Source organism: Cynocephalus volans, chromosome 4, assembly GCF_027409185.1.
Source record: "Cynocephalus volans isolate mCynVol1 chromosome 4, mCynVol1.pri, whole genome shotgun sequence".
Taxonomy (NCBI): domain Eukaryota; kingdom Metazoa; phylum Chordata; class Mammalia; order Dermoptera; family Cynocephalidae; genus Cynocephalus; species Cynocephalus volans.
In genome coordinates, this window is record NC_084463.1 from 6274140 (window position 1) to 6346228 (window position 72089).

General features: G+C 37.6%; 1 pseudogene; it reads left to right on the forward strand.

Moving 5' to 3' along the window:
* Window positions 1–15268: 15268 nt before the first annotated feature.
* On the forward strand, window positions 15269–49843 carry LOC134375091 (ubiquitin D-like; annotated as a pseudogene).
* Window positions 49844–72089: the final 22246 nt, after the last annotated feature.

Sequence of the window (72089 nt, forward strand, 5' to 3'; positions counted from 1 at the left end):
ATGGCCAGCCATTTGTTGCAACATCACTTATCAAACAATCCATTTTTTCATAAACCAGTCCTCATGCTCAGCAGCACCCTGGGACACAGAAATCTTTCAGCTTCTTCTGCTTAACTCCTACATCTACAACCTGAGTTTAGAAAAAGTGGTGTGTGTTGAACACTGCTGAAAAGCAGGAGTGAGTATTGCATAGAACCCCAGGAGGGGTGTTATAAATATCAACTGATCCATAAATACATACAGTTTCTCTAGTACATATTAAACTATTCCTTCTGAGGATACCAGTGAATTTCCAATCACCACATATAACAGCTCTTCTCGCCCCTCACCATGACACTTGCCAATCTTTTTGTGAAACTCTCTTCTTTGGCTTCTACATTCAAGACAAAAGTTAGATGCTTATTGCTGTGATCCAGAAACATCGATGAGAACTGAAATATACTCTTACTCTTTTCTATTACTTTCTGGCTGTTCCCTTCTCTCTCTTTTCTACTATTTTCTACTCTAAGTTCCTTTTTCTGAACTCCCATCCAAAGCTAGCGCTTTTCACTTGGTCTTTATTACTCTTTTCAGTTTACCTGCTCCCCCTGGGTATTCTCATCCATTTGCATTATCAATTATTACTTTGCTTCTCATTCCACATTTATCCCTCCAAGCTAGATCTCTTAACTCAAGTTAGGTTTCTAAGGGGCAGATGCTCAGACTAAAATTCTGTTCAAGTGATTTATTAGTAGCAAGCTTTCATGAGAAAACAAGTGAGGAAAGCCAGAGAGGAGTAAATCCTAATCAAGGAAGTGTTCTCTTGGAGACTGGCAGTAGCACCTTGAGTCAAGGTGACCAGCCTCTTATACCCTCCATATGAGTCAGTCATTGGTTGCTGGCTCCTTCTGGAGACAGGTTGGATATAGATCTCCTGGGCAAGATGGCTCCTGTTCAGCAGTGAACCATTCTCTGGAGTAGGGGCAATTGTGAGGCTTTAGCAACCAGATCGTACAGAAATTGTGGAACTGGTGCACCAGTGAAGGGAATCTAGGCAGATCAAGGTATCTAATCTAATATTTGTATTGCTCAGATCCACTTTCTTCTCATATTAAATTCACACTATCGAGGCACAGCTTCTCCAGGACTCTAGTTCATCACAATTTCTAGAAAACTTCTAAAAGAAGAATTAGTGTCAGGAACTACTGCTCCTACTGCTATAGTTGATCCCAAGAATTGATACTCGTCATCTCTCTCCTTTGCTACCCGTATGAGATTCCCCTCTGCCTTGGCTAGTACTTCTGCTGGTCTACATGGCTTGTCTGGTGGGATGACCCAGAGCCTCTTTCCTGAGGGTTCTGAGCCCCCTGGAGACCAGATCTTTATCAGACCATACTTGCTATCCTTTCCCATTAACAATTAAAAGATACCCCAATGGAACACTTAAGTCCTAACATGCACCTGTTATGTAGCAGCAGTTCAACCCCTTCATGACAATCAGATTTATTTACCCTGGTTTTGTGGTCTTCTAACACAAGGATCCCAAGGTGACCAAGTGTCAGCTGTGGCTTTAAATTTGGTGGGATTCTCACTGTGTCCCCTTTGGAACTTAGCACCTCTAGACACTAAACTTAAAGGGATGAGAAACACAAAACTCCCAAATGGGTCACTGGCAATGAGGCTGAGAGGAATCACTCTTACTTCCATTCCTTGATTCTTGGAATCATGTATTGGGGACTCACCATCATATAATAGCCTAAGATTTAAGGTGTATGTCACATCCTGAAATATAACACTCCATCTTCACAGGGTGTCTCCCTAAGATGATGTCTCAGTTGTACCTTTAAAAAGCCTTTTTTGATAGTGTGCCAAGTGGAAGGACCAGCAGATTCCCTGGCCATGTGCCCACTGCTGTAACACCTTTGCTGTAACTTGTTCCCTTGGCTGAGGCAATGTTATGTGGTATCTAATACCAGTAGATCAGACATTTCGTGAATCTCAGATAGTGGTGCTGGGCTGAGGCACTGCAGGCAGAAAGAAAAATTCACACCCAGAATGTGTGTCAGTCCCAATCAGGATGAATTTTTTTTCTTTCTAAGGTAAAATGGGTTAGATTAATCAAAGTTGCCTCCAAGTGGCTAGATGATCTCCTGAAGGTAAGGTACCTTATCAAGGGGCTCAGCATTGATCTATGCTGCTGGCAGGTCAGATACTCAACAGCGGCAGTAGTTAGATCAGCCTTAGTGAGAGGGAGCCTCTGCTTTGAAGCCTGTGTAGAGCCTCTTTCTCTACCATGTTATCTACTTCATTCATGAGCCTATTGTGTCAATACAGGGAAGGCCAAGAACACGGTCTGTTTGACACCCTGTCCACATCCTGTCCATTTGGTTGCTTGGTGGTCTTTGCTGTAGGTGCCTTCTGGAGGGTATTAACATATGACCTACATACTTTGTATCTATTCCCATGAGTCACCCTACATTTCTCTTCTCTGGACCTTACTGCCTCTAACCTTCTTATATTGCTCTTTGCAGGACCCTGATCAACCAACCAAGACGCTCACCACTGCCAGTGAGTTTATATATGGCCTTATCTTGGGCCACTTCTCTCTCCACACAAAGTGGATGGTCAAGTACACTGTGTAAAGCTCTATCCATAGGGAAAATGGTTTTTTCTCCACTGTCTCTTACCTCTGAGTGAGACCACAGTGCAGCAGCAGTCTATTTTCAGTCTGGATCATCTTACCTAGGCTTACTTCTCTGTCCTTTACTCAGTATGTTCACCTTATCCTTTACTCAATACAGTTCTATCTATCTCTTAATAATCCCCTGAAACTATGCTCCATTGCCATTTCCTTAGTTTAAACCCTCAAATTTCTCATCTGAGCTATTGAATAAGCTCCTAACATCTTGCCTCTCTGTCCCTTCTAATTTTAACTCCAGAGTTTCTTCCAAAAACACAAATCTGATCATGTTACCTCCATGTCTTAGTCTGTTTTGTGCTGCTATAACAATACCTGAGACTGAGTAATTTATAATAAGCAGAAGTTTATTGGCTCACAGTTCTGGAGGCTGGGAAATCTAATATCAAGGTGTTGGCATCTTGTGAGGGCCTTCTTGCTGCATCATCACATGGCAGAAGGTGAGAGGGCAAGAGAGAGACCCAGAGGAGGCCAAAATAGCCCTTTTATAACAACACAAATCCCACCCACTTTCAAGGAGCCTTTATGGCCTAATCACCTCTTTAAAATCTCACTTCTTAATTCTGTTACAATGGCAATTAAATTTTAACATGAGTTTTGGAAGGGACAGACATTTAAACCGTTAACTAACTCTTAAATTAAAATCATTTAATAATTCCTCATTACCTATAGAATAAAATCTAAACTTGTTAGCACAACATACAAGGTCCTTTGTGTGCTGTACAACATTCCTCTTTCTCATTTCAACTTTACCATTATTCTCATGCACATGATGTCATAACTACAATAGGACAACTTGATCTTACTCCATCAGGCCATGTGCTTCAATACATTTATGCTTTGGGATGTGTCAAGAGTGTCTTATCTTGCCTACTTCATTGAGAAACATTTACTCTAATTTTAAAACACAATTCAGAAGTTACATGCTCTGTTGAAGCCCTTACTCTCTACCTGTACATACCTCTAGTGGAGTGCAGCTCTTTACCTGTGCATACCTTTTTTGTTGTATGGTATATAATTTTAAATATCTCTCCCTCTCACTATACTGTGAGCTCCTGGAGGCCAAAATCTGTGCTTTGTGTATAACTCTATCCTCTGTACCTAGCGTAGTCTAGCTCATAGTGAAACTGTTCAGTTGGATGGTTGTACTGCTCATAGTGAAACCAATCAGTCAGATGTTATACTCTACGGAGGTGAAACCTGGAATCCTCAGGCAATGGAATCACTAGATCCCAAAAGGAAATTATAATGGATCCTGAAGCCTTTAATCAGGAATTCAAACTGAAATGCCTTCAGAGGTCAGACAGGTCACAGACTGGTATGCATCTGTTGTAAGTAATGATCAGGGAGTGAAAAGGGTAGGGACAAACTTATGAGACTATCTTCCCTGCCTAACTGTGATCTCAAAACTGTTTAATACAATCAGAAATATGCCATAATGATCAACCAAAGCACAACTATAGCCCTCACGTGTCTTGAGGTCCTCAAATGTGAGAGTCCTGGTCTACAATCTGCTAGGACTATTTTGTCATGCTTAGTTATACGCAAGTACGCAAGTTCATATGCTCTGAAAATTTTTAAATTAAATCCTGGTATGAGGCCTCCAGTCAGTTTGTGTTACCTGAAATCATATGGCTCACACTCAACTCAGAGAAACAGAGAGTCATAGAATAGCACACTCACTTTACCTGAAGTGGTTGTTAGTTTTAAGCTGGAAGAGATCTCTAGTTTCACAGGATTTGACACGGTTACAAGACTGTCCAGGACAGAGAGGAAATATGAGACCAAAATAAGATTCAAAAAACTTTTATTTGAATGCAGGAACTTGATTCTTACAAGTTGTCTTTGGTGAGTTGCATAAATTGTCTGAGCCTCAGTTCTCTTATCTGTAACACGGGAATGTTAATATCGACTTCACAATGTTACTGGGAAAATTAAAGCTGCAACTGCAAAAATAACACAGTGTCTGACACAAGATAGGTACTAGATACAAGTTAACCTTGTTCATTTACATCCAATGTCTGAAAACCCACAATATGTTTCTTCTGTAGAAAGTCCAGTAAAATAGGATGTTATTTGCAACTTTGAGTTCCTTAGAGAATGTTGGAGAATGAAAACTAAGCATGATCCTAGGAAAAGTATTGTAGAACCCATCTCTAGGGTATTGTGTTAAAACTCAAAGCCTTCTCTGCTTCTGGCCATTCTCCAGGATGTCTTCATTTTCCTGGCCATTATCAGAGGAATCAGGACTTTCAATCTCATTTCTGATATCCAATATTGATTGATGAACTTGGATGGATAACTGGCATCTCACTGGCAGAAGCCACAGTTTTCCCTCAGCCTTCTCCTCTGAGAGCCAGCACAACTCTTTCTGAGTCCAACACTGAATCATTTCCAAAGTAATTTGCTTAGCAAAAGTAGGCTGTTCTCAGCTTGAGTTCACCTTTATAACCTTCAAATATTAAAACTCAACCCACAGAAAATGATTACAGGAGCCTAAACAGAATGCCTGCTCTCTGTTCTGAGATAGGCTCATTCTCCTGAGCATGCATGTTTTTTTAGAAGATATTGACCCCAAGAGTAATTGGCTTCCAGTGATACTTCAATTTCTTATTCCTTATTTAAAAAAGAAAAATATGGATTTTGAAAGTGAGTTCAAGAGAACAGTCGTAACATTTGCAATGAGAAAGTAATTTTTAAATAAAGGCATTTAAATCTTCACTGCAATGAGATTTTTTTTTTAAAAAAGTCACTGCAAGGAGGTGAAAGGAGAGCATAGGTTTTTGCATTCACAAAAAAGTTAGCATTTTGTCTTTATTTTTATGAGTTCAAAACAAGACAATGAGGTTTAAGCTGTGAAACAAGAAAGCCTGGATAAGTATGAGGAAGAACTTCCTAAGGGGATAAAAGAACTGAAAGAAGATTTCTGCCTTCTCTAGAAGATTTTATAAATCTGGAAACATTTATTCCAAGATTTATTAAACATATAGTATGTGCTGGTCATTTTGTTCAATAAAATGGGGAATGCAGATGACATATAAGATGCTAACCTTGCTTTTAATAAACCTGCAATCAAGTGGGGGGTAGAAAACCTAGTGTGCATAAAATTAAGAAGAAAGTAAGCAATTAAGAACAAATTTGGTATTGACTAAATGTATAAATGGGAGATTAGCAAAGAGAGAGCACTCAACTAGATTAGCTTGGGGTAGATTTATTGAGCTTCCTCTCAGATGAGGATTTCAGTACGTGGAAGAGAGGAGGTAGAGTTGCAGATAAGAAGAACATGTACAAATATCCACACTGGTGAGGAAATCAGTACATCAGTAGCAAAGGGCATATTTTTGTGGGGGCAGCAATTCGTTCTAATAAACAGGTGTCATATTACGAAAAGCTATAGAATCATTAAGATGAACCTAAAAAATCTAAACAAATGAAAATTCAGGATCAATTTTTTCTTCATTTTCTTTTTTTTGTTGTTGTTGTTATTGGGTAGAGGAATTAATAAGAACACAGGGTTTAAAAATAATGGACTGAAATGGACAGAATTTTAGCAAGAGATCTCTGGGTACATTAGAAAGGACAAGGAAGAGACTAAAGCCAGGGAGAGTAGTAAGAAGGCTGTTGGTATAATTCAGATAAGAAGTGGGGAGGGTCAGTACCAAGAAGAAAGAGAAAACTTGAAGTACTTTCTTAAGAGAGAAATAATCAAACTTGCACAGAGAAGTTACCGGAAAATTGGAAAGGAAAGAGCCAAGGTTTTTTTTTAACTTCCAATGGTTTCCAAGGGTTTTGAGCTTGGAAAAAGACTGGTGATGACATTAATAAAAATGAGGTCATTTGGAAAAGAAGTTAAAAGTGGAGAGGAGGAAAGTGGATAGATTCAAGAAAGATATTTAGCAGATTAAATTGATTGAACTCAATAATAAATAAGATACTAGGGTGGTGAGGTAGAGAAAGATGTTAAGCATGACTTGTAGCTTTCTGGCATGAGGCACTGGATGAATAGATAAATACAGGAGGACCAGGATTGATAGGAAAATTGGCTAGGATTGATAGGTAACTTAAGTTCAATTTTGACATGGTAAATTTGAGGTGTATTTGAAACATCCAAATGAAAATGTTGACTTTGTAGTTGGAAATTAAGCCTAGTCTGCAGATGAGAGGTCAGGGTGGCACAGTGATTCTCAATCAGGAATGATTTTGCCCCACAGGACAATTGACGATGTTTGGAGACATTTTGGTAGTCACAACTGGGGAAGGGGAGATGCCACATATATCTGGTAGGCAGAAGCCAGGGATGCTACTAAACTTCCTATAATGCATAGGATGGCCCAGAACAACAAAAAATCATCTAGCTCCAAATATCAATAATGACAAGGTTGAGAAACTCTAGGGCAGTAGATATCCACTTGGGAGATAGCAGCATGCACATGGAAATCAAAGCTGTGAGCATAATGGGAGTACAGAATGAGAAAAAACATAGGTTGGAGTCTTAAGAAATTTTAAATGGCCAGATGGAGGAAGATGAGTGTGAAAAGAAGACCTATAATAAGGAGATACCAGGAAAATCAGTAGGTGGGGGTCACAGCAACCATGTAAAGAAATGTGAAGGAGGGAAGACTAAATATATCCATTGAATTTAGAAATATGGAGGTAGATAGTAAGCTAAGAAAAAGCAGTTTTGTGGCATACTAGTGATAAAAACTAAATTCAAGTGAATGAACAACAAAGAAAATGGAGATCCTCTGGGCTATGATGAGAGGGAATAGGTTAGGGAAAAGTGAGTTGAAGGAAGGTTTGTTTGTTGTTGATAGTATTGCTTTCAAGATGGGAGAGTCATGCTTAAATAAAAATAAAGGATACAGTGGAAATAAGTTTGAATATATAAAAAAGAGCAGAATTTCTCAAGAATGAGTAATAAAACACTAATGGTTCATGAAATCAATTTAGTGGGTTGAAAATATTATTTTCAAAAATATGAAATAAAATAGAAAAGGATAGAAAATAATAGAGATCATCACATAGAGAAAAATATTTTGGTAACTAAATGAACATTAAAAATGAAGGTAGGGGGAAGAAGACAGAATAACCACAAAAATTCCTTGAACTGTTTAAGTGAACAGATATGATGGGGGGGCAAAGAGGGGATAGGGAGGAATGGGTAAAGGGGCATGAAAATCAACTACAATGTATATTGAGAAGTAAAATAAAATAAAATATAAGACACCCTGAGGCACCAGTGCAACCAAGCAGGTAGGCCTTGCCTCCACCAAACCCCATCCCCAACCTGGGTGAGTATGCAGCGACCAGAGAGGTGCCCCCCGGAGAGGCTCAAGACCCGTGGTGACCACATGCCCCAAGGCGCCAGCACAACTGAGCAGGTAGGACTCGCCCCTGCCAGACCCCATCCCCAGCCCAGGTGGGTGGGCAACAACCAGAGAGGTCTGAACCTTCTGCCCACAGGCACTGAGGCAGCTGTGCCAAATTGGCAATCCTGGCAGGATCCTAGCCAGACAATAGGGTCAAACCAGTGGACTGTGAAATCCCTTGCTACAATGGCTAAACACCAAAGGAAAGATTCCAGAAATATGAAAAATCAAGAAAGTACACCACAAAAGGGTAATAACTCTCAAGCTCCAGATTCTATAGAACAAGAAGCCCTTGAAATGTCTGACAAGGAATTTCGAGTGATAATTCTAATGAAACTAAATGAGATACAATAAAACTCAGCTAGACAACAGGATGAAACGAGGAAAAGTATACAGGACCTGAAAGAAGAAATATACAAGGAAATCAATGCCCTGAAAAAGAATGTAGCAGAGCTTGCCAAGCTGAAGAATTCATTCGACGAAATAAAAAGCACAACAGAGAGTTTAACCAGCAGGCTTGCAGAAGCAGAAGAGAGAACTTCTGACCTTGAAGATGGGCTGTTTGAAAAAACACAGGCAGACAAAAAAAAAAAAAAAAAGAAAAGAAAGAAAGAAAAAAGAGTTAAAAACATTGAAGAAAATCTAAAAGAGATATCAAACAGCCTTAAGTGCTCAAATATCTGAGCCACGGATATTCCAGAACGGGAGGAAAAAAGGAGATTGCATTGAAAACATATTCAACAAAATAATGGCAGAAAACTTCCCAGGTATAGGAAAAAGACACAGATCTTCACATTCAGGAAGCTCAAAGATCCCCAACTGTATTCAACCGAATAAGGTCTTCTCCAAGACATATTACACTCAAATTGGCAAAACTCAAAGAAAAAGAGAGAATCTTAAAAACTGCAAGAGAGAAGCATCAAATCACCTATAAGGGAGCCCCAATCAGACTAACATCAGACTTTTCATCACAAACCCTAAAAGCCAGAAAGGAATGGGATGATATATTCAAAATACTTAAAGAACAGAGATTGTCAGCCAAGAATACTTACCCCACATGGCTGTCCTTCTGAAATGAAGGGTAAATAGTATATTTCTCAGACAAACAAAAACTGTGGGAGTTCACTACCACACGACCACCCTTACAAGTAATTCTCAAGGGAGTGCTGGGTCTGGTACCTGAAAAATAACTACCACTGCCATAAAAACTCAATAAAAATCAAAACCCACTAGTAAAATAAAAATGGTAACAATGAAGAGAAAAAAAAAAGTTTATCTACAACCCAAGAAACCAACAAATACAGAAGACAAACAGTAAATCAGAAAGAAAGGAAAAAAAGACATGTAAGACATCCAAACATAAATCAATAAAATGCTAGAAGTAAATCAACACTTTTCAGTACCACCTCTTAATGTAAAAGGATTAAATTCCCCAATCAAAAGAAACAGACTGGCTGACTGGATTAAAAAGGAGGACCCAACTATATGCTGCCTTCAAGAGACTCCCCTCACCCATAAAGATGCACATAGACTAAGAGTGAAAGGATGGAAAAAAGATATACAATGCAAATAGAAATGAAAAACAAGCTGGAGTAGCTAGCTATTCTTATATCTGATAAAATAGACTTTAAATTAAAAACCATAAAAAGAGATAATGAGGGCCACTACATAATGATAAAAAGATTCATCCATCAAGAAGACATAACAATCAAAAATATATATGCACCCAATGTCGGAGCAGCCAGATTTATAAAGCAAACTCTATTAGACCTAAAGAAGGAAATAGACACTAATACCATAATAGCAGGGGACCTGAACACCCCATTATCAATATTGGGCAGATAATCTAGGCAAAGAATCAGCAGAGAAACACAAGATCTGAACAACACCCTAGACTGATTGGACATGGCAGATATCTACAGAACATTCTATCCAACAACCTCAGAATATTCATTCTTCTAATCAGCACACGGATCATTCCCCAGGATAGATCACATGTTAGGTCACATATCAAGTCTCAACAAATTAAAAAAAATTGGAATTATCCCATGTATTTTTTCAGACAATGATCGATTAAAATTAGAAATCAATAACAAATGAAATTCTGGTAACTATACAAACACATGGAAATTAAACAGCATTGTACTTAATGACATATGGATCCAAGAAGAAATCAAACAGGAAATCAAAAAAATGTATTGAAACTAATGAAAACAATGACACATCATACCAAAACCTGTGGGATATTGCAAAAGCAGTACTAAGGGGGAAATCTATATCATTAAAATCTATATCATTAAACACTTACTTCATAAGAATGGAAAGATGGCTAGTAAACAACTTAATACTTTACCTTAAAGCATTAGAAAAACAAGAACAATCCAAACTCAAAGTTAGCAGATGGAAAGAAATCATTAAGATCAGAGCAGAACTTAATGAAATTGAAACCCCCAAAATGATACAAAAGATCAATGAATCAAAAAGTTGGTTTTTCAAAAAGATAAATAAAATTGACAATCCATTAGCATGGCTTACTAAAAACAAAGAGAGAAGACCCAAATAACAAAAATTAGAAATGAAAAAGGTGATATGAAAACCGATAACTCAGAAATACAAGAAATTATTAGTGACTACTATAAAAAACTATATGCCAACAAATTTGAAAATCTGGAGGAAATGAATCAATTTCTGGACAAACACAAACTACCAAAACTAAGCCAAGATGATGTAGAAAATCTGAACAGACCAATAACAATAAAAGAGATTGAAGCTGTTATCAGAAGGCTCCCAACAAGGAAAAGCCCAGGACCAAATAGGTTCACAGCAGAATTCTACCAAACATTCAAAGAGGAATTGACACCAATTCTTTACAAACTATTCCAAAAGATTGAAACAGGGGCAATTTTCCAAAACTCATTCTATAAAGCAAACATCACCCTGATACCCAAAACAGGTAAAGATACAAAAAAGAAAAAAGAAAACTACAGGCCCATATCCTTGATTAATATAGATGCAAAAATCCTCAATAAAATACTAGCTAACAGAATACAGCAACACATATGCAAAATTATACACCATGATCAAGTGGGATTCATCCCAGGGATGCAAGGTGGGTTCAACATATGCAAATCAATAAATGTGATACACCATATCAATAAAATCAAACACAAGGATCGTATGATCATCTCTATAGATGCTGAAAAAGCATTTGATAAAATACAGCACTCATTCATGACAAAGACCCTCTATAAGTTAGGTATAGATGGAAAGTTTCTCAACATAATTTAAGCCATATGTGATAAACCCACTGCCAATATCATCCTAAATGGGGAAAAACAACTTTTCCCTTAAGCACAGGAACTAGACAAAGATGCCCACTCTCACCACTCTTATTCAACATAGTGTTGGAAGTACTAGTCAGAGCAATCAGAGAAGAGAAGGAAATAAAGGGCATCCAGATGAGACAAGATGAAGCCAAACTGTCCCTGTTTGCAGATGACATGATCCTATATATTGATCAGCCTAAAGCCTCTACAAAAAAAACTCTTGGAGTTGATAAATGATTTCAGCAAAGTTGCAGGATACAAAATCACATGAAAATCAGTAGCATTTCTATTCTCCAATAGTGAACATACAGAAAGAGAAATCTAGAAAGCTTGCCCATTTACAATAGCCATCAATAAAATAAAATACTTAGGAATAGAGTTAACCAAGAATGTGAAAAATCTCTATAATGAGACCTACAAACCACTTTTGAGAGAAATTAAAGCGGACACAAGAAGATGGAAAGATATCCCATGCTCTTGGATTGGAAGAATCAACAGTGTGAAAATATCCATAATACCCAAAGTGATATACAAATTCAATGCAATCCCCATCAAATTTCCAATCACATGTTTCTCAGAAATGGAAAAAAAAACTATCCAGATATTTATATGGAATAACAAAAAACCATGCATAGCCAAAGCAATTCTGAGCAAAACAAATAAAGCTGGAGGCATAACACTACCTGACTTTAAACTATACTACAAAGCTATAATAACCAAAACAGCATGGTACTGGCATAAAAACTGACACACTGATCAATGGAATAGAACAGAGAATCCAGACATCAACCCACACACCTACAGCCATCTGATCTTTGACCAAGGTACCAAGCCTATGCACTGGGGAAGAGACTGCCTCTTCAGCAAATGGTGCTGAAATAACTGCATATCCATATGCAGGAGAATGAAACTAGACCCATATCTCTCACCACATACCAAAATCAACTCAAAATGGATTAAAGAATTAAATATACACCCTGAAACAATAAGAGTTCTTAAAGATAACATAGGAGAAAAACTCCAGGAAATAGGAATGGGCACAGAATTCATGAATATGATCCCCAAAGCCTGGGCAACCAAAGGAAAAATAAACAAATAGGATTATATCAAACTAAAAAGCTTCTGCACAGCAAAAGAAACAATTAACTGAGTGAAAAGACAACCAACAGAGTGGGAGAAAATATTTGCAAAATATACATCTAACAAAGGATTAATATCCATAATACACAATGAACTCAAACAACTTTACAATAAAAAAAAGTAACCCAATTAAAAAATGGGCAAAGGAGATAAATAGGCATTTCTCAAAGGAAAATATACGAATGGCCAACAAACACATGAGAAAATGCTCAACATCACCCAGCATTTGGGAAATGAAAATGAAAATCACACTGAGATACCATCTCACCCCAGTTAGGATGGCTAATGTCCAAAAGACTCTGAACGATAAATGCTGGTGAGTTTGCCGAGAATAAGGAACTCTCATACATTGTTGGTGGGACTGCAAAATGGTGCAGCCTCTATGGAAAATGGTATGGCAGTTCCTCAAACAATTGCAGATAGATCTACCATATGACCCAGCTATCCCACTGCTGGGAATATGCCCATAGGAATGCAAATCATCAAGTTAAATGTATACCTGTTTTCCAATGTTCATTGCAGCATTATTTACAATAGCTAAGAGTTGGAACCAGCCCAAATGTCCATCATCAGATGAGTGGATATGGAAAATGTGGTATATCTACACAATGGAATACTACTTTTCTGTAAAAAAGAATGAAATGCTGTCATCCATTTCTATGGATGGACCTAGAAAAAATTATATTAGGTGAATTGAGTCAGCCACAGAATGAGAAATATTGCATGTTCTCACTTATTTGTGGGAGCTAAAAATAAATAAATAAATACACAAATAATCCGGGGGGGCAGGGAAGAAGACACATCAATCACAGTTCCTGGAAGTTGTTACAACAAGCAAACAGATATGAGGTTGTTGGGAGTGAAGGGGAGAGGGAGGAGGGAGGGAGGTTTTGGTAATGGGCCACAATAATCAACCACATTGTATACTGATAAAATAATATTAAATTATAAAATAAATAAATAAAATATAAAAAAATTAAAAATGAAGGCAAAAATGTTATCTTCCAGATGCAGGTCTAGATGACTTGAAGAAAAATGGCGTCATAATGGAAATATAAAAATAAAAATATTAAGTAATGGCAATTGTGAAGGTTAATCCCAGGTGTCAACTTGGTTAGATGAAGGAATGCTGAGAAACCGGCTAAAGCTATCTTTTTAGGTGTGTCCATTACTGTGTTTTCAGCGGAGATTAGCATGACAGCCTGAATGGACTGGGTGGGGAAGACCCACCCTCAATGTGGGTGGGAACCATCCAATCCACTGGGGCCCAGAGAGAACAAAAGATGGAGGAAAAAGGTGAAGCTCTTTCTATCTGCTGGAGCTGGCCTACACTCTTCGCTCCTGTCCGTGGACATCAGAGCTCAAGACTCTTCATCTTTTGGGTTCCAGGACTTACACCAAGGACACCATCAGCTTCCTTGGTTTGGGGGCCTTCAGACTTGGACTGAGCCATGCTACCGGCATCCAGTTTACAGACAGCCTGTCGTGGGACTTTTCTTCACAATCGCATGAGCTAATTCCCCTGATAAATCCCTGTCATATATTTATAACATATTCTGTTGATTCTGTCTCTCTGGAGGACCCTGACTAATACAGCACTGATGGTAGAAAATTAAGATGAGTTTAAGACAAAAGCAGAACATTCATTCAGGTAAAGATATACTATACACAGCTAGCCAGTTCCCCACGAGGCTGGGTTAGATGATTCTCCTAGATGCTCCTGTAGTCCACTGTCCTTTCACATTAACTGTATTACAGCTGCCCATTTCTTGTCCCTCTCCTTTCTCAAACAGTGAGCACCATGAGACCAAGAGCTATTTGTCATTACATCTCCATTGTCCAGCACAAGGCCTGGCACAGAGTGGGTGTTCATTAAATATTGTTTTTGTGAATAAGTTAAAGCTATGACATTGAAACCACAGAATCTAATAATCAATAATGATAAGCTATTTATAAAATGGTTTTTGCCCCTTTCAGAGACAAATCACAATAAGCCACAGGCCACACACTTGATTCCAGAAAGCAATTACTATCTGAAACCTGGATATGCACTCTGTATCAGTCAGCTTTACTGGTTGCAACAGAAACCAACCCTGGCTGACATAAGCAGAAAACAAATTTATTGAAAGAGAACTGAGTCATTCATAATTGCCAGGGAATCCAGGATTGCAAAACAGTCAAGAGCAAGGGAAGCTAGTGCATTTACTTGGACCACTGCCAAAATTACCATACCATGAAACCAGACTACTGAGGACACTGTCATCTCTAAACCTGAGACACCCCAGCCGCAAACACCACCACCATGGGCACTAGTCAGTGGATACAGCCACTGCACTACTATTACTGTTGCCTCCAAAAACTTGCTACTGTTCCACATGCTCCTCCACCCCGGCTTCTTTGCACACCTTGTTCCTGATTCAAGATTCAAAGCAGTTGCATGTGATCAGTGGAGCCTAAGTTATGTGCCTGTGAACAACTGCAAGGGAGACTGGGAAACTGAATAACTCAACATCTTGCATTTTAAGCTTTTATAGAGGGAGACAACTAATATATTCCCAAGCAAAAGAAGATGCTGAGCTGTCAAAGTAAGTGCTAAATACCCACTACATAATGAATGACACAGAATTCCCTAGATCCCAAGTTTTCTGCGGGATTGAAGTCAAAGGCAGAAGGAGAGGACTTTCTGAAGGAGATGATTTTGGGACCTTGTCATTGAGGAGAATTTGGTGAATGTCTCTTCCAAGGATTGGGGATTGATGACCTTCATTACCAACCCAGATGACAGAATGAAGAAGAGTAATGAACATGTCCAGTCTAAGACCAAGGATCCTGTGGAGGACCAGGTTCTTCTGCTAGGTTCCAAGGCCCTAAAGCCACAGAGAATGCTATCATCTTATGGTATTGACAAGGAGAAGACCACCCACATCACCCTGAAGGTGGTGAAGCCCAGTGACGAGGAGCTGCTCTTGACCCTTGTGGAATCAGGTGATGAGGGGCTGATGGACCTCCTCCAGGTGCGAAGGTCCAGCTCAGTGGCCCAGGTGAAAAAGATGATAGAGATGAAGACTGCTGTCAAGCCCTAAGACCCAGATTGTGACTTACAATGGAAAAAGACTGGAAGATGGGAAGATCATGGCAGATTATGGCATCAGAAATGGTAATTTACTCTTCCTGACATACACTGCACTGGGGGTTGACCACCCTGGGAATAAGGTGATATCAGGAGCTAAAGAGCTTATTTCCTTTTATCACTCACCAACCACATCATTGATGATTTTCCAAAATTAATGAGAATGAGATAAATAGAGTAAGATTTGGGGTAAGATGAAGAATATTTTTACTCTATGATTCTTTGGTTTTAACATGATTGATTAAGTGGCAGAATTGTTTACAATGTATTACTGAGAATAGAAAATAAAATTTTAAGGCATTTTAGAGATAGCATTCAAAGCCAGCTTGAAATTTAATCCTTTTCTGGTAACTTCTGATTTATAGAAAAACTCCTATTTCCTTTCCTATATGACAAAATAGTAAGTTTTAGGTTGGAATCCACTTTCCACTGTTTTCTGTGTTTCTATATATGTTGAGCTGTGTGCTTTATCTATAATATCATTCAATAATCGTTGAGCCAAATTGATTTTTTATAGGGAAGAGTTGAATGATTTATTATTATGAAATGAATTAATTACTCAGACATTAATAAAAAATTAGGAATTAAAAAAAAAAGAATCCCCTACATCCCAAAGATTCCATAGTTTCTGTCAGTCACCAGTACCCCGATGCTACCTTGGAACTGAGCTGAGTGCAGCAGAAAGTCTTTAGCTGCAAACACGAAAGTCACCCAACACTGCACCATCAGGTACTAAACCTGATTAGGTTTACTCTTGAATGATGCACAGATGCTAGATCACCCTGAAGTGACAGGTGGATGTCACCCTTTAATAGAAATCACTGACCCTGAGATTTATGTCTTCTTGCCTTGAAAATGGTGCTGCCATCATTTCAGCTTCTTGGTAGATAATTGTGGCTCCTTAGTTTAAATCATGCCAGTCATTTCAGTAATTGCCTTGGAGTCAGCGTCAAGCATTTTCAACCATACACACCTGACCCGTGTAGTGACCCTCAGTGAAGATGTCCTGCCTCTCTCGCATCCATCTGAGATGATCCTGCCCCATGTCAGTCCACCCTTCATCTAGGCCAGTTCTCAAGCAACACAATTGTAGTCAGTGTCCTGCCTGCACACTCCATTGGGCATGTCTATTTATTTCATTTAGGATAACAGTGGATTTCCATCACATAAAAATACATCCATTTACTTCTCCTAATCCATCTTTAGGAAATCCACATGAAGAAGACAGTGCCCACTTTGTAAATCTCACTGACCACATGGAATAAGCCCATTACAGCTCACCTTTATTTCATTTCTTGGAACATCATCATCCCTCAGTAATTCTTCCTAAAAACAGCACATAAGATAAAATATTTGAAAGCATGTGAAGGGCTTCATCAAAAGAATGGCCATTACTTCTGTTCTTCAGGAAATGCCAATGTGTTTTGCATTAATAAATCCTGGGCACCAAAATCCAAAGTAAGAAACAAACAGTAATAATTATTCTGTTTACAAAATAATTTTTTGCTCTATTAAAAAATTATATTCTTGTCCCACATATTTAACTTTAACTTTCAATGCATTTAGAAGATGTTTAGATAGATACATGGCTTTTTACACATTAAAACACATCTGACAAAGTGACCTATGCATCTTTTAAGGAAAGTTTATGTGATATTCCCATATGCGTTTGAAGGAAATTTAAACTTCAAAAACTCAATATGCCAGATGTTAAGGACCACATCCATTTGCTTACTTCAAAAATTTTTTTTCTTATGAAACATGCACTTTTATCTTTAATTTCCCTAAATACTATTGCATAACATCATTCTTTTTACTTTTTTCACTTGATATCTCATTTTCATGGTTAACCTATGTTGCTGTGTGTGCTTTTAGCTCCTAACTGCTGCGGAATAGTCCACAGAAAGCATCTGCCACAAAGGTGCTCCAACTCCTCACTACCACAATTGTTGGATCTTCTCAGCCATGTCCTCTTCTGGATTTACATGAGGGTTTTCCTGGGGTATTATCCCAGAGATGGAATTACTGGGCCACAGGCAGAGGCAGGCTTGACTTCACTAAGGACCACCAGATAGCCTTTCACAATGCCTGTGTCACAGTCCACAATCCCACAGTCATGAATAAGGGTTTTCCTTCTCTACATCTTTGCTAACACTTGATGTTATCCAATTTGCACCCAAATTTAGAAAAAAAATAAAGTGGTTGTTTTAATTTTCACATCTCTGATTATTAGTGAGTTTAAACTATCACATCTATTTTAAAAATATTGTTTCTTTGGGGTTTTGCCCATTTAGTGTTGTGGTTCCTGTCTTTTCCTATTGGTATAGAGAAGTTCCTTAAATATTTTAAATGTTGGTTGCTTTTTGATTCTAGACATCACAAACACATTTTCCCAGTCTATCATCTCTGTTAATTCTGTCTTTGGTATACTTTCTTGAACAGAAATCCTCAGTGTTGATGTAATCAAATATGTTAATTTTGCCTAATGGTATGTAGCTCTCCAATCTAATTTTTTTTCCCAAAAAAAGACATGTAGTATTTTATTATTTTATTAGATTGGGGCAACCTAGCCTCATTAGTTCCTTCATAACTAAAGGTGTTCTGATGCCACATCTGCTCATCTTTCAGAACAAAGGTGGGGAAAAGGGAGGTTGATCAGAGGGATGGGAGAAACAAATTAAGTTTGGTTTCAAATCATAGATCTACTATTTACTACTCATGTGAGCTGCGGCAAGTCACACTCTGAGCTTTCGTTTTGCCTCTGGAAAATATAGAGAGAAAGTATGTGAAGATCCTGGGCCTGTAGCACTTACTCCATAGCTCTTCACTCTTTCTTTCCTTCCCTATTACCTAACCACCCATAAATATTGCCCAGGTCAATCATTTCTGGGGCAATCAAAACTCAATATGTTTTTGTTGTTGTTTGGTTTGGTTTGGTGCAATCCTGAACCCTTCTAAACAGTTGCCTCCAATTTTCCTGTAAGAAGCCCCGCTGTACTTAATCTCACTGGAATTCGACTAAATAAACATAAGCTTCCCTGGTCATTTGTTTACATTTTGAAGAAACATTTGCTTGCTGCCTACTATGTACCTATGCCTGAGCTATAAAGATAAATCAGAAGAGAAGAAGAGGGCCGAGCCCGTGGCGCACTTGGTAGAGTGCTGCGCTGGGAGCGCGGCGACGCTCCCGCCGCGGGTTCGGATCCTATATAGGACTGACCAGTGCACTCACTGGCTGAGTGCCGGTCACGAAAAAACGACAAAAAAAAAAAAAAAGAAGAGAAGAAGAAATAATGTGGCAAAAATAACACATTAAATTCTCATAGAAATTGTGCCCAACTCAGCCTGGAGGAGGTAGATCACTCATGGTGGCCATTGGCTTCTCCCTGTTTTCAACATAAGCTCAAAGAGTGCTTGATTTGAATAAATGTTGTGGGGAGAGGGGAGAGAGGAATGTTACTTGTCCTGAGGGAAAATAAGTCCTATTCCTAAAAGCAATCTCACTCTCCTAATGATGACTCTCAAGCTCAGGTATCAGAGGAGGATATGAAAGTCCAGCTGAGTGTAGCTGGGAGACTCATTTGCATGACCATTAGAGAGCTCCAGGGCATTCCAGTGTGGTCAACACCAAAGAATCAAAGTAGCCTGTACCCAGAGAAAGGTCTGGGCAATGGCTTCACACCAACCAAAACAAGAGTATAGAGAAAGAGAAAGAAAAAGATTATGGGTATGTGAAGTCAGCTAAGCAGCTCACAGGACTCCCAAGGCATAGAGTAGCACATGTGCTGGGAGGAGCAGGAGGCCCTGAAGGGTGTTGTCAGTGCCTACCTGAGCAGCTGCTTCTCCTGGCTCTATGACTTGGCTTAACTCAGTGACTTACAACTTTTCTTCCACCTTAGTGCACATAATGAAAAATGCTCAGGTACAAGATGTATTCCTATATGTGTGCTTTCCAGGTAGATGGTTATTAATCTATACCTTTCTCTCCTACTCAAGAAAGCCTATTAGAAGAAAAGTAAATAAGAATTATGTTCAAAAAATGATCCCAACTGTTGGTTTTTAAATTGTTGTTACAGAAAAAGTTGCATATGATTCATCGCAAAATCAGCATGACACCAGATTATCACAACTAGTAAAACTAGTTGAAAACTACTGATCTAGTTCATGTTCACTGAGCTCACCAGCTACCAGCCATCTCCAGCTCTCCAGCTCAACCTTTAGTCTGTAATAGTAGCTGATGACTGTTGATCTTATACTATGAGCCAGATATTTATATAAAATATTGCTTATTCTCACAAAAACTCATAAAGATAAGTATTGTTATCCTTATTTTACAGATGAGAAACTTGAGACTCAGAAAGGTTATTTGCCTAAAGTGACACAGTAAGGGTAAAACCGAGATTTATAAGTACGACTGTCATGTTCCAGAAACAAGAATCCCAGCCCTCTCTCTTCAAAGTTGAATCATCTTCCAGCAATAAAAGTAAGATAAATGAGGTGTCCCAGTCAATGCCAGCCTCCACCAACATGTACTAAGTATCTGATGATTCGGGACATGCCCCCATTCTTAACCCAAGATGCTCAGAAATTCCCAATATTCATTTCCAGAAAATCCCTGATAAAAGCAAACTATGTTGCCTTGAAGGATGATATACCGACTATCCATGATTACATTAGTACAGAATCAGCTCATAATTTAAGATCATTCTCTGTGAAGGCTCTAAAGAAATAGAAAAAGTTATCAAAGGAAGGGGAAAGGGAGGAGAGAGAGTAGGCACTTTGTCTATAACAGAGCACAGATGAGGACCACAGATATGAGCAAGAAATAAGAAATCCTTGTACTGTCTACACGAGGTTGGAAGAGGGAAGACAAGGGAAACTATCATTTACAGAGCAGTTACCATGTTCCAGATGCACAAGATAGGAGAGAGAAAAGACTTGGCAGTGTCTTTTCTAGTCTTTACAAAGGCCATCATCTCCATTTTCTGAGAAAAGGAATATTTAAGAGGTTGAGTGTTTTTTCCAGGTTCACACTGCTGAAAAATGACAAAGCAAGAATTTGAACCCAGGCTGTCTGATGGCCACAGTTGTTCTCCCACAGCGACTACCTTCTTCACCATTCCATGAGGACTATCCTTGAGTGCTCCTCCCTAAGCGTGAGGCTGACTGGCTCTCTGGGTCCCGGGGTTCTGAAAAAGTAGTTCCTTTCTCCATTGAACACAACATGAAGTCCTTGTCATTTTTTTTTTTTAAAGTCTAAATATTCTTTTCATGTTTGAGAGCAGATTAATTGGGAAAGTGAATACTTGTAGGAAACTAATTGGCATTCCCTTGGCAAAATGTAATGGGTTTAAGTATTGGCCAGTGTTACCGCGTATACTAGTACAAAGCATTAATGCAATCGCAGTGGCCATGCAGCTGCTCCCATAGTCTGCAGGCCATGGGGAGACACAACTTAGTTTTTCCTCACCCATGTCTCAGGAGAATATTTAGTAAAAAGTTGAAGAGCAAGATGTGCTCATGCTTCTCCAAAACATGAAAGGCCTGAGTGATTGGTACCAAGTGAGGCCTTCACTTCCTTCCCTCTCCTAGGCCTTGCCCCATGTCTGGTTCCTGCCACTCCAGTGAGGGATGTGAAAAATGCATTCATAGAATTCTGGGCCAGGCCAGGGGGAAAGACCCTCAGAGTATTAGGTTTGGTAGAGTCTCCCAAAGGCCAACTGGTCATAGAGTGATAAGCTCACTACTGTTTGCACCCTGCCAGATCCATCCACTACTCCAGAGCCCTTATGTGTGTCTGGGCACCCCAATGTGTGCTCCTGAACTTGCATCACAAGCTGCACAATCTGCATTTCCAGGGCTGTGGCCTGGGGAGCTACATTTTAATGGGTTCCTCATTCATTATTAAGCCATTGGGCTAAGAATTAGGAGTGATCAGAGACAGGATGCAGTGGCCTCAAATGAGAAGATTTTCTGGCAAACTAATTCAGTGGATTCCATGTATTCAGGTCAGTTATATTCTACAAAGTCACCAGGGACCCTGAACTAACAAATTCTGAGCCGTGGCTCCTAGAGGAAATGCAGAGTTAAGTTCCTGTGAGCCTCGGCTCACTATATTTTCATCAAGCAATACAAAAACTTGTTTTATATGTGTTTCTGTCCAAAAACACATTACTTAATATATACTGTTGATATATTAACATTGAACTCCTGACAACAGCACTATGACTCATGCCTGAACCAAGCTTATCTAACACATATATTTTTCTGAAAGATTCATCGCAGTCTTTTTACACTTAGGAACACCATACAGCACTTCAGTGCTATGCTAGGAGCCCAATTTAAACAACAAAATCACCAGTAAAAAGCATAAAAAAAAAATGTGGTGAAAATGGCACTTGTTTCCTTTACAGGAGCTAAAACAAGAAGGCAGAGCATCTCCTTGTTCCATCTCAGTTGAAAACATGCAAGTTGAATGTCTGATTTTTTACAGTCCAGTGCATGTCCATGAATGACTGGGGAAACATCATGAGTATTAATTTGGGGGTTCCAAATAAATTTTAGGCAGTAGACAAATTTGCAAAGACAGAATCTACAAATAATGAGGACTTATTTTATATGTATATATATTATATACATATAACTTACAAAATACATTTCACATGCATTATCTATTACCTTATTTGATTCCACAGTAACTCTGACACTTAAGCAGAATATGTGCTATTTCTATTCCCAACATTCAGATAAGAGACTGGGGGTCTAGAGAGCTGGTACCTAAATCCTGGTCTTTTAACTACAAGGCCCTTGCTTTTTCCACTCTATAGTAAGAGGAAGACAACTCTGCTAAAGCTCTGTCAGATGCTGGAACTGTTCAGCCAAATGAAGACATCTCAGAGAAATAGGGTCCAGTGGTAAACTTGCATAGCATGCTTACACTGGAGGAAACTAGGGAAAGCCAGACTAGGCCCAGCTCTAGACAGAGTGTGGGCCTTAATAGCTATTTGCACAAGCTGCTCAAGTGTGCTGCTTATGTGCATTCATGTCTGCTTTGATCTATTGCAGTCAGCAGGCGAGCATTGACTGGGGCCCATGAGGTGCGTTTTATTAGGCAATGAGGCAGAGAGGAAAGAAGAAGCAGTTCCAGATCTAATGACGATTAGAGGCAAGTGAGGAAAACGTGTATAAAATAGGTAATCCAGTAAATAAAGCTTGAGTTGAGGGAGAAGATAGAGAAAGTATTTCTTGAGATGCTGCTTGAAAAAAGAGGTACGACTTGCCATGTAGAACAGGAGGACGATTATTGCATGCATTTAGGACTAGTGTCAATCAGAATCCCAAAAGACACAATCCAAAACACCATAATCCCAAATGTTGAAATCCCTAAAGAGCAAAATCCCTAAAGTCTAAAATCCCCTAACATCTAAAATCCCAAAACTCACAACCCCAAAAGATTAAAATCCCAAGTGTTTATTTTTTGCAATTTTCTATGCTGTGTATTTCACCTTTGCATCATTCCCAATACAGGAGAAGGAGTTCGAATTCATTTTATGCATTTTTTGCAAATTTGACTCCACAAAAGGGCATTATCGCAATGCGGACTTTGTGTGTAAGAATCGTGCATGTATGTAAAAACGTTGAAACTTACCCAATAGATGAAGAGATGTCCTTTTTGTACATCTGCATTTGTGAAATATAAAGTTTCTCAAGATCTTGGGCCTTTGGGTGACTGTGTATGCAGTGGTGAGCCACTGTGATTTTTCTTCTATCTCGTCAAAAGACTTAGGTTGTCCATCAGTATTTCAGATGACTACAGTTACAAAGCTGGGTGCCCACAATTACCAACCACAGTGACATGCATTTATACATTTTGCTTTTTGATCTTTACGAATACGTTTCATCTGCTCATAACTGCTATACCTGTGCAACTGTCCTTAGTATACCTGAGTGTTTATATTGCAAAGACATGTATGTTATTTTATTGTGTAAAAGGGCCTATGAAGTGTTCTGTCATGTTTTTATTTGTTTCTCAAATAAACCCCCTTTCTTAATGTAAATAAATATCTTTTGTTGGATTTTTTATTGTTTTTTCCAGAATTATATTTTGGGGATTTTGATCTTTGGAGATTTCAATATTCAGGATTGTGTCTTTTGAGATTATGGCCCAAATCCTTGACTATCACCCCTGGATAGAGGGGAAATTCAAGTTCAGAGAGATTAAGTGGGTTGTTCACAGTCCAGCTGAGGTTTTTTTTTCACAAGACTACCCTATCTTTCAGTGAATGAAATTGAAAATGGTGGGTCTGCAGATTTTACATTTTCTCTCTTAACAAAAATTTAAAATTTATAGGGCTTGTTGCTCGACAGACAATTTATATTTTTAGCTTGTAGTTAAAACCTTAAGCTTTTATCAGACAGAAGTAAATAAGGGAAGAGTCATCTTCAGATAGTTTTGTTTTGATATTCTTGGAATTTGTGGGGCATTTACTAGGGTGCAATATACCACACTCTTTATAAGAAGTATATTTCTGTTCTCACGTATATGTCTCATTTGATCCTCAGAACCACCCTGTGGACAGAAACTCCAAATTGCAGGAGTGTTCCTGAAATTTCTGAGCATTTGCACTGGCATTGCTGCTGCCAAGCAGGACCTTTCCTGCATATAGAATTCAGGACTGGAGAAAAGAATTCCAAGTCTGGGCAAAAGAAGTACCTAAGGACAATGCTTCTTTGCTACTGAACCTCAGAGCTGAAAAAGCTTTAGGAAGTTCCCAATTCATTCAGTCAAAATGTCTTAAGTGGCAAATATGAACTAGGCTATGGAAAGCTCTAAGGATACAGAGCTTCTACACATAAAAACTTCAATGGCTAGTTAAGAGATAGACCAGTAAAAAGATATAACTATAAACTCTAATACAGCTGTTGCGAGAATTGAAAGTGGGAACCAACTATGGGAGTAAAAAGTATTTTCCAGCATCCCTAAGCACCCTCCAATGGTTGGAATTACCCTCCTGTTTTCCAGCAGAAAAAGCCAACACTAAATTGAACCAGGATAAAAGATTACTGACTGGGTGCAGTGGGATGATAAAGGGGTCAGAACATCCCAGGTATAAAAAGTGGCTTAAATGATGATCACAATGTCTAGGCTGGTTATGGAAGGATGTGAAGCTGAGAGTTTGGTAGAAAGTGGAGGTTCAATGACATAGATGTTTTAATGAGGTCAAAGTCCCCCTGCAGAAGTGAGAAATGTTGGTGTTCAGGAGTGCGAAAGAGAACATGCTGGGAGTAGCATGTTAAATAGCTGAGGTGTGGTAGGCTGAAGAGGCAGCTGCAGTTCTGTGGACAAGCCAGGCTTCTGCTGAGGGTTTATGGGGAAGAGGATGGTCTGTGAAGAGTCTGAGAACATTGTGGGGTACAGATGAGAATATTGCAGGATATAGATTAGGAGGAGGGGAGGTTGGAGGAAGATTGGAGTATTAGGCATACAATTGAAGTGAAGAAAGCACAAAGCCACATGAGAATGAAGGTGTGAGAGGGGCTAAATGATTGGATGGCTGGTATTTGGGACAAGAGTCCAGGATGGGAAGGACACAAAACTGGTCTTGGTTTTCCAAATGAAATATACCCATTGAGATTGTTTCAGTGGTCAAGGAGCAGAGGCCCCAGATAAGGTCAGGGATTCATAATACATGCCAATAGATGTGCTCTTGTTTCAGGTTCCAAATGGGATGTGGAAGAGAGTGCCAATGTGTCTCCAAATATATCCTTATCTAACTGGGTGAGAGATGGGATTGCTCTGTTCCCCAAATCCTCACCTTGATCTGCAGAACTCATATTTCTAGGAGGAGCTGGCTGAGTCCTGGTTAGACTCTTCTCTAGAGGGAATTCCAGCCCAAGTGTGCAGAAAAGGGGATTGGGCAGTTCACAGGCTCTTGACTTCATGTAGTAAGCACCATCAGCCGTGAGTTAACCTTTATTTTCCCTACTGAAAGAATAGTTTCTGGGAAGGTCCAGTTGTATTAAGATTCATTTTATTTGAATTTACTTCAAAAGTCTAAAAGCTGAAAAAAAGGCATCTCTGTTGTTAAAAATCTGTTGGAGGAGGACATTCTGTTGACTTTAACTCTTATTTTTGAAGCCTTCAGAGTTATATCAGACTGAGACCAGAAGTCAATCTCTATCACTAAATGATGAGCTCTTGGGGGTTGTTTCCCAGGGGGTGTTTAATAAATGATTGTAAAGCTAATAGCAAGTTTTGACCATTACTTTCCTTGGTAGGATGGGGAAGCTGTTTCTTCTGTAATAATGCCTCTTTGAACAGGCTCTTCTTTTGCATTCTTGCTGTTCCTGATACCCATCATAGACTGGGCTCTATATCTCATGCCACTGTTCAGGCTTTTTAACTGGTGTCCCTTCCTTCAAAATCTGCCTTTTTCAATACATCCTAAAGATTATTATCTTGTATCTTCCCTAAACCATTATGTTACCATGTCAATCCTTTGTGCAGAAGCTATCACTGGTTCTCCATTCCCTAAATAATAATATCTAGACTTCAGAACGTAGCATTCAGTGTCTTCTATGGTATGACCAAACACCTTCCCAATGCAATCTTTCATTTATCCTTTATAGGAACCTACCTTTCTAGCCAAATTGATCTGTTGACTGTTATTCAGGCCTTGCACTTTCTCACTTCTATTTCATTTTTATGTTCCCCGGCGTGAAATACCAACCCATTTCTATCTGATTATTCCCTGCTTTCTGAATCCAATACATACTTACAAAATTTTATGGTACCAACTATCAATGCAATGGGAGTTCACTTGAGGTGACTCTATTCATCCTGACACCTAACCACCCTTTACTGGGCTTATACTATGAAGGTACTTCAAAAGGTGCATGGAAAAATAGAATTTAAAGATAATACAAATATTTCCATGCACTTTTTGAAGTACCCTCATATGTCTTAAACACTGTTTTAAGTATTGTTAGGCAACAGCAATAATAACAGTTAAGCCATATGTGCTAGGCAATATTCTAAGTGTTTTTTACATAATTGTTTTATATAAAATTGTATATATTTATATATATATAATTTAATACACTTAATTTAATACAAATACTAATACTTTACAGTAGGCGTTGGTGGTATAGTGGTGAGCATAGCTGCCTTTCAAATACTAATACTTTAATGTAAATGTGAACCAGGTACAGTCTGCTCCCATGGGATTTTCAGTCTTTGGGGGCAAAATAGAGAGTGGAAAGCAATTGTGATACAGTTTGGTAAAAGGGTCAATCACAAGGTGCTATAGGATTGCATACAATATTCATTTATATTACTGTGTAACAAATTACCTCAAACTTAGTGGCTTAAAATAACACAAATGTATCATCTCAAAGTTTCAGTAGTTCTGAAGTCTGGGCATGGCATTGCTTTATTCCCTGCTCATGGTCTCACTGGGATAAAATCCAGGTGTAAGCCAGACTGCATCTCATATGGAGCTTGGAGTTCTTTTTCAGAGCTCACTGGTTGCTGGCAGAATTCATTTATTTGAGGATGTAGGGTTGAGGTTCCCATTTTCTTGCTGGCTGTTGGCTGTGATTGTCCTTAATGTCCTATAAGCCTCTCTAAAGTTCTTTCCATGTGATTCCCTTCATCTTCAAGCCAGCAATGGTACATCTAACCTCCTTCATGCTTCCAATTTCTTACTTCATCTGTTGTAAACAACCAGAGAAAATTCTGCTTCTTGAGGGCTCATGTGGTTAGGTCAGGTGCACATGGATTATCTCTCCCCTGATGAACTCAAAGTCCACTGATTAGTAACCTTAATTACATTGAAAATAATCCCTTTTGCCATGGATTGTCATATATGTCCCATCATATTCACAGGGAGGATCACTGAAGGTCATCTTAGAATTCTGCCTGTGGACACATAAGATGGGCATTTTGCCTAATTTGGGCATTGTAATGAAAATGTGTAGAGCAAGAGAAAGTTTTTCAAAGAATGTGATATCTATTCAGACAACTAAAAGGTTTATAGAAATTAGCCAGGTAAAGAAGGGTAGAATTGAAAATGGAGAGGAGAGGGCTCCAGACCAACCTGGTAGCTCTCTTTATTCCTGATACTTCTTTTCTGCCCGAAACTTTTCATTTCTTTTGTGTTCAGGGAGGGGGGGGGGTTGTTGTTCCTGATATTTCCCTCTGTACTATAACCCATCCATTTATTTCAGGTGGCAGCTAGGGCAGCCTGGGTTTACAGCTTCTGGGAAGGGATGGGTCAATATTCAGCTTTTGTGTTCCATAATAACAGACTTTTAAAACTCATGGTAGAGCCAGTGGAGAAAAATCAAAAGTTTCTTCAGTCTCAAAAGTCAAAACCCTGAAGGACTCAGATGTAGAATTTTGAATTGGAAGACCAAAGATCTGTTAAAGCCAGATTTTCCAAATGAAAAGGCATAAATTCTTGCTGGGAGAAGAGAAGAGAACTGATGAGAAGAGCAATAGAGTTAGAAACCAGCATGGGGTCTGATAAGGGGTAATGTACCCTGTACTGAGCCCTGTCTGGGTAAGCACCATAGGATAACCACATACACTGAAGGATCTGAGAACAGAGGGGAGCTGAGCCCTGCTTCCTTATCTGGTTCCTTGGGAATCATTTATCTTAGCAGAGTTACAGGGCATTAGCAAGGAGATGAACGTTGGGGATATCTAGACAAAGAGGTCCAAGACCGTATTATTCAGCTTTCTACCACCCCAGAGAGGCTGAGAGTATGAACCAGCAGACCTGACCAAGTTTAAAGACAAGATGCAGCAGGAGATGCTGAGCTAGTCTATAAACCAGAGGCCACATGAGGATTCATGCCCCAAAGCAGACTAAGTGCAGAAGCTCACTGATGATGGGTCAGTGTGGAGGACGTGGGGGGATGCACATCTCAGCAGGTATCAGCAGGGAGAGTGAACAGTGCAAAGGTCATAAGATCCTCCTTTCCCATTCTCCAGCCTAAGCATTCCGTAAGCTTCCCTAGACTTTAGATGCAATCACTGGAAGAAGAAAGAGATGAAAACCCAGAACTGACTGAGAAAACTCTTATCTGAACAAGAAAAACCTAATGTGACTAAGATAAAATTAATATACCTAATTGGAAAGGGGGCTTGATCTAGAAATCACATTCAATTACAGAAAAATCAAGAGACTTACATTCCTAGACATCTGAGTTTGTGGCCTGCAAAATTTGTATCCACTTCATAATTCAGAAAATGGTGAAATCATTGTGACTGAGGATGCTGGAGAGGGAGGGACTTGAGCTAGATTTTAATGGGTTTGCAGCATGGACAGGAGCAAGTACAATGGGGGGAGAGTGTGTGAATGTAGAGCATGAGCAAAGGGAGAGAAGTAGAAATGGGAGCAAAGAAGGGATGGAGCCTAGCTGGGGTATGTAATTCAAACACAGTATTTGTTTGTGGGAGACATGTGGCTGGACATGGAGAGTGAAACCAGCTTATGGAGGGCCTTACTAAACCAGGAAGCTAAGGAGCTGAATAGTTTTGTAAGATCTGAAGCTTAACAGAGAGGAGAAAACAAAGCAATGTTTAATGAGTGCTTTCTGAGGCCCAGGCACTTTGCAAATTATGTACTATTTTTTGTAATAACCTTCAAGGTGTTCATGATCCTTATTCTACAGATGAGTACACTGAGGCTTAGAGATGTTAAATTACTTATATAAATTCAAATAGCTGATGGTTGGTTGAGTAGGGATGTAAGCCCTCCTCCTCGGCTCCAAAGCTCAGGCATTTCTCGTTATACCCCAGAGTCTTTCTGCAAAGGATTTTTTAACAAGGGAGAGGCCTGAAAAATCAGCCTTTTTAAAAGATTGGTCTGGCACAATTGTGGATGATAAATTGGAGAGGAAAGAGGTTGGAGAGCAAAAATTGGTGCCTTAATTTGGGGAGCAGGTGATATGAACCAGATTTGGGAAATGTTGATGGAAAGAAGGGATATATCCAAGAAAAGTTGAGAAATGAAAAGATGGATTTGATAGATGAGACAGTTTTTTTTTTTTTAAGTCTAAATGATTTTCCTTCCCAGTTTCCAATGGTTTCAACTGCGTTCTATGTAAACCTATGGTCATTAAAAAAAGAATCATAAAACATTAAAAAGAAGTAATAGCCCAGGGCTTTTCACAGTTGGCAGGTTTATTCAAGGACATGTAGTTCATATAATTAGTTTCCAGAAGGTATGAGCTCTACCTGCAGTGTTTCAAGTTACAGTCTAACTTTCTCCAGGCTCTTTGATAGGAAAATTTACTTAGCCACTGTTGCAGCTTGCCACACATCCAGAGCTACACAGTCTGTTCTTTTGTAACATATGGGGAAAGAACAATGAAAGCACATTCCTCTGAGATGTCTGAAATTTATGCAATTTTATGCCCACGTTTTCATGGAATTTCTGGTAACAAGACATCTGGAACCTTGCTATCAGCAGTCTGCCACAAGCAACTGGTCCCTATTTCTGAGGTAGGCTCCCAATGTTTTGTGAGGAGGAGTTAATTTTCTTTTCCTAAGGTCTTGCCATCACCTGCAGTTACACTGATGAAGATAAAGACCCAGGTTCTGGGTAATACTTCAAGTTCATTGAGTGCAGGTGATAAAAACAGATTCTGGCTAGCTTGAGATGAAAAAAAAAGGAAAAATAATGGAAGACTCTGGAATATTTTTTGGGACTAAAGGAAGGCTAAAAAGTTGATGAAATATGGCAGCTTTGGGGATCTCAGCAGAAGGACTTGGTGGACCTCTCTAGAGCCTTGAAAGTAATGCAGTCCATCTCTGAGAACTTAGGTCTCTCCTACTCGAATTTGAAATCCCCAGGAGAGAATTTGGTTGGCCCAGTTAGATGTGGGACTCCCCGCTACACATCATAGGCCATTTTCAGAAGGGGGACTCAATCTGAGTTAGGCAGGCATCCCATGAAATATCTACAATAATGGCATTGGAGTAGGATAGATCGGGTTTAAATCCCAACTCTTCCCCATTTATTCATTCATTCTTCATACAAACATATTTATTGAGAATCTATTGTGTTCCAGATATATTTCTTACCTATAGGTATTTAATAATTGTAGGTTCCCCTTTCTGGAAAAAGAAAGGATATTGGAACACAGAGAAAGTAGCCAGTAGGTGGGAACTCTGATAGTTAAGTTCATTGACAAAGTAAGAAGAGGCTTACAAATATCCACTCCAATTCCTGCTGCTTCTGTTAAAAATTAATACAAACTATGGAGTACCCCAGATGTAGAAGAGGTATGTAGAGCAGTAAGTGACTAGGTAAACTAGGTAACACTCCAAGAATGAGCCTATAAATGTGAATTTGTACAATTTTTCTGGAGAGTGAATAGTAATACACACCAAAAGCCTTAAAAATGTATATTTTTTGATACAGAAATTTCACTTCTTGGCATTTATCCATTGGAAATAATATGACAAGGGTAAATATAAAATGTTCAACTTAGCAGGTTTAAAATTTGGAAAAAATCAACATGTCCATCATAACTTTGATTAAATTGATTATCAAAATGTATATGTGATAAACCACCTAGTCATTAATATCATGTTGTAAAAGACTATTTATTGATATGAAAGGTGGTAAGTAATACAAAGAGCTTGCAAAACTGTATTATTGCCATGTTTTTTTATGGATAAACCAGGAAAAGCATACATATATGAAAATATTGAGATAACTGTATTTATCTCTGAATAGTGATATTACAGGGGCTCAAATTTTTTATTTTTTATTGTTTGTACTTCCAATTTTTTTTTTTTTACAATAAAAGGCATTGTTTTTATAATTTGAAGAGTCTTTAGGCTTTTCTATGCATAGGATCACGTCATCTTCAAACAGGGACAATTTGAGTTGATCTTTTCCAATGTGGATGCCTTTGATTTCTTTCTCTTGCCTGAGTGCTCTGGCTAGTACTTCCAATACTAAGTTAAATAGGAGTGGTAAGAGTAGACATCCTTGTATTTTTCCCACTCAGGATGATATTGACAGCAGGTTTGTCATATATGGCTTTTATTGTGTTGAGATACTTTCCTTCTATACCTAATTTCCTGAGTCTTTATCATGAAAGGATGTTGAATTTTGTCAAATGCTTTTCCTGTGTCTATTGAGATAATCATATGGTTTTTGTCCTTGATTTTGTTGATGTGGTGTATCACATTTATTGACTTGCATATGTTGAACCGTCCTTGCATACCTGGAATGAATCCCACTTGATCGTGGTATACAATTTTTTGATGTATTGCTGTATTCTATTTGCTATTTGTATTCTATTTGCTGTTTGTATTCTATTTGCTAATATTTTACTGAGAAATTTTGTGTCTATGTTCATCAAAGATATTGGCCTATAGTTTTCTTTTTGTCATTGTTGTATCTTGGCCTGGTTTTGGTATCAGGGTGATAAAAGCAGTTAACACATTTTTATAAAAAGCTCAACAATGACAATGCTACTTGGAAAAACTCTGCCAGCACAAAGGCCCTATGCTGCTTGACTTCCTGTTTTGATTAACCAACCAGATCTTACCTCCTTTGCTGTTGTCAGGTTCTTTAAGAAAAAGCTGATTTTTCTTTATTCCTACCCCCTCATAAAAAAAGGAGTTTTTAGGTAGTTTGTCCTAGGCCACTTATCAGACATCTCCTCTTGCAAAGTAACTCGGGGACATTAAAGGGCCATGCTAAATGAAGGCTGTAGATGAAAGTAAACAAGTCTACTCTTTACTTCTAAAAGTTCAAGAGGAGAGGGGAGAGGGGATAGTGAAATGGGTTAATGAACACAAAATTGCAGCTAGATAGGAAAAATAAGTTCTAGTGATATACAGTAGCGCTAGGCAATAATTTATTTAATAATAATTTATTATATGTTTATTTAACAATAATTTATTATATATTCTCAAATGGCTAGAAAAGAGGAGCTCAAATGTTCTCATCACAAACAATAAATTTTTGTGATGATGAATTTGCTGACTACCCTGATTTGAACATTATACATTGTATACATGTATTAAAATATAACTCTGTACCCCATAAATATATACAATCAATAAGTTTCAATTAAAATAGAAATAAATCTTTTAAAAAATATTTTTTTAAAGTAAGCAAATGACATATGGCAATGCTGGGTCTTTCTGAAGCCACAGGGTTCTTTGTCCTTTCTGTCCTATAGTTAGGCAGCCAGTAGAAGCCCATGATTTATGTCTCTGCTATTTGTGCCCTTTACATAAACTGGAACAAAGATTGACACTTCTATTTACTTTGAAATAATAATAAAATACTATTAGATTCTTCCTATGCTTAATGTATGAAGCTACTTGGGCCTGACATTTCCTTTTTGGGGAAAGTTTTGAATTGCAAATTCAATATCTGATAGATATTCACATATTTTATTTCTTTTTGCATCAGTTTTGGTAAGCTATTTTTCCAGGGATGTGTTTATTTCATCTAAATTGTTGAATTTATTGGCATAAAGTTTTTAGCAATATTTTCTTATTATCTTTTTAATGTTTATAGTAGGGCTTGGCAAATGTTTTTCTGTAAAGGGCCAGATAGTAAATTTTTTAGGCTTTACAAGCATACAGTCTCTATCACAAGTACTCAACTCTGTTCTTGCAATATGAAAGCAGCCACAGATAATATGTAAATAAATGAACACGGTTGTGTTCTAATAAAACTTTATTCACAAACCCTAAAATTTTAATTCTATATAATTTTCATGTGTCACAAAATATTACTCTTCTTTTAATTTTTTTCACAATCATTTAAAAATATAAAAACCTTTCTTAGCTTACAGGCTGTACAAAAACAGATGGTGGCTGGATTTGACTTACAAGCCATAGTTTGCTGAACCATGTTCTACTGTGTATATAGTACTAGCTTGTCTTTCATTCCTACTTGATAATTTGTGTTTTCTCTAATTTCTTCTTGATCATTTTTGCTGGAGTTTTTCAATTTTATTAATCTTATTTTAAGAAGCAATTTTTGGCTTTGCTGTTTTTCTTTATAGTTTGCCTGTTTTCTATTTCATTGATTTCTGTTCTTATCTTTATTATTCCTCTAATTAGCTTTTTGGTTTTTCCTTGCTTCTTATGGTAGAATCTTAGGTCAACAATTATAAAGCTCTTTTCTTTTCTAATACAAGAATTTCAGCCTGTATAACTCTTCTTAGCATTACTTTAGATCCACCTTACAAATTTTGTTATATGTTCATATTTATACAATATTATATCTTTTTTATTATAGGTTTCTATTTTACTTCTGTTGTGTTTAGAGAGCATACTCTGTAATATTTCAGTCTTTTGAAATCTGCTGAGACATTTTATGGTACATAATATAGTCTACCTTAATGAACATTCAATGTGCAGTTGGAAATAATGTTTATTTTACATTTGTTGCATTAGACATCAATTAGGTCAAGTTGACTGATAATTTTGTTCAAATATTCTGTATCTCTTATGAATTTTGCCTACTTGTTCTGTCAGTTACTGAGTGAGTGGTATGAAAAATACAAAACTATGCTATCTACACTAAGTGAATCATTATGCAGCATATGCATGTATTGAAACAACACAGTGTACTCCACAAAAATAAATATAAATAAACTTGATGAAAAAAATCCCAATCATAATTGTGAATTTATTTATTTATTTAGTCCTGTCAGTGTTTGCTTTATGTATTTTGAATCCCTCTTATTAGGTACATTGCTGTACCTTTTTTCATTAAGAAATGCTCCTCTTCACTTCTGGGTATATATTCAAAAGAAAGGAAAGCAGGGGCTCAAAGAGACATTGTACAACCATATTTATTGCAGCATTATTCACAGTAGCCAAAAGGTGGAAGCAACCCAAGTTTCTGTTGATGGATCAATGGATAAACAAAATGTGGTCTATGCATGCAATGGACTATTATTCAGCCTTAGAAAAGAAGGAAATTCTGACATGCTACAACACAGATGAACCTTGAGGGCATTATGCTAAGTGAAATAAGCCAGTCACTGGCATAAAAACGATAACACAGACCACTGGAACAGCACAGAGAATCTAGAAATCAATTCACATACTTACAGCCAACTGATCTTTGACAAAGGCAGCAAGAACATAGATTGGGGACAAGATAGTCTCTTCTATAAATGGTTCTGGGAAAACTGGGTATAGATATGTAGAAGAATGAAACCAGACTTGTACCACTCACCATATACCAAAATAACTCAAAATGGATTAAAGAATTAAATATACACCCTGAAACTGTAGAACTCCTAAAAGAAAACATAGGGGAAACACTTCAGGAAGTAGGACTGGGCAAAAACTTTATGAATATGACCCCAAAAGCACAAGCAACAAAAGAAAAAATAAGCAAATGAGATTACATCAAACTAGAAGGTTTCTGTACAGCAAAGAAAACAAAAGAGTGAAAAGACAACCTACAGAATGGGAGAAAATGTTTGAAAACTGTACATTTGACAAGGGATTAATATCTAGAATACACAAAGAAGTCAAACAGTAAAAAAAAAAAAAAAAAAAAAAAAAAAACACCAAATAATCCAATTTAAAAATGGGCAAAAGTCATTTGTCAAAGGAAGACATACAAATAGCCAATAGTACTTGAAAAAAGTGCTCAGCATCACTAATCATCAGGGAAATGAAAATCAAAACCACATCCAGCTATTATCAAAAAAACAAATACTAGTGAGGATATGAAGAAAGGGAAACCTTCTACACTGTTGGTGGGACTGTAAATTAGTACAACCATTATGGAAAACAGTATGGAGGTTTCTCAAACGACTACAGATAGAACCACCATATGATCCAGCAATCCCACTACTGCGTATGTACCCAAAGGAATGGAAATCATCATATTGAAGGGATACCTGCACTCTCATGTTTATCGCAGCTCTATTTACAATAGCCAAGAGTTGGAACCAACCTAAATGTCTGATGACAGATGACTGGATAAGAAAAATGTGATATACACACACAATGGAACACTACTCAGCTATACAAAAGAATGAAATTCTGCCATTCACGTCAACATGGATGAGCTTGGAGAAAATAATGTTAAGTGAAATAAGCCAGGCACCGAAAGAGAAATACCACATGTCCTCTCTCATGAGTGGGATCAAAGAAAGAAAGAGAAAGAAAGAAAGAAAGAAAGAAAGAAAGAAAGAAAGAAAGAAAGAAAGAAAGAAAGAAAGAAAGAAAGAAAGAAAGAAAGAAAGAAAGAAAGAAAGAAAGAAAGAAAGAAAGAAAGAAAGAAAGAAAGAAAGAAAGAAAGAAAGAAAGGAGAGAGAGAGAAAAAAAGAAAGAAGGAAGGAAAGAAAAAAAGAAAGAAAAAGAGAGAAAGAAAGATTACAATAATACTTTGAACTTTTAGAAGAAGAGAACAGAAATGTGTTTACTATTAAGTGGGGAAGGGCAAGGGAGAGGGGAGGTAGGGAGAAATTGGTTAATGGACACACAAAATGATTACAGCTTGCATTGATGGATATGCTAATTATCCTGACTGATCATCACATATTGTACACAAATATTGACAGTCAGCTCGGTACCCCACAAATATGTATAATTAGTTATGTTCCAAGAAAAAGAAAAAGAAATAAGCCAGTCACAATAAGACACATACAGTATGATTTCAGTTATATGAGACAGTAGTCAAATTGATAGTAACAGAAAGTAGCATGGTAGTTGCCAGGCCTTAGGGGAAGCAGAAAATGAGTACTTAGTGTTTAATGGGTTCAGCGTTTCAGTTGAGGTAGATGAAAGTGTTCTGGAGATGGATTGGTGGTGATGGTGGCTCAACAGTATAAAGGTACTTAATGCCACAGAACTCTACGCTTAAAAATGGCAAAAATGGTAAATTTTATGTTATATATATTTTACCACAACAGGTAAAAATGTAAGAACTTTACAATAGTATATCCCATTTATCTCTCACTGTTTCATTTTCATCACAGGTTTTACTTCTCCATGTTATAAATTCTGCCCAATACAATGTTATTATTTTTGCTTCACGAACATTAAGAGAAAAAACAGTTTTGCTTCATTTTCCCACATCCTTGCTATTTCTGGCCCTATTCTGTAGATCTGAGCTTCCATTTGTTCTATTTCTCTTTAGTGTGAAGACTTGACTTTAGCATTCTTGTAGTGTAGATGTACTGCCAGCAAATTCTTTCAGCTTTTGTTTGTCTGAAAATGTCTTCACTAACCCTCTTTTTGGAAAGATATTTTTCCAGACATGAAATTGTTAATTAACATTTTTAAACACTTTAAAGAAGTCATTTTATTTTCTTTTGTCCTTCATTATTTTTTGGTGAAAGGTGATTACCATTACCATCATTGTCTCCATACAGCCCCCCCCCCACACACGCACACGCACACACACACACACACATATGATGTGCCATTTTTCTCTTACTGCTTTGAATATTTTCTCATTATTTTTGGTTTTCAACAATTTGGTTACAATGTACTCAGTTGCGATTCTTCTTCATATTTATCTTGTTTGAAGTCTGCCAAACTTCTCAGATCTGTGGGTTTATTTATTTTATCAGATGTGTGATAATTCCAACCATAATTTTTTCAAATAACTTTTCTATCCCATTCTCTCTTCTCTCCTTCAGAGATTCCAATTGCATGTATGTTAGACCATATGATATATTTTCAAGTTTAATTGAGGCTCTACTGAACTAATTTTTAAAAATCTTTGTTTCCTCTGTTTGTCAGTGTGGATAATTTCTTTTGACTTGTTTTCAAGTTTATGTATCCTTTATTTTGCATAGTCAATATGCTTCACACTCATTAAGTAAATTTTTTCATTTCAAATATTGTAATTTTCAATTTGAGAATTTCTATTTTGTAAGTTTCTATTTCCTAATTTACATTATTCTTCTGTTAATTCATTACACTTATCTTTTTCTTTAAATCCTTTCACATGTTTTTAATATACGTTTTAAACTTCTTGTCTCCTAATTCCAATATCTTGTTTATCTTTGACTCTTTTCTTTTGATTTCTATTTCTCTTGATTATGGGTCACTCTCCTTGTCTAGTGTTTTTTATTACATGCCATATGTAGTTGATAATATATTGAAAGGAATCTGGATTATGTTGTCTTCTTTTAAAGGATGTTGAATTTTGTTCTGGCAGGCAATTAAATTATTGGAGAAACTTCTTGATTCTGTCAGGCTTCGTTTTAGGCTTTGTTAGGTTGGATTTGTTTTGTTTTTAGTCCTAGGGCATAACCCTTATTCTAGGGTATGGTCTTTACTCCTAAAGGATGGCCTTTCTGGAGTCCCAGATGAATTTTCTAGATACCCAAAGAAGTCTCTCTATTCTAGTTCAGCTAATGTATCCAAGCACTTTTTCAACCTCTCATATCTCCATGCAGCCCTCACTTTCCCAAGAAGCCTTTCTCTGTTGAGTGTTGTGGAATTCCATTCTGCACATGCACAGCCAATCTTTTAGCTGAGGACCTAAGAGAAACCTCCACACAGTGTTCTGAGGCTCCTATTTTATGAAGCTGTTTAATTTCCAGTACCTTGTCTCACAATATCCAGTCACATCAGTAGGAATAAACTCTGATGTCTTCTTCCCCAACTGAGTGAGACAGCTGCTCTCTATTTTGTCTCTATCTCATGATTTTGTTGTTGTTGTTGTTCTGGAAAGTGCTGCAAGGCAGAAATCCAAGGTGAATATGTGTTTTAATTGGACTTTCTCTTCTCTGAGGGACTTGATCCTGTGCTTTTCATTGTCTAGTTGTCTTATATGTTTACTTCAGTTTTATAGCTGTTTATAGCAGAAGAATAAGTCTAATGCTAGTTATTTTGTCATGTCCAAAAGCAACTGTTACTACGTTACATAAATGAATGATAATTTCTATGGTGTTTGGGGTAATTTGTCAACATCATTTTCTTGTCTCTAGACTCACACACACACATATTTTATATAAAAGTGAAAGTCACTAGAGTTTTGCTTGTATTTCAGTGGTTCTCAATTTTTAGCATGCAAAGGAATCACCTTTTTAAATTATAGAGTCACTTGGGTATGGGGCTAGACCTAGGATTATGCATTTTCAGTAAGCACATAAGTAGATTTTTTTATACATTTGATCTTAGTTTCACACTTTACAAAATACCTTCAGTGCTGTGTTGGATAATAGCTTGTTTGTTCAAGTGAAATTTCACGTTGAGCAAATCTGTACCACTGATAGAGAAACTTCATGAGGTCCATACATATTATTTCCTCAGAGGGAAGTAATCACTTCACAAAGATGGTGCAGCATCTTCCTTACAAATGTTAGCTAGCCTTGAGAACTAAAGTAGACTTAGAGTTTGATTTCACAAATGGGCAGATCCTTTTCCACTACTAGTCTTAGATGCACTACCTGTAATTTAAAACGGATTTTAGAATATAAGAACTCTGGAAGTATTTAAAGGTGATATTGTAAGTCAGATTTAATTTTGTTTCTTGTGATAAAGACTAAAATGGTAGGGGTTTGGAAGTCTGCTGTGTTTAAAGTTTACATATTGCCCCCGTAGGAAGTATCTTGGTTTAGGCCCTGGTACGATCCTCTATAACTTGGTTTGAAAGAAGGAATCCATAAGGTTGCTTGGTTTCTTGTTTCCTGTGTAATTTATGCAGCAAAGTTCTCTTCTGAGGTAGAGAAATTTTGTGCTTTTGAAGAGAAATTACTCTTCCCCTTTATGTCCTTAATTTTGGGTCTGTCCTGTTTGAAATATACAAACGCCAAGCTTTGTCTGCATCAACCCAGCATAGTAATTATACAGAAATACGATCAGATTTAGTCCATTATTGCTCTTCCCCAAGACATTTTCTGGTTTTCTTGAATAATTAAAGTTAGGGTAGCTCAGGGAAACATTAAATAGGGCTCATAAAACAATGCTGTCTCTAAGGAGTCACCAACTGAATTATAATTTTTATATATTTAGCACTTATTTGCTAAGCAAACAATTCCCTCAATGGGTAATAAATCCCTGAGACATGGTAAAAGAAAAAGGGATGGAGAGTGTAGTATTCCATCGGTGATAATATATTATTTTCTGAATATGGTTAATAATTATGGACATGAGGCATACACTAGAGTGATTCCTTTTTGCCAAAATACAGGCAAAGTAGTTGCAAGTAATCTCCACTGTAATCGTATTCACTGGTAGTTCTTTCAACATTTACTCAGAAAGCATACTGCATGTTTATTATGTTTTAGGCATTGCATCAAGAAGTTGAGGGATGAGATGGGGTTTGCCTCATTCACCATTGTATTTCCATTGGATAACAAATGTTCAATAAACATCTCCTGAATAAAAGAACAAGTGAAAGTCCCAGCCCTTGAAGAGTCTAGATGAAAGTACAGAAATGTAAATAAACCGTCTTGATACAGTTTGAGATATTTTCTAATAGAAATAGATGGAAAGTGCTATGTGATTAAGCCAGGAGGAACAACTAGATTTAGAAGGGGTAAGTGGTTTCTCTAATGCAGTAATTCTTGTAGGTGGAGGACGACTAATCTAAGAACATCAAGTGCACCCATTGAATTAAGTAAATTAGCAAAAAAATGGGGTCCCTGTTTTTAGAGAAGTGGTTGAGCCTGAAATATCTTGTGGTGCCAGAAAGTAAGTGCCAAAAACAAAAAAGTAAAATAAAATAAAATAAAAAGATGAGTATATGTTAAAAGGACACAAGAGCCAACCCAAAAGAGCTTGCAATGCCCAAACTGGAACAATTTCAGGAAAAAAATAAGTAACAATAGTATTGGATTACAGCTTAAGAATAAAATTAATTAATTAATTAATTAATTACTCATAAGTGCACACTAATAATTAAAAAAATAAAAGTACAATTCTTCCTTACAAAATAGATGTACAAAGAATGAGAGCCACAGAAAATTGCCATTAGAACACCATAGTAATACTTGCTGCTGGCAAGATCTTTTGATGGAGGCTAAGATCAGTGGTGAAAAAACGATGTTTTCAGAACATTTATTCAGGACAAATGGAAAATACTTATTAACTACAAATAAATTCTCTACAAAAGTAGAAATCTGGGTACACCCCATCTTAACAAAGTGATCAAAGTGAATGTCACCACTAATCACACACATCAGCATCACACACTCTGTCAGAAGATGCCCATGGCCTCTGTGGTAGTCTTCTCGGACACATATAACCAGATAACCTCGAGGTAATTGTGAGAAGCCATCAGACAAACCAAAACTGAGAGACGTTCTCAAAACACCTAACCAGTGCTAGCATTCTTCAAGCGTGTCAAGATTGTAAAAGATTGAAGAACAGGCACAGAATGGAGGCGGCTAAGGGACATGACACGACAACTAACTGCAAAGTGAGATTCTTGGTTGGATCCCGGAACAGAAAAAGAACCCATTAGTGAAAAGCTGGTGAAATCTGAATAAAGTCTATGGTTTAGTTAATAGCATTATATTGAGCCTTATTTCTTAGTTTCAATGTTTGTGCTCTGATTATGTAGGATGTTGACATTAGAGGAAGCTGAGTGAAGGATATATCGGAATTCTCTATAATTTTTGTAAATCTTCTGTTAAGTCTAAAACTATTTCAAAATAAAGAGATAGAAAAGATAGAGCCCTTGTTATTAAGCTTGCTTTGTTCTTTTGGTGGCAGACATGCACTTTGTACTTATAAAATTGCTCTTTGCTGTTGAAGCGGGAACAAGGCTGACATGGATACCAGCAGGTGGATAACCTGAAAGTAACACTTACAGATGCCTAAACTGTGAGCTTCAGATCAAATCTTACTAGTGAAGCATCTCTTTTGTATCTGGGGTCTAACTCTTCTGTTAAGGCAGAGGGTAGGCTCTTCCAGCCATTGGGTAGCCACTTAGGAAAAGAGCAGTTCATCACCTTCAGCAACTTAAATGCTTGCTTATTCCTCTATGGAAGAATTGACGAAGGCTTGAGCACAGGCCAGGGTTGGTTTGTGTGGAAGATTTTACTCCTACATAGTACTCTGTGAGGGAATCTCAGAGACAAAGATATAAGGGGTTGTCAGAGAATATTTTGACTATTAAATCTATGAGGGGCTTAGGAATCTGAGAAAGAACAGAGTCACCAGGGTGAAAAATTCTACAGCTCCTTCCTAGGAAGAGTAAGGTTTTCAAATCAAGAAATCAAGAAATCAATAATTCATTTTGATCAAATCAGTAAGTTTTTATTGAGTAGTTACCATATGCCAAGCATTTTTCATGAGCTGTCCCATTTAAACATAAGCACAAAACCTTGAAGCAGATGTAATTATTCCCATTTAAAAGGTGAGTAAACTAATACTCAGAGAGCTAGGTACCCCAAAACACAAATTGTGCAGTCTTACTTGCAGGTGGAGGAACACTCTAAGAACATAAAGTTCACCCCCTAAATTAGATAAAAGGAATGCTGGTACTTACCAGTGTGTGCCCAGTTCCAGAAAGTTTAAATTTAAAGTAAAAGCGGGGGGGGGGGGACGGTTTGGGACAATAACCCAGACTTGTCTGAATCTAAAACTAATGATCTTCACATCACATCAGATGAATTTTGAAGGTGTTCAGATTGAAGAGGTAAAACTTGGACTAGAACAGAAGGATTTGGATGGGCAAAGAAGAGGCAGAGGTGTAGTCATGTTAGCAGAGACTGAGTTCTTAATGGTCCCTTGATGACTGAAGAATTTTTACTTATCTTTCACTATTTTTTTTCCAGGACATAGGTATCTCCTGAAAGAAATTTATCTGCTGACTATCGTCGGGTGCCACTGATAAATTAATATCTGCTCTTTTCTGGTGATTTGTTCCCAGATTTTAAAGAATTTCTTTCCGCCACTAAGAAATGGCTTGAGATAGTACTGGTGTGCTTAAACAATGCAGAATGTCCTACATCCCTCTCTCTACCTGACAGTTCTGGTCTATATTCTCCTTTCCTCCTAAAATGTTTTAGGTTCTAGAAGAGGGTAGGAATAGTTCATTAACAGTTTCTCTTTTGACTTTCAGCTTTGCCAGGACTTAGGCATATTTTCCAGAAGAGGATGCACAGGCAGGTCAACTGCAGGTTCCTGTCAGGTTCCTGCTTATCATGTCTCCAGCTCCTCTCACTTCTTAGAGAGCACTGCTTAGAACTCACAGGGACCATGAATAGGCTGAACACTTAGCATCGAACCACTCATTTTACCATGACAAGTTCTGAAAGTTAAAGATTTATTTTGCTTCCATAAACTGAGAAATTCATGTTCTAAGGAGAGTACCATGAATTCTAATGTAGATGTTAAATTGGAACAGATTTACAGAATACTTAAGTTGTTTTTTATGCAATAGACATTAAATAAAGATTTAAATTTTTTCTTTAATTTTGTTTCCAATGTAATCCTATGGTTTTCTCATCTCTTCCAAACCTTATTTGCCCTAAGGTGGAAAGAGAGAGATTTAATCAGTAAACATTTGTTAAGCAACTAAGACACTTTCAAGCACTGAGTAGAGCAAAAAAGATAAATAAGATACTGTACCTACCCTTAGAAAGCTCGTAATCCAATGAGAGAAACTAGTAATGCATAGTTACAGTATAATATCATAGTGCTAGGATGCATTTTGGGAGCACAGGGAGGGGAGTGACTACCTCTGGGTGTGGCTGACACAAAGTACAGTGCATTCATGATAATTAATAGCTCAGAGATCGGTCTACATATGGACTAGTTGGAGTTAAAAGTCCTAGTAGGAATATCTCCTGGAGTCAATATAGACTAAAAAACAGTAGGAAACAACTTTTTAAAAATTATTTCAAAGGCCAAACTGATTTTATGAAAGCAGGAAAGAATTATAAAGAAAATCAGAAAATTCTAAGGCAGTTAGGATGTTGTCACCTTTGTAGACACAAAACAATTTTTATACATTGACAATATATTGGTAATAAGTGGATGAATCAATGATCAATGCTAGTTTGGCCACTTCTATTATCTATTTCCTTTGAGACAATTCTGTGTGATATACCTTTAAATGTTAAATCACAGAGGATAAAGACATGTCCTACCTGAGATTACTTCAGAAGGTATCTTATTAGTGTGTTCTAATGATATGACCAAGAAACAGCATGAAAATAATCTACTTCTAAGTACAGCTGGTGGCAAATTATTGTTAAACTAGCCGCCTTTCTTGAGTGTTGGCTCGCTGTCATGTATCTGCTCTGCGCTCACCATGATGCACAAGTAGGTTGCACTACATTAAATTAATGTCATCAAACATTTATTGAGGGCCTATTGTGAACCGGCACATAGTCTGTGGGATACAAAACAGATCTGGAAAACTGCAAGACGAAAGTGTGTTGGTTTCATTTCACCTTTCAGCTATCACAAAGTCAAGGAACTTTAACAATTCATATACCCAGAATGACAGAGAAAAATATAAATTTCTGACTATTGTATGTAGCTAGTTGAAAGACATTATTATCTTAACAGCTGGTACAAGAATCTCTCTAAAGGAGGAAATTGTCTATTTAGAGAAATACCTTGATAAGGTGCCAGAACAAAAAGTGAGACACTGAAGTGATGGTTTATTAGGAGAAAAAGGCATGAAAAGCTTATCATTAGGTATGAAGAGAACATTATTGGAATGGGGAAGCCAAGAAGGGAGGAGCAATGTGACTAAGAAAGCCCAGGATGGCTCAGAGCAGGAATGTCTAATTTCAATTTTAAGTTTTTGTCTTATGGTGAAGTAAACTCTCTTTACACTCCTTCCACAAACCTTCAGTGTGTTCTGCTACACACACGATGTGCGCGCGTGTGTGTGTGTGTTTGTGTGTGTGTGTGTGTGTGTGTGTGTGTGTGTGTGTGTGTGTGGAGAGAGAGAGACAGGATGTCATGGAAAGGGACTATTCCACATCTGCATTGACACTCAGGATAGAAAAGGGACAAGACCATTAGGTGAGTCAATCTCTAAACTAATTCTGCAAAACTGTAGTACAGGGGACCAAGAGAAAGCAAGATACCTCCACCCTGAACCTTGAACTTAGAGATATTTTTGGGAAACTATTGGATGCTATGAGTCATTCTTATCTATGTCGCTAGTGTCTCCCTGTCCACCATCATATCATTCTGTTTTATTGCCTTCACAGCCCTTGATACTGCCCCCCCAAAACTTGTCATTTTATCTGTCCCTTTACTGTTTATTTTCTTTATCTTTTGTCCTCCCCTTCCTTCCCCACCCCATCCTTGAATATAAGTCTCTGAAGAGTCTTGAGAGTGAAGGCTCATGTTTGAAAATCCCCATGAACATTTTCCTCCTAATGTTGAACATTGTCCTGTTAGAGATTCATATTTTTGTCTAAAGTTTGAGCCCCCCATTTTTGACATTGGAATACTTTTCATTGAACCTACAGTTTTATTATGTCTCCTCAGCATTACTTGCTCTTGCCATTTCAGATCTCCCTCGGGTTTGTCAGATAAAATACAGGATGCTGAGTTAAACTTGAATTTCAGATACACAATGAATAATTTTTTAGTATAAGTATGTCCTATGCAATATATGCAACATACTTACAATAAAATTATTTATTGCATATCTAAAATTCAAATATAACTGGGTATCCTGTGTTTTTATTTGCTAAATTTGGCCACCCTGCTTAGAGAGAAAAGTCATTTGGGGCTGAGATGCTGAAATTCACAATTTGAGACATCTGTAGGATATATGACAACAGAAACTTGTCTAACGCTAGGAAGAGAAAATGAAACTACTGCAGTGGAGCACTCTGACAAGACAAACTTTTCCAGCATTTTTCTTTTCAAAACACGTGCCAAAATAATTTCCTAGATTGAGGTAATGAATTCCAGATCTTTTAATACCATGTGCTGTAATTAGCTGGATAATAATCTGCAATTATTCAGGGAAAGTGAGCCCATGTATAAATTATTAGAGCTATAAACTATGCTCTTTCAGCGGAGGAACTTTTGGCCTTTTCTAATGGGCTGTGGCATTTGGAATCCTTTGATGGGTATTTGGTCCTCTCTGCCAGGCCATCAGCCTCCTGTCTCCATCGTCCTCCTCAACCTCTCTTTTTTTTTTTTTTGAAGAGGCTTGGTAAGTGATGTGGGATCTGACATGTGAGTAGATGGGACAGTGCCCAGACCAGGTATATGGAAAGTCACGTGAGTTCTCTGAAGCAGACCAGGCAGGAACTTCTACAGTGGTGAGGGATATAGGCACCCACAGATAGGTGACCTGTACACTGGGAATCAGTCAGGTGGAGAGTGGAGGATATTGCCAAAGAATCCTTTGGCACAAATCACCTCCCATGGATATTTCCAAAGGCATGTGCTTTTTACACACAGCACCTCCATCCAGATATAGCAATTGTCAGACCATTGAAGTAACAAAAAGTTTATTAGAACTCTCATTGTTTTTTCTCCTCAATAACCTTCTCATTCCTATAATGCTCCCATCTGCTTAATTGCCAACAGCTTACTTCTTATCACTCTCTAAAAAAATTGTATTTTTTAAATTTATTTTTTGAATTGAAACACAATTGATTTTACATATTTATGGGATACAGAGTTGACTATCAGTATTTGTGAACAGTGTGTGATGATCAAATCAATATTATTAGCATATTCATCAATACAAACTGTAATTATTCTCTGTGTCTCTTACCCAATTACTTCCTAACCCCTCCCTCCCTCCTTCTTTCCCACCTCTAGTAACTATAGATCTGTTCTCTCCTTCTGAAAGTACACCATTTTATTGTGGTCTTTCTTTCTTTCTTTCTTTGCTCCCACTTACAGTTGAGGACGTGTGTTATTTCTCTTTCTTTGTCTGGCTTATTTCACTTAATATAATTTTCTCCGAGCTCATGCATGTTGCTGCAAATGGCAGAATTTTATTCTTTTTTATGGATGACTAATATTCCATTGTGTATATATACCACATTTTCCTTATGCAGTTGTCTGTCAATGGACATTTAGATGAGTTCCAACTGTTGGCTATTGTAAATAGAGCTACAATAAACATGGGAGTACAGGTATCCCTCTGACATGATGATTTCCATTCCTTCAGGTATATTCCCAGCAGTGGAACTGCTGGATCATATGGCAGTTCTATCTGTAGTTGTTTGAGAAACATCCATACTGTTTCCCATAGTGGCTGTGCTAACTTACAGTCCCACCAATAGTGTAGAAGAGTTCTCTTTCTCCATATCCTCACCAGCATTTGTTATTCTCCGTCTTTTTGATAATAGCCAGTCTAGCCGGGGTGAGATATCTCAATGTGGTTTTGATTCACATTTCCCTGATGATTAGTGATGCTGAGCATCCTGAATGGGGAAAAAGTTTAAACTTTTCCTTTAAGAACAGGAACAAGGCAAGGACGCCCACTCTCACCACTCCTATTCAAAATGGTATTAGAAGTACTAGCCAGAGTGATCAGGCAAGAGAAAGAAATAAAGGGCATCCAAATAGGAAAACTCAAAGTCAAATTATCACTGTTTGCAGATGACATAATCCTATATATGGGAAAATCCATAACCTCAACTGAAATACTCCTAGAGCACATAAACAAATTCAGTAAAGTTGCAGGATACAAAATCAACACCCAAAAATGAGCAGTGTTCTTTTATACCAACAATAAAAAAGCAGAAAAAGAAATAAAGAAAGCAAGCCCACTTACAATAGCTACCAAAAGAATAATATACATAAGAATAAATTTAACCAAAGAGGTAAAAGATCTCTGCAATGAGAACTTTCTGCTGAAACAAATCAAAGAGGACACAAAAAGATGGAAAGACATTCCAAGTTCATGGATTAGAAGAATTAATTTTGTAAAAATTGTGTACCACCCAAAGCAATCTACAGATTCCATGCAATCCCCATCAAAATATCAACATTCTTCACAGAAATAGAAAAAAACAATCCTAAAATTCATATGAAATAATGAAAGACCCTGAATAGCCAAAGCAATCCTGAGCAAAATAAATAAAGAAAACTCAAGGCATTACACTACCTGACTTCAAATTATCCTACAAAGCTATAGTAAACAAAACAGCATGGTACTGGAATAAAAACACACACATGGACCAATGGAAAAGAATAAAGAACCCAGAAATAAGGCCAAGTACTTACAGCCAACTGCTCTTCAACAAAGGCAACAAGAACTTACATTAGGGAAAGGACAGCCTCTTCAGTAAATGGTGCTGGAAAAACTGGATATCCATGGGTAGAAGAATGAAACTAGACAGCCTCTCACCAGACACCAAAATCAACTCAAAATGGATTTAAAAATTAAGTATAAGTCCTGAAACTATAAAATTCCTAGAAGAAAATGTAGGAGAAACACTTCAGGATGTAGGACTGGGCAAAGACTTTATGAATAAGACCCCAAAAACTCAAGCAACAAAAGAAAAAGATAAACAAATGGGATTATATCAAACTAAAAACCTTCTGCACAGGAAAGAAAACAATAAACAGAGTGAAAAGACAACCTACAGTATGGGAGGAAATATTTACAAACTATAAATCTGACAAGGGATTAATATCCAGAATATACAAGGAACTCAAACAACTTCATGGTAAAAAATAAATAAATAGTCCAATTAAAAAATTGGCAAAGGAACTGAGTAGATATTTTTCCAAGGAAGACATACAAATGGCCAACAGGCACAAGAATTTGTATTTTTTTTTTAATTTCTATTTTTATTGTAACAGTTAATTGTACGTTTCTGTGGGGTACATAGTTGAATATCAATACCTGTGGGCAATATGTCATACTCAAATCAAAATAATTATTATATTCAACAATATAGAATGTCATTGTTTTTCGTGGCCTTTTACCAATTACTCTCTACTCCCCAGCAATTTCCCACCTCTGGTAACCTCAGTTCTCCTTTTGAAAGTTCAATGGATTATTGTGATTGTTGTATCTTTCTTTCTTGTTTTTTTTTATTTATATGTTTATATTTTAGCTCCCAGTTATGAGTGAGGAGATAAGGCATCTCTCTTTCTGTATCTGGCTTATTTCACTTAACATGGTTTTTTCGAAGTTCATCTATGTTGCAAAAATTTGTATTTTAAAAGCAGAGGTCTGGGAAAGGAACTCTTGAGGCTTTTCTAAGAAGCAAGTCTCTAATCATGAAATTTCAAACATTAGAGATTGTTGAGATATTCTAGGAAATGCGGACTTTCTGGTGTTCCTTGATTCATGCCACATGAAAAACTGATATAAGGCAACCTACGTCTTGATCTTGATATAAGATCTCAGAAAAAAATATGGCAAGGCCTCAATGTAGTGGCAAATTGTCCAGCACTTGCGGCCCTGAGCTGCCATCAGGTGGATCCTTGATCCTCTGAGTGAGGGGTCAGACTTCCAGGAATCTAAGAATCTTTCAAATCTCCTCTGAGTCTAAAAGACTTTTGTATGTTCATTGTTAATGGCTCCTGATAGTATGTTTTATGTATTAAACATGAGAGGGGACAATAATCACAACAATGCTTACATTTATTGAGTGCCAAGTATGTGCTAGGTAACTTATTATTTCTTTTAATCTTCACAATGTCCTTATGAAAATATCACCGGACTCATTTTACATTTTAGCAGACAGAGACTTATTGAAGTTAATGGTCTGCCCAAGATAGTGAGCAGTGGAGTCAGAATTTGAACACAGGTTTATCTACATTTGCTTTGTGGACCGTCATTACTACATTTTTTCTGTTAAGTGTGGCACTGGAGTGGCACTTGGCAGAGAACTAGCCTCTGTCTAAGTTTAGAGCTTAGAGGGACCATAGAGACTACATAGTCTAAATTCTCACATTTGGAAAGTTAGAAATCTGAGGCCAGGGCTTCTCAGTGACTTGTATAATGCCACTCCACTGGTTAGAGACAAACTTGGAATTAGAAGTCATACTTCCTATCAGTGCTATTTCCATCAAACCACTCCATGACCCTGTGGCCCATGTCTCAGTGACAAGATGGGTTTGGGTTTAGATTTGGCTGCTTGTGTATCCCTGTGAGGAGTGCTCTCGCCAGGATGCCTGTTTCTGTGGCCTCTCAAAGGGTCAGGAATCAGGGTTGCCTCACTTTCTTTACGTATCTCCCAGCCCCATTCCAGGAGCAATGAGGAGCTTGACGATGATGATGATGATGATGATGATGATGATGATGATGATGTCACCTTTTAGGAGCTTTGGATAGAAGAGACATAAATGCATCTTCTGTGTAATATGTGCATAACTAAAGAGTGAAGCAGTAACAGGGAAAAAGTCATTCCTTCCTCTGCATGTCACTGCCTAATACCTGTTGGATCGATTTTGGGGTAGAGATACAAACCCATTTTGAGGACCACATTTCTGAAGTTTGTTCATTTTTCTTGCCTACAACATGATTTCTTTTAGGCTCTGGGTTTATTTTGCTACATATTGACTAGTGATATTTTTCATAAATATCATTTAAATAGACTATACAACAGTTCGAATGAGCAGAAGGATCATTTTTCCTGCTTTTAAGGCTCTATCATGTACTGTTATTTAGACTTTAGTTGAAGTCCCATTCAGTGTTTAAAAATTCTAACAGGAACACTGGAATAGAATGTGTTCTCATTGATCCATGTCTGCAAATAGTTACTGTCTTCCTGCTGCAGCTTGCACATTGATTAGGATGTAAGGGAAATATAAAATGCAGTTCATACAATGCAGTTCTTTTTGCAAGGTATTTTTATAATATAATCTGCAAACATGTCTGACAATCTGCACAATAAAATGAGACAAAATAAGTGACAAGTGAGAGGTGTGCCTGGTAAGGTCAGAGGAGGGAGGTTACTTTGAGCAGATGTGGGCAGTGGAGGCTTCCTGAGATAGGCAGAATATGGGCTGAATCTGAGGTTCATTTAGAATATTAAGGTGACACTGAGAGAGCATGTTAGCTGCACTCTGAAGAACAAGTGTGGGATCAAAATGCCCTTGGTGAGTTGAAAAAAGAAGGTAAGGAACTGACAAGGCAAAGTCCAAGAAGGCAGTGCCCATTGTGTCATACAGGGAAGACAGAAAGGAAGTGAGCGCAGTTCATTTATTGTTTCAACAAACTTTTGTTGAGCACATACTATGTGTAGGGGATACAGCAGTGAGCAGGAACAGATGTATCCTGAAGGAGATGTTGGGAGAAGCACATGCCTTTTTGAGTTCTGTACATATCTAAGTCTATTTAGATTTTAGATAATGAGGAATTTCCAGAGACGTGAAAATGTAGGCGAACAGTGGTTGGTGCTTTGGGACAGAGAAAGGACAAAGAATCAGAGTGAGTGGAGCAGCTGACAGTAGATTGCAATGTAGCACTGTATTATTGCCGTTGCTGTTATTGTTTAAAAGCAAGTCTAACACTGGCCTTGCAGAAAGGGAGTCTCTCTCTAGATAAACAACTGGTCACAGTAATATGGAGGTTAATAATTTTTGTCATGCTCAGAGTCCATCAATTTTGTTCTTCCATGAATTAAGACTGCATAAAACAAGACAAAAGATTCAGGATCTGCTTCCATTTATCCTCATCTTATCCCACTTTCCCTCCCCTTCCAACCGCCTCCTAATCTATGTCTTCTCTAAGAAATAAATTAAAATATAGAGACCTGTAAGATGCTCTCTATTCAAAGACCTGTATCCATTCAGATTCTGCACACTTTATTCTGCTGTAATTTCAAGTTCACTTTTCTTTCCTGAATCTGGGCAGCACAATTCCCTGGATATTAGTGCGTCCCTGACTTCCAGCTAGAGAACTGGTCTACTGTAACAGTAACTGCCGTATTTATGCATAAGAGTTGAAGCTGGACCCCATTGTCTATGCAGACGGTAATTCACAGAACCATTACTACGGAAAGTGATTGTTCGCAATTTGGTAGAAAACAGCCTTGCTTGAGTTGTGTGCACTGCAAGATGATTTAGCACTGAAGTACAAGAAATTATAACTGAGTCCTTTCTGAGGACCCTTATAAGTGAAAAACACAGCTACAGTAGCTGAGCTGACTATATGGGTTTGGAAAATGCCACTGCGGGCAGTTTTTAACCTCTGAGAAGCTGTTACATAAGTCTTATAAATGTGGTAGGGTTTTTGCTCTACAGGCGCCCAAGCCCATTCATCCCTTCACCTGCAGGGTTAAGGGTTTGGGAAGGATTCTGTGAGACACTCAGTCCACTCCCCTCCTGCTTTTATGGCAAATGCATTTTAAGATGTAGGGATATGTTTGAGCTAATTCATAATAAAGGACAAAAGTTAGTCACTAGCAGGCTGAAAAAAGAATCTCTCTAGAATAAGCATTTTTTTTCCCTATGATAAATATATCATTTGTCATGGATTATACTTAAATTTTTTTAACAGAAAGATATTTTAACCTTTGAAAAAATCTCCATCCTAGAGAGTTTATGCCCTTTTTATAGGGAATTAAGGGGCATAATTTCTAATGCCAGCTTTGTCAACAATAACCTTTGTGACCTTAGGCAAGCCTCTTGGTGATAGCATGGGGGTGTTTCCTCATCTGTATATGCAGCTGTTGGGGTGGCCCTTGGCTAAGCCTAAGCACAGCTTGGGCTGGAGGTCCCAGCATCTCAAGCCCATCTTCCACTGGGCCTGTTTTCATGAAACTATAATCATGAGGACTTCCCCCTCTTCTCATGCAGGAGACAAAGGAGGGGCATTTCTGAAAAGATACAAGGGTGGTGCAAGAAAAGATCAAGATTTGGATTGATTCCCCCATAGCAAGAAAAGTTGGAGTGAGAAGCTACAATTTTGGGGAGAGTCTTGGTGAGTGTCTAAGCATGGGCAAATCGCTTCAGGGCTAAGTTGGCATAAGACGGCCCAGAGAGTAAAGGGCTACTCTCTTTCATCAACCACATGCAGCAGTTGAGAAGTGAAGAGAATTCAAATCACAGTCTTTCTAGGTTTGATGAGCTTCACTAATCTTTAAGGGAGGTACCAGGACAGGTGGTACTGGGAAGGGGTCTTGAGTCCTGTGTCTGAGACCCCACCGAGAATCCAAAAAGATAACTCCTTTTTAGAGAAAAATGTTAGACAATATCAGCCCTGGGTAGACTCTTTCACTATCAACTACTATTCCTATAGTCCCAAACCTTGGCATGCCTTTAGAGACGTAAATTTTTATAGTGGAGAAAATGGTGAGGAAATTTGATCAACCTCTTATATAAAGAACAAGATCAGAAAGCTAAGGGTTTTCTTGGAGTTCTCTTTCAGCCTTAAAAAAGAAAACCTTTGAACTTTGTCTGAAACATGCCCCCTGAGAGGAATGCTCTGAAAAGAAATAAAAGAAAGGCATTGTTAGATAGTTTGCATGGCTTGTCACTGGAGTCTGTCCATCTGTTCCAGCAGATAGTGCCTGTATTGCTGGGATAGAGAGGTTGGGTACATTTAACAGTTACTCAGAAAAATGGCAACTGCAGGACTACAGGTTAAGTTTCTTAAGCTGACTAAATGATAGGAAATAAATTCTGTTGATTATGTGTGCTACTTTTCTTGCAAAAAGCCATAGTCTATTGGTTTTCGAACTGTGTTGCACACAACCCTAAATTTTCCTCAGTGCCTACTTAGAGGACACCTCAAGGGAGCTAGTAAGTGGGAAAGGGGCTGGGGGAGGGAGGCCAAGGGGATGGGAATCCCGGTCCCCTACTCACACTTCAACCAGAGCAGCTCTGCTTTGAATATTGGGCCACTACATATGACTTTGTTTAAACAAGGCAACCCTTGGCTCCATTACAGCCATTGTGATAGATTAGAAGGAGGTAGTTTGTTCACAAGTGCCTCAAAATTTCATTGCTAGGAAAGCCTTCATGCAGGCTGAGACGGGACTGGCATGAACAGCCTTCTGTTTCTCTAAAGAGAAAAGAGAAGAGGAGGAACTCTACATCATTTGGAATAGTCACTAAAACTCTGCCAAGGGTTAAGGAGAAAGCACTATTGGTGACTTCACATTTCAGAGCATTGTCCACGTAGACTGCAAAGGCCACTAAGACCAGAGGGAGTATCTTCCAACTCTGAGGCCTGAGTGTTTCTGAAAAAAGGGCCAGGTTCTTCCTGAGCAGAAAATCCACCATTTGTTTATTGTTGGAGAGAGAGTGGCCATTTCCTGGAAGCCTACAAATTTAGAGAACCCATAATTAGTGATTCAGAAAAATCTACTTGAGGCAGAGAAACCATATACTCCACTCCTCCTTCCTACCTCACCTCCCCCCAGTTTCCCAAACAAAAGCCTCAGGTAATACAGAATCCTCCTTAGTTGCCTCTTACATTCAAGGGCTGAAGAGCCTCTTGAAGAAAGAATATCAAAGGCAACTCCACTCTCACGCTTGCTCAGGCCAGAAGCCTTAGAATCCTGCTCGACTCTCACATCTCACATCCAATCCATCAACTACTTTTATTGGGTTTTTCTTCAATAGGGATTCAGCATTCTACTACCCACACTGTCTCCCTAACACTCTAGACAGTCTCCACACTCTTTCCTGGATTCCTGCAAAAGTTTCCTAACTGGTTATCCCCACTTCCACAGACTCTTCTCAACAGAGAAGCCAGAGTAATTCTATTAAAATGAAAGGAATTCAGTCATTGCACTTTCCTGCTTCAAACTCATAACATCCCATTGCACTCACAGTAGAAGCCAATATTTTTATAATAGTCTATAGCACCCCTCTATTTGATCTGGTTTTCTACTATTCCTCTGAAGTTATCACCTTCTACTCTCTCAATAATTCTTTCACTGTGCTCTAGCCATACTGGCTTCCCCAATGTTCCTTGAACATCCTGGACTCACTCCTATCTCAGGGCCTTTGCATTGTCTGTTCTTTCTGCTTGAAATGCTCTTCCCACAGATGTCCACAAGGTTAACTTCTTCATCTCCTTAAAGCTTTTGTTCAAATGACACCTTCTCAAGAGGTCATTCCTTATTACTCTATTCAATATCGTAACCTGCTCCCTACTACACACACCTCTACTCTTTCTTTTTTCCAAAACATTGGTCACTTTCTAGCATTCTATACAGTTTACTTACTTATTAAGTTTATTTTGTGTCTCTCCCTTAGGGTGGAGATGCTTGTCTTTCTTCTTTACTTTGTCTAAATGCATGCCTGGCATGTGTTTTGTGCTCAATAAGCATTTCTTAAATGAATGAATGAGTAAGGGTGCTCTCCTAGATACTGTCTAGTATCTCTTCTACTTTAACATTGTGTGGTTTTGTGATAAAAATAAGATGCTTTTAGCAACAATCTTTGTTTTCTGGTCAGAAAAAAACACTAGATTTGGGGAGTTAAATAACTAATTTCATCTCTTCCGACTCAATAATGGCTCTTGCAGTAAGTATTCAGCACTTACTATGTGTCTAGAGGATACTGTTAATGCCCCCCAAATTGTATTTTAATAATAACCCTACAGAAACAGGAACGGTAGAAGAGAAGGCAGGTGATGAGGACTAATTCCCTTATCCTAAGGAGTAGAGCTGTCATCAGTACATGGGGCAAATCATAAGGTATCTTCCAAGCAGTTACAGACAACACAAATATTTGGGTCTGTGCTGGCTAATAATTTTAATTGTAAATTGATAAACTGGCATTTGGGAATCCAACTCAGTCTCATAGGTCCTCTAGTAAATGAGAATTAGTTTCTAAGGCCTGAGTGAGATCTAGAACATGATGACCCAATGTGGTTAGGACCTTTTGAGGTCCTGCTCAACTCCTGCCAATACCACCTGGCATTAGTGCATGTCCCTGGGAGTTCTGTGTTGCTATAACAGAGTACCTGAGACTGGGTAACTTATAAAGAAAAGAGGTTTATTTGGCTTACGATTCTGGGCAGCTGCATCTGGTGAAAGCCTCAGGCTGCTTCCACTCATGGCAGAAAACAGAAGGGGAGCCTCCATGTGCAACAGATCACATGGTGAGAGAGGAAGCAAGAGAAAGGGAGAAAAGGTGTAGACTCTCTTCAACAACCAGCTCTAGCAGGAACTAATAGAGCGAGAACGCACTCACTCCCAAGAGAGGGCATCAATCTATTCATGAGGAATCCACCCCCTTGGCCCAAACACCTCCCACTAGGCCTCACCTTCTAACATTGCCACATTGGGGATCAGATTTCAACATGAGTTTCAGTGGGAACAAATGATATCCAAACCATAACAGTGCACCTTCCATCTGTCAATCTACTGGTTTGAATAAGAACATACCTGTTTGAGAAAGAAGGATGATATATATCTATATTGACTAGAATTATTGATAAGAAAGTTCACAATGCATAAAAATATGAATTGTTTAAAAACCATGTGTTTGTGAAGGTTCTATCTGAACCCCGCCTTTATACTTTCTACCAACTCTGTCATCCTTACTTTATTGCCTTTTGGAACTTCTTCCAGCATCCTCTATCTACTTGTAAAGAACATCTTCAGAAAATTGAAACAGAAGTGAGCAGAGGCAGAACACATGGGCTATTCTCTATGTTAATATTTGGAAAAGAGGGTAAATTGAGCTTCATAATAACTGAGTTCTTCTTTGAAATCATACCTCACTCGTTAAATGAGCAGATAACCATTTTGCTGGCAATCAATGGGGTAGAGGCAGTGCTCACATACCAGGAATCAAATCCACAAGACAGGCATTGAGAGCATTTCTGGGCACAGCACATGGTCAGGTCTCATGATGTTGATTACTATTGCTTCCCACATTTCAGATTGGAGTGAGATGAAAATCCCTAAAGTGTGTAGTAACTATCTCTCCAGGTCCCAGACAGTTTCTTTTCTCTGTTCAAAACATCCCATGGATTGAATCCCAGGAAATTGATCCATCAGGGATTGGATCCTGGGAAATCAATTCCATTTCTTCCTCGGTTCCTTGATAATGGTATTTTCATCTGAACACTGGATGAGTGATTGCAGTGACCCAGTTTGTGGGAATATCATCTGCATGACTGTATTGTGTGTTGTTACACTGCATTAGGATGTGGTGATGGCTTTATTCTAGCACAAGAAATATTTTCTGGAATCTCTGTTGTGTGATTGGAGGATATTACCATGCTGCGTATAAACTTGCCTTGAGTGCAGCAGTTAAAAAAAAAAGAAAAAAAAACTTTTGCTAAACTGTAATGACTCCACAGTGGAACAATGCTTTCTGAATCTGCTTTTTTATTTATGTATTATTTTTTTTATTTCTGATCTTGCTTTCTTTTACTTACTAACACGTACCTGTAAGAATTTCTCAGAGGCACTGAATAATGTAAAGTGTAGGGAAAACTGATTTTTACTGAACGCAATCTCTTTTGGTGGATATGGGTCAAACCAATCTTCATAACCTCATTTGGTCAAATTGAAAAGGCCTCTTATCATATATCTTAGGAGTTTGATGGTGTGTGTGGATAAAATACATGGACTGAGATTATCTTGACACAATTTCATGCGCCCCTAGCATATTGACAAGGGCAGTAATGATTTTAAATCCCTCAACTGCTGGATGACAGCAAAACCCATTTTGTGCTCCTTCTTCCACTGTGTGCTTTCCCTTTGGAGCCAACTTCAGATGAATGATTTGCAGGATTTAGGTTGTAGGTTTAAATTGTTTACTGGTGACCTCTGGGTTTCAGTAACCAACATTTTCATATCTCTTGACAAAGAGATTGTGTTCCCAAAAGCTCTCAATAAGTGGGTGATGGTTGTTCTTCTTTCTTCCTTCCCCTCGTATCTCCTTTGCAGTCTGTGTGCATGGGAAAAACACAACACGCGGAACTCTGGGAGAAATAAAAAGCAAGAGAGTTTTCAATTGTGTTAGGCAAATAGCACACAAAAGTACACAGATGGTTGCAAATGAGATTTTGAGTTCAAGTTCTGAAGTCAAGGAATAATTGCAATTTGTCCTGAAACATGCTTCTCACCTTTTGTGGCTTTAGTCCAGTGGTCCATTCTGCCCAGGGGGCATGAGCAGTGCTTCTGAGCTTTCGTTATTTCAGATATGCCTGTTCATCATTCTTCCTGACCTCTATCTCCTGGCTTCTGAAGTTGAAGGTTTTTTGAACAGTCTGGTCCTTTGGGTCCTGCTGGGTAAAGCTGTAGAACGTGTGATGTCAGGTGAGATCTGCCCAGAGGGAAGTGGAATTCTTCAGAGAACTTTGCTTTGGGTAGACCTAGTGTCTTAAGTAAAGCCTGTGACTAGACACATGTTAATGAGGGAGGAAGGAGAAGTTATCCTAGGGTTTTGGGAGAGTGGTGGGAAGATATATCAGAATTCAGGGGGGAAAAGGCAAGGATTTTTATCCTTGTTAGTGAAAGTAGGATGTAAAAATTATCATCTTGGGCTACTACTGTCCCTGCTGCAGATAGGCCCCTTCCCATGTGGGCTGATCTAGACTGGAGTAAAATATCAAACCTGCATCTCGAGGCTGTGCTATTCCTTTGTTCATTCATTCACATATCCATTTCATCCACTCCACTCATTCAAGAAATATTTATTCAACACCTATTGCCAGGACCTCAGCTGGTCATTTTTGATATAGAAGAAAAAGCCACAGTGCCCCACTCACTTTTTTTGTGGCTTGGCCTCTACAGGGATCTGAACCCGTGACCTTGATGTTATAAGTCTGTGCTCTAACCAACTGAGCTAATTGGCCAGTCCCCCATCACATTCCAATGGGAGAGACAGAGGACCCAGACAGATTGGTGATTATAGCGTGGTGTGATGTGTGCTAAAGGTGAACACTGTGCTGCATGGGGACAAAGAAGAGCATCCCACACAGCCTTAGAAATGAGGTCCTACCTGAGTCTTAGTGGATGAGGAAAGGTAAGCCTGGTAGAAGGAAGGGGAGGATATTCTGGGCAGCAGGGCAATGTCCCATGGTCAGGTTGAAGATGCTTTTCCCAAACATTTTTCTCCATCTTCAGACTGACTAGAGGACGCCTGGTATCGCCAAGAATCGAGTTTCTTGCATGTTCATTGAACTCACCTGACAACTTTGAGTCTTGATTGCTCAGAGTGATAATTCTCAGGAAAGTACAAGGAAGCCACTGCTCCACTGGTTTTGGGGAAGACTAAGATGTGTGTGTTACACAGATAGAGACCTCTCTGGGGATTCTGCTTCCCTTTTTAAGTAACTCATCACAAGCTTTATAATGAAATCATTCTGGTTAAAAAGAATCTGTACTAGCTGATAAAAGGTTGAATAGTCTTTCGGATTTCCCTTTAAGATTTGTGTTCAACTGAGAGGCCTGAGGTCAGAAGATGAGTGTTTACAATGGTGTTGAAAGGAGAGTGTTAAAGAAATGTTCTAACACAACGGAGTCAAACTCACCAGCCTGGCAGTGTTCTTTGAAGGGAAGGCCCAGCTTTGATCCTTTCACAATGCACCAACAGCGATTCGCAATATACAATGTCTTATCATTTATCTTGCTCCCCAAATATACCATTCTTCCTTCCGCTCAGCCACAGCTTGTATTTTCATTTCTGGCTTTCCTGAGATGACTAAGAGGGCTAGAGGTATTACTTATATCACAAACAACAGATGCTCTTTCTGACCGTCAGAGAATTTGCCCAAGTAAAAGGGGCCTTTTTCAGCATCACACTAAGGAATCTGAGTGCTTTTTCCTCTCCCTACTAAAGTGAAAAAAAAAAAAAAGGAGGCCTGAGGTTTAAGCTCTACACTAACTCCCATCAAGCACAGGATCTTAGTCATGAAAGACCCATATTCCAAACCTGAAACTTGTGTTTTGGCAAGGTTTAGTGGTAAACACCAAGTAACAAGAAGTGGCAGCTGGGTGACTAGTACAATTGGGGCTCATGCTGACAACTCAGAGATTCTGATTTTTAGACAGAGATGATTACTTCTGCAGATATCTGATGTATGTTTAGGAACAAGGAAACTGTCCAGATCAGAGAAAGCTTTTTAATGGGCTGGTGGTGGTTCCCTGGTGGTGGTTTAGAGAAGAAAATTGAATAAACAGGTGAGGGAAATTAGAGCACATGTGGAGATTGAACCCATGACCTTGATCCCATTTCTACCAAACTCATGCTACTGAAGTTCTTCACAGTGGGAATGGTAGAGTAGGGACATGAGCATGAAGTATACTCATTGGTATCAAACAAATCTGGATTTCAGATCTGTTTCTCCCACTCATGAGCTGTGTGGTTTTGGGCAAGTTACTTAACCTCTCTGATTGTCCACTATCTCATATAAAATGGAGATAATTTCAGAATGATTATTGAAGACCGATTAATTAATATTAAGATAAAAAGAGAGGATATTCAATAATGCTTAGGACAGTGCCCGACACTCAATAAAGGACACCTGAAATAATAAGAAATATTAGCCAGAAGGTAAGATGTGTAAGCTAGAACTTAAAGCACAGGTAAATATCTTCACTTGACCCATAGGATGATGGGAAACCTTTGTAGGATCATCCAATTGACCTTCCCCACTTCGAAATCATAATAATAATAAAATAACAGCAACAACAATCATGAGTTTTGGTTCTAGTAAGATTCTGATGTTATTAAATGGTATGACTAGTGACCCACAATGCTCAAACATGGTCCTACATCTATCCTCTTTTCCCATTTGGAGCCTGCCCTTGAAGCCTAATTAGAACTAACTTCCTTCAGGACTTGGAATCTGAAATCCTCTTATTAGCAATTTGTAGGCAGTAGAGAAGTAGGAAAGCTAACTGTTTTGTCTGCAGAACAAACCCTGGACTCAACTCACCCACCCCGCAAAGAAATGGCAGGGCCAGCTCTCTGGTCAGTGTATCCACCCACCAAGGTGCATGCCAGGGAAGTGAGATCACAGATCATACAGTGATTCCCATCCATTGGGAAGATGTGGCCCAGGATACACCCTGCAGCAACTTCATCACTGGAGGAAAAGCACTAAGAGGAACAGTCTAAAAATTTCTCTCCCCCCACAATAGAAAAGGTAGCTAACGTTTACTGACAGCGCACAGGCAGGCTCCAAATCTCATGCTCCTAATGTCCCTGTTAGGAGGCACTAAATAGAAAGAAGGTGCATCTTCTTAGATCTAAAAGACAAGAGCATGAGCTCTTTGTGAAAATTATCCTAGATGTTGCATATACTAATGTCTTCTTTTCTCCTTATCTTTTAAGCTTACAGAGTGTCCTTAATCATATCATACTTAACCTTGAGTGTTCTTTTCCCAGCTTTCAGCTTTTTAAGCTTTGCCCAGTTAGGTAGATGTTACTTTATTTTCATCTTAGAAATCCATATCGAGAAATTTGCATGAGTTATCATCTAAAAAAAAAAAAAAAAAAAATGAGTTGTATAGCCCAGTAAGCAATTGTGTTCTTGGTGTACAGAATCAATTTCATTTACATGTTAATAGAGTTAGGTGTGGGTGACGTGTGATAAAATCTTATTTAGGCAAACACAGGCACTCTGTTAGAATGCACTAGGGTGTCTAGCTAAAACAGAATAAATCCAGCTATGTCATTAAGTGTGTCTAATTTTATACTCATGATTCTAGAAAACTTCCTCTGTTCTCCCTTTCTGAGGAGAAATAGGACCAAAAAGCCAGCTCTGTCTCAGTGAATGAATCCTTCTTGAGCTGGGGCCTCTGATTCTTTCCTGTGAATCTTCATAAGCCTGAAAATTTGATGGAAGGGTTTTATAAACAGGAAATTCCCACCCTAATATTACCTGATCTTACTACTATTATTTCATCAAGAATTCAGTTCAATTCAGAGAATGTTTATTAATTGATTTCTATATGCCTAACATATTCTGTATGTTTTGGAGAGTTTTTTTTAAAATCACAGGATTTGGTTCTTCCCCCAAAGATCACAATTTACTGAGAATATCTGGCATTCATGAAAGAAATAAATTAGAAAAGTGAAGTGTTTAACTAAATGTAGAAACATTTTTAAAAAGTGTTTTATAGAATAAGCATTTTAGAAATGTCCTTCTCCATCACAGTATTATTACACACTCGTGTCACAATCAGTTGTGAGATTTGCTGCAGGTAACTTATTAGTAATAATAATTGAAGACCAAAAATTTGTGAACTTTTTACTTTTTAATTTAAATTTTTTATATGAATTAGAGTGGATTCAATGTAATCTTTAAAAACACTACTTGTTTGCATGCTGAAATGCTTTCCTGAAGGAGAGAAAATCAGATAGGTTGAACCTAACGAGCAGTAATTATAGTTTGGCTTTCTGTTTAGAAGCTTGGACCCTGAAGTCAGGTAACCTGAGCTCAAATCCCAGTTCCCTCTCTTTGATCTAACATCAGCTGAGACTCTTAGGTTTAATTATGAGGATTCAAAGTGATAAAACCCGTGCAGCTGTGTGTACCTTGCCATGTAGCAACTGCTGGATAAATGTCAGCCAGTATCATTATTAATTACGCGTAGCACTGGGTACACAGCTACTGTTCTAAGAGACCAGAAAAGGAAGCAAGCAAGCAATGTGGGCTGGAGTTATGAAGGAAGGCCTAGGAGCAGGATCAGTGCTTAGAATGGTGCAAGCATAGAAGAGATGTTTAATTCCACTTTTGGCTGGATAAACTCTCATTGTGCCAGCCTCCATGCGATGCCTGACTTCCTATTTTTCCCCACTAGTGACAAGCCTACTTAGGTTTTCTCTTAGTTGTCCTTGAAGTTTGGCTCGATCCTTATGTGATCGGATTGTTGGCTTTGGAAAGGTATGTAACGGCTTGATTCTCCTTTTCTCTTTTTTCTTCCCACACCCATGGAGAAAAATTTTACTCCCAACTCATCCTGCTGTCTATCATTTATATACCTACACCAGTGCAGACTGTTCCCACTGAGTCAAAACTCTCACACTGAGGTAGACCTCTTTGTGCCATCCTTCAAATCATTTATTTGTTTTTCATCAGCCCAATTCCCATTTTCTTCAGCAACTCTTTCACACCACCAATTCCCTTAAGCCCACTACTTGCACTCAATCTTTTTTTTTAAATAAGATAAGTTTATTGGTAACCTCAGCAAGATGGCTGAATAGACGGTACCTAGCATCTACGGTCTCCCTCACAATCGAGGAATTTACAACTATTAAAAAGCAAAGACTGCCAACCTGGGGCCACTGGAGCTCAGGGGAAGAAGGGAAGAGACCTATGGAATTCATGAAGGTGAAAAAAGCCACAGCAAGAGAAAGAAACCACTTTTACCGTTTCAAGCCCTGGTTGCTTTGGGGCCAGCCCTGCAAGAGGTGGGAAGAAGCTGTAACACATGGAGCAGGAGCCAGCAAAAGCCACAGCTGATCCGTTTCTGTGAAAGTGCCTGAAGTCTGCAGGGGAGAAGACGGCCTCAGAGCACACAATACCAGCCCTGAGGACAGCGTGGCCACTGACAGGGTTCCCATGGACCTACACAGGAGTGGGGGCTGCAGCCGACCAAAAAAGGAACTACCCAGAGGCCAGTGAATCCTTGTGTGGGACCTGTGTATGTCCCAACCCATGGGGAGTTTTGGAGTATGTGAGGGAGGCTGGCCAGCCACATTACACATTGGGGTGTAGTGTGGGCAGCTGATCTGCCTTCTCATCAGCACAGGCCCAGTGGAGACTGGTCAGGGTGATAGAACTGCAGGGGGTGAAGTTTGCTTGAAAGACTCAGTACTGGGCCAGAATTTCTACACAGTGCAGGTGTATCCGACCTCATAAGACCTGAAAGTGATTAAAAGGCCAACAATTAAAATCCTGTCTGTACAAAAAGCCTTCCCCAGAGAATCAACAGCAAAACAACAACTTACCACAACCACAGAGCTCAAGTGCTGGTCCCCATTGGAATTTACTCCAATTTTGAAATTAACCAAAACCACAGACCAGAGACAAAGCTCTAATATTAACTATTAAAGGTCTAACACCACCAAAGAACACATTTAAAATCTGAAAATAGTATTATTCTTCTCAAATGCTCAGGAATGAACGTAAAGACAGAAAGATCAAGAAAGAACAGAGAAATATGACACCAACAAATGAAGCACCAGCAATGGACCCAGAAAAACAATGGATCTATGTAATGTCTGACATAGAATTCAGAATAACCCCCATAAAGATGTTCAGGGAGTCACAAGAAAATACACATAGAAGATTAAATGATATCTTGAAAACAATCCAGGAGCAGGATGAGAAACTTGGCAAAGGAACTGAATCAATCAAAAAAAAAAAAAAAAAAAAAACGTGGAAATCCCAGAAATAAAGAATACGTTATCTGAACTGAAAAAAAATCGATAGAAAGCTCCAACAGCAGACTCAATCAAACAGATGAAAGAATTAATGAGCTCCGAGACAGAACATATGAAACTGTCCAATCAGAGGAGCAAAATGAAAAAAGAATAAGAAAAAATGAAACAGATATACAGCAAATATGGGACTCCCTCAAGCAAAATAACCTCCACATAATTGACATACCCAAAGGAGAAAAAAAAGGAAGAGATATAGAAAGCATATTCAAGGACATTCACCATCATCATATTCAAGGACATTCAAAGATCATTCACCATCATCAAGTGGGATTCATCCCAGGGATGCAAGATAGCTCAACATATACAAACTAATAAATGTGATGCATCACATCAACAGGAAAAAAAATGATCATTTCAGTAGATACAGAATAAGCATTTGATAAAATCTAACACCTCTTCATGATAAAAACACTCAATAAATTATGTATAGAAGGAATGTACCTCAACATAATAAAGGCTATATACAACAAACCCACTACTAATATCATACTGAATGGACAAAAATTGGAGGCTTTTTCTCTAAGATCTGGAACAAGACATGGATGCCCACTTTTACCACTCTTATTCAACACAGTGCTGGAAGTTTTAACCAGTACCGTGTAAGGCAAGAGAAAGCAATATAGGACATCCAAAATGGACAGGAGGAAGTCAAAATATCCCTATTTGCAGACATACATAGAAAACCCTAAAGACTCCACCAAAATATTACTAGAACTAATAAATAAATTCAGTAAAGTAGCAGGATTCAAAATCAACACACAAAAATCAATATCATTCTTATACACCAATAATAAAATAGGTGAAGGAAAAAAATCAAGAAAGTAAATCCATTCACAATAGTTACCAAAAAAGTGAAATACCTAGGAGTAAAGTTAACCAAGGAATGAAAGACCTCTACAATGAAAACTGCAATACATTGGTGAAAAAAATTGAAGTGGACACAAATAAATGGAAAGATATCCCATATTCTTAGTTTGGAAGAATTAACATCATCAAAATCTCCATTTTACTCAAAGTGATCTACATATTCAATGCAATTCCTATCAAAATACCCATGACATTCTTCACAGAAATAGAAAAAACAATCTTAAAATGTGTGGAACTACAAAAGACCTCAAATAGCCAAAACAATTTTGAACAAAAACTACAAAGTTGGAGGCATCTCACTTCTTGACTTCAAAATACACGATAAAGCTATAGCAATCAAAACAGCATGGTACTAGCATAAATATGCAAATAGACTAATGGAACAAAATAGAGAGCCCAAAAATGAACCTACACACTTACATCCAATTGATTTTTGACAAAGGTGCCAAGAATATACAGTGGGCAAAGGAGAGCCTCTTCAATAAACGGTACTGGGAAAACTAGATATCCACACAAAGAACATTTAAACTAGAACCCTCTCTCTCATCATATGCAAAAATTAACTAAATGGATTAAAGACCTAAATTTAAGACCCAAAACTATGAAACTACTAGAAGAAAACATGGGAAACACTACACAAAATGAGAGTAGGCAACGTTTCTCTAAGCAACACTTAGAGACTAGAGCAACACAGGTAACTAGACCAAAAATACAGAAATGGGACTACATCAAACTGAAAAGCTTCTGTACAGCATGGGACACTACAAACAAAATGAAGAGACAACCTACAGAATGGGAGAAAATGTTTACCAACTGAACATCACACAAGTAGCTGATACCCAGAATATATAAGGAACTCAACTCAACAGCAAAAAAATACACAAATAACCCAATATAAAAATGGGCAAAGGACCTGAATAGACATTTCTCAAAAGACAACATACAAATGGCCAACAAGATCATGAAAAAATGCTGAAAATCACTAATCATTAGGGAAATGCAAATTAAAACCAAAATGAGATATCATCTCATCCCAGTTATGATGGCTACTATCAACAAGACAGAAAATAACAAATGCTGGTGAGGTTGTGGAGAAAAGGGAACTCTTCTACATTGTTGGTGGGAATGTAAATTGGTACAGCCATTTTGGAAAACAGTATGGAGGTTCCTCAGAGAACTAAAATTAAATATACCGTATGATCCAGCTAGCTATCACACTATTGGGTATTCACCCAAAGGAAATGAAATCAATATATCAAAAAAAACACCTGAACTCCCGTGTTGATTACGACACTATTCGTAATAGCCAAGAGATGGAATCAACCTAAATGTCCATCAACAGATGAATGGATAAAAGAACTGTGGTATATAAACACAAGGGAATACTATTCGGCTATAAAAAGAAATAATATCCTATCATTTACAGTAACATGAATGGCACTGGAAACCATCATGTTAAGCAAAGTAAGTCAGATTCAGAAAGACATACACTACATGATCTCACTCATGTGGAATCTAAAAAAAAAAAAAAAAAAATTAAAGAGTGGTTCCCATAGAAGTAAAAGTAGAAATGTTGCCAGAGGCCAGGAAGGGGAGGGGAGGGGGAAGAAGTGTTAGACCAACAGGTACCAAACTAAGTTATCTACCCTAAGTGAATCATTGTGCAGTATACGCATATATCGAAACAACACACTATACCCTATAGATATATACAAGTAAATGTTAAAATTTTGAAAAAAAATAATAATTTTATCACAAATATTTTAAAAACACATAAATGTACAGAGTAATAATGAACCTTCATAAACATACTTATATTCAACAATGTTGAAGATTTTGACATATTTGCTCTATCTATCCCTTTTGTCTTTTTCTTTGATGAATTATTTTAAAGCAGATTTCAGATATGTCATTCTGTGCCTATATACTTAAGAATGCATCTCTAAAAATTATGGACATTTTCTTACATAACCACAATGCTGTTATTACACCTAAGAACATTTTAAAAAATAATTCTTTGGTATTACCAACTACCCAGTCAATTACCAAAAACTGTTTGTAGTAGATTTGTTTTAATTAGGGCCCACACAAAGCTTCTAATTATGTTGGGTTATGTCTTCCATTTCCTTTAATCTAGATTGGTCTCCCTTCCTCCTTTCCCCTCCCCCTCTTTCAATCATGCCATTGACTTAATGAAGAGAAGAGGGCGGTCATCCTTAGGAATGTTCCACAATCCTTGTGAGGGCTGCATGCCACCGTTGATGTTGATGCTACCTATTGAAGAAGGGAATGTTTTCTCATTTTTTAAAATATATATTTTTTGTCTTTCAATAGCACTTAAAATTTTTCCCTATGTAGGTTGTGCATATTTCTTGCTAAGAGTGTGCTTAGGTAGTTTATTCTCTTTACACTGGAGCCGTCTCTCTCTTTGTGTCTATAACATTTTATTGTTTGCTTATGTGGAGGCTCTTGATTTCCATGTGTTAATTTTATATCCTGTTAATTTACCACATTCTCTAATTTTTCATAGTAGTTTTTTATTGATTCTCTTGAGTTTTCCAGATGTATTATGTAAAATTAGATCTAGTTTTACCTCCCAATTGTTTCATCTTGTCTGATTCCATTGGCTAATTCTTCCAGTACCATGTTAAATAAGAGTGGCCATAGTGGGAAACTTTTTATTGTTCTTAAAGGAAATCCTTTAGTGTTTCCTCATTAAGTAAGACAGACACATGTTTAATTGATTCTTATTTTAGTGAATAAGTGTATATGTTATGAATGTGTGTATATAATTAAAAATAAATGTTAAATTTTTAAAAATACTTTTTTGCTATTGGAGATGTTCATACAACCTTTCCCTTTTGACCTATTGCTATGATTAATTATATTAATAAATTGCCTCATATTGAATCATTTTGCATTCCAAGAACAAGCTCTATTTGATCATGATATATTTTCTTTCAATATGACACTGATTCTGTTTTTAATATTTCACTTACAATTTTTACATCAATTTTTGTGAGTGAGAATGACATATAGCTTTTTTATATATCTTTAAATTTTATATCAATAAATATTTTATATTTGACATAAAAACTTTAATTATTTTTATTCCTTTTCTATGATCCAGAACAATTTTAGTATCAATTGGACTAAATGATTTTTTATTTGTTTGGTAATATTCCGCTATAAAATCATCTAGGCCTGTGACTGTTTTAAAGAGTAGTAACTGAGTTTTTTTGAAAACTCAGTTTCTTATATGGTAATTGATCTTGTTGAACTCTCTCTACTTTTTATTTTGACCAAAGTTATCCATTTCATCAAGGTTTTTAAATATTTGCATAGAATCGTGCCAATTTAACTATGTAGATTTTTTAAATGCTTTATTTTGATGGTTATTTTTCCTTTGTCATGCTTATGCTGTGTGTTTGTGTTTTCTACCCCAGTTTACTACCAAAATAAGTTAACTGGAGGTTTATCCATTTTATTAATGTTTTTCAAAGGAGAAGATTTTTTTCTTCTTAAGGCTGTGGTGGTTTTTTTCTATTATCAAACTCATTTATTTCTGCTTTTATCTTTAGCAATTCCCTTATTCTGCTCTCCTTTGATATTCTTCATTGTTGTTTTGTTATTTTCCACTTTGGGGGTTGGCTGTTTAATTCATTTTTTTCATTCTTACTGACATGAAAGATATAAAAGATATGGATTTTTATTTGAGCATTTACTTTAGCATATCCCCTAGACACAATAGATTGTATTTTATTTATTATTGCTTTCAAAGAGTCTTCAATTACTTTTTATATTTCCTCCTTAACACAAGATCTTTGTTTTATGTATCCAGGTGGAAGAGCTTTTGAAAGATTTTATTATTAACTTCTAGCTTTGTTGCACTGTGGTCAGAATATACCATTTGTATTTTTTAAAATTTTTTGGAATTTATTATTTCTCTCAACCTCTTCGTGGCCTAATATATTGTTAATTTTGTAAATGCTCCACATGTACTTTTAAGGAAATTATATTCTCTGTTATTGGAAGACGGATTCAATATGTATTCATAAGAACTGCATTATTGGTTGTTTAGATCTTCTATATCCCTATTAATTGTTTTTGTCTATTTGATCTACCTGGGTCTGAAAGAAGCCAATATGAGAATAATTTTCTTTTAATAGGTGAGTTAAGCCCATTTGAATTTATTGATATGATGGACATATTTGATATTGTTTTATGTTGTACTGAATTTAAAACTCATGTGTTTTCTTTGCTGTTTATTGGCATATTTTTGTTTGGGGGGTTTTCAACATTTTTTTTATTATAAATTGATGATTTATTATTGTATACATTTATGGAGTACAAAATGATGTTATGATTTGTGAGTATGATGTGAAATAATTAAATCAAGCTACTTAACGTATCGTTCACCTCAAATACTTAACATTTTGAAGTTTACTCAGCAATCTTGAAATGTACAGTGAAAGTGGTCTTCAAAAAGTTCATGGAACATTATCTACTGGCAAAATAAAATAAATTAAAAATAAATAAATAAATAGGGGAAAAAATTTCATGGAAAGATTGTATTATCTTTTCATTCTATTTTTCCATGAGCGTCTTGAAATACTCTAATATAGTTAATAATAGCCTATTATTAACTATATTCACCACACTGTGCAATAGATCTAAAACAATCAAACTTACAGAAGCAGAGAGTAGAATGCAGGTTACAAGAGCTGAGGGTGAGAGGAATGAGGAGATGATGGTCAAAGGGTACAAAATCTCACTTCGAAAGGAGGAACGGGTTTTGTTTTGTTGAGATCTACTATTGTGGGGTTTTTTGGTATTTATGTTTATTTTTTGTGAAAACAGACACATCTCTACCTTCGTGTAATACTCTTATTCACCTCTTATCTAGATGCAGCCTATTGGCTTCATTCTATGACCAGCACTGAGATTAACTAGGAACCATTTCTTGTTTTCTCCATTGCCTCCCCTATCCTCCAAGTTTAGATGCCAATATTATCTTAGTGTTGTTTCTGTTGTCCTAAGTATACTTATCATTTACTGCTTGATTTGTCAGCTTCAAGATAAACACACACACACACACACACACACACACACACATGCATACACATGCACACACACAAGTTCATGCCTATAAAAAAATCAGTAAGCTTATTTTGCTTTTTATCTACGCTCCCTTTTCTCATCCAGCTTTGGTCATTTTTATTTCTCTGCAATTTTAGACCACATACCATTTCATACTATATAATACACTTATCTCTATCCTTTAGTCTTATTTCTATAGGTAAATATATTCAATGCTAACTCCTAAAACATGTTAAAGCTTTTAAAATTATTATGTGGCTGTCTGAAGCTTATTCTTGGTAAATTCCTCAAGATAAGCTCATAGAAACAGTGTTTTCTGAGTCCTACCATGTCTATGATCCTTATATTGAAGGAAATTTTGAATGGGCTTTAAACTTTAGTTTGCATTTTCTTTCATTGACTGTGTTAAAAGTGCTACATTGTTTTCCAGCATGAAATATTGCTGTGAAGATGTCTCATCTAATTTGATGTTCTTTCCCTATAAATGACTTGGGAATTTTTTTCCACAAATATCCAAAGGATTTTTCCTTATACTTAAAAACTAATACTTTCACTAGCAAATGTCCTTTTTGTTCTGGATCAATTTTCCATGATGAAAGTGTTTTCCTCATATATGTACAAGTTTTCTTTTACCTTAGGAAAATTTTCTTGGATTATAGTTTTAAACATTTGTCTTTCTTTTCCATTTATTTCTTCTTTTGTTGTTGTTTATTTTTTGTTGTTGTTGTTGTTGGAGGGACCCCAGTCGGCTTTATCTATTGGCTCTTTTTTTATGCGTACCTTATATCTATCGCTTTTTCTTGAACCATTTAAAAAATCTGAAATTTTGTGGCTAATTTATCATCATTATTATTATTTTACTCATTTCTTTTCTTCCTCTATTTGTCTTAACGTACTTTCTTTGGCATCTGTTCATTCTTGCGTTCCTTTAATTTAGTCTTAGATTCTGAAAAAAATTAACTCTTTTCTTTTCTTTTTTTTTTTTTAAATTTTATTTTCTCGATATACATTGTGGCTGATTATTGCTCCCCATCACCAAAACCTCCCTCCCTTCTCCCTCCCCCCTCCCCCCCAACAATGTCCTTTCTGTTTGCTTGTCGTATCAACTTCAAGTAATTGTGGTTGTTATATCTTCTTCCCTCCCCCCGGTTTTGTGTGTGTGTGTGCGTGAATTTATATATTAATTTTTAGCTCCCACCAATAAGTGAGAACATGTGGTATTTCTCTTTCTGTGCCTGACTTGTTTCACTTATAATTCTCTCGAGGTCCATCCATGTTGTTGCAAATGGCAGTATTTCATTCGTTTTTATAGCTGAGTAGTATTCCATTGTGTAGATGTACCACATTTTCCGTATCCACTCATCTGATGATGGACATTTGGGCTGGTTCCAATTCTTGGCTATTGTAAAGAGTGCTGCAATGAACATTGGGGAACAGGTATACCTTCGACTTGATGATTTCCATTCCTCTGGGTATATTCCCAACAGTGGGATAGCTGGGTCGTATGGTAGATCTATCTGCAGTTGTTTGAGGAAACTCCATACCAAAAAATTAACTCTTTTCTGAAATGTCAGGTCTTGCTTTATGTCTTGTCTAGTCATACAGTAGCTGAGCATCTTTATTGTTGATTTGTGCTTGTTTTAAAGATTTGATACTTTTTAAATTTCTATTACTTCATTTTGAAACATTTGGACAAAGTTTTCTGCTTTGCGGTCACATTTTAAGATGTGTTTTCATTATTCGTCAAAGTGTGGTAAGGTCCTTTTAAACTTTTTTCTACGTAATAATTTTGTAAAGGGTATTTTGTTGTTATTATTGTTAAGCATTTTAAAATAACTTGAGTGCTCTTAGGCTATTAGGAGAAAATGTCTGTGGAATAAATGAGCTGTAGTAATTTTTTTATGGGTTCATGCTTTAAGTGGGCCCTCTTATATGGTTACTATGAAGGACTCAAAATATGGCCTATTTGTGAGCTAAGTTTTCTCAAGGAAAGTTTCTAGGTTCCAGCCTTCTTGCTATATACACCTTGCATTCTCCAGTGGTACACTTAGCTTTAGAAGTTGCATTTTGTCGTTACAGCGCTTTCTGGGTTTGGTCCTCTGGGCCCCACCGGGTGAACCTTCTCTCTGTCTGTCTCTGTCTCTCTCTCTCATCCTCAGTGTTTCTGCTGTCCTCAACTTGATTTCTGTTTCCAGTGACTTTCTCTTAGGGGAGAATCACTTCTTCT